This window comes from Chiloscyllium plagiosum, unplaced genomic scaffold (genome assembly GCF_037043375.1).
Source record: "Chiloscyllium plagiosum isolate Xiang-an unplaced genomic scaffold, Cpla_swu_hap1 HiC_scaffold_1, whole genome shotgun sequence".
Classification (NCBI taxonomy): domain Eukaryota; kingdom Metazoa; phylum Chordata; class Chondrichthyes; order Orectolobiformes; family Hemiscylliidae; genus Chiloscyllium; species Chiloscyllium plagiosum.
Window position 1 is genome coordinate 36,351,368 of NW_028270139.1, and position 72,089 is coordinate 36,423,456.

General features: G+C 40.1%; 1 long non-coding RNA gene across 1 annotated transcript; it reads right to left on the reverse strand.

Annotated features, from left to right (window-relative positions):
- Nucleotides 1-5,476: 5,476 nt before the first annotated feature.
- Nucleotides 5,477-52,086, reverse strand: LOC148152103 (uncharacterized). Its single transcript, XR_015757715.1, has 4 exons — nucleotides 51,984-52,086; nucleotides 44,367-44,525; nucleotides 6,749-6,791; nucleotides 5,477-6,189 (listed from the first exon to the last, which is right to left on the reverse strand). It is a non-coding gene; the product is annotated as an uncharacterized LOC148152103 (long non-coding RNA).
- Between the last annotated feature and the right edge of the window lie 20,003 nt (nucleotides 52,087-72,089).

The window sequence follows — 72,089 nt, forward strand, 5'->3', positions numbered from 1 at the left end:
GTGACAGCTCCACAGCTGCTGAGGGAAATAAACTACCCTAAACTGTAGGCCACTTGGAGGGCTGCCACAGACCAGGCACCTGCTCAACCCCAGGCTCGAAAGGATCCAGTGGTGTCAGAAGTCATGGATTCTGTCCATGTGCACAGGGTGGAACAGGAGCAGAAGATAGAATGTGGGAAGCAATGGCCCTCATCATCCAAAGTCTGCAGGAGAGTTGCTACACTATGGGGATCCAGCTGCCTCAAGCTTCCAACAGACTCGCTGCCTCTGTGGTCAGGTATTTGGATATGATGGAGAGTCAGGCTCACCCACTCATGGTCTGCTGGAAAGCTAGATCCATCCCATTCCATGTCTACTAGAGAGCCAGGCACACACCTCACCTGCCCCCCACTCTTTCAGGGTCTGCTGGAGAGCCAGGTCCAGACTTCTTCAGGGTCTGCTGGAGACCAACCCCATTAGAGTCTGCTGGAGAGACAGTTCAGCCCCATTATTGTCTGGTGGAGAGCCAGGGCCAGCACCATCAGGGTCTGCTGGAGAGCCAGGTATAGAACCATGAAGGTCTGCATTTGCCCCTTAATTTGCCACTATAATAAGATACTTTTGATAACTTCAGCCGTAAAGATACACACAAAATATTTGTTCAAAATCTTGGCCTTTTTTTATTTCCTGTTCTTAATTACCCAGCCTTAATCTCTAAAGAATCAATGTTAACTTTAGCCACCTCTTCATCCTTTTTCACTTGTAGAAGTTCTTACTAACTCTTTTTATATTGCTTGATAGTTTAACTTCTTAATCTATTTTAATCCTTTTTTTTAGGGATTCATTGCTAGCTTCTAAAATTATCACAATCTTTTTGTCTACCACTAATGTACAGATCTCTGACCTTTCCATTTCTGCATAACCTTTTATTTTTCAATTTTAATTTGCAACTCTGCTCCGATTTTTTCTGGTTCTTTAATTCATTTTTGGAATGTGGGCATTGCTGGCTGGCCAGCATTTATTGTTCGTCCTTAGTTATCTTTGAGAAGGTGGTAGTGAGCTGCCTTCTTGAACTGCTGCAGTCTACCTGCTGTGGGTTAACCCACAATGACATTTGGGAGGTGAATTTCAGGATTGTGACTCAGCGGCAGAGAAGAAATAGCAATATATTTCCAAGTCACGGTGATAAATGGCTTGAAGGGGAACTTGTAGGTGGCAGTGCCCTCATGTAGCAGCTACCCTTATTCTTCTAAATGGGTGTGGCTGTTGATTTGGAAAGTGCTGTCTGAGGATCTTTGATGAATTTCTGAGGTGCATCTTATAGATGGTACACACTGTTAAGAAAAAGGTTCCACATTTATGGAAGGAGATTCCAATCATGATTCCTGCAGAAATGTGCATTATATCTTAACCTTAACCGTAACCCTATTGCAGGATAATTGAGAGAAGTCAAATCACAGCTTCTTGTTCACACCAATCAGCGACCATATTCTACAATTTAAATGTCTAGCAACACAGACAGAACTGTGACAGCCTCTGTGAAATGGTAAATGTGTAAGGTAAGTGTGAGGTCAGGGTGCCAGGTGATAGGTTCCAGGTATGTAGGGTACCAGGGTGCCAGATGGGTAGAGTGAAAGATAGTTAGGTTGCCAGTGGCCAAGACAGGAAGAGTGCCAAGTAAGTGATGGTGTATTTAAGCTAGGTCAGGTAGGTGAAGGCTATAGTTGACTCCCCTTCTCTGATGCTGCTTGTCCTGCTGTGCTTTATCCAGCTCCACGCTTGATCCATGCCGACGGCTATGGGGTTTACCAGGGAGACTGGGGGTTGTGCCTGGCAGCATTGGTGATGATGTCAGGTGCTAGAGCGTGGGGGTTGCTGGGTGAGGGTGCAGGGGGCATAAGGGTTACCAGGGAGATGGAGTCAGATGTACATGTAGTAAGTAGGGGGAGTCAGTTTAATCATTACCAAGATGTTAGACTAGGTTTTAAATTGTCTAACATTTCCTTGGTAACTATTAACTGCAGAGGTACTTTTCAATATTTTCAGTGCTCTGGTCTTGGATAGTTGCTGACTGGAATCTTCAATTTCCTAAGGCACTACCCTTGGATTCTGACACATACCTCACCTCTACACTGCAAAAACAACTAGCCAGCGTTCTAGACATTAAGGCCATTGTTTCCATTAAACTTTTGATGTTAGGGTGTTGTATGGGACAGAAGGTGGTGTCGTGAAATTTTCAAACATGGATTTTAATGTGATCATTTAAACCTGTAAATACTTTAAGATAAATCTATCTTTTGGCTTTCCAAATATATACATTTTATCTGATTTGTAATATCTGTGGTAATTAGTTCCTTCTAGTGAGGTGCAGATTTAAGAGAAATGTAGAAATTCTAGAATTTATCATTTGCTGCATATGCGAATATTTTAAAAACAAAACCTGCGACCATGTTTTACTTGGTCCCGAGTACTACTCATTGTATGAATGGATGTGTGCCATAAAAATTACTGTAAACTCTCAAGTGCAGTAATTTACTTAAACACATGAGAAGTACGATATACACAATAAACAACAATTTACAAACAATGTTTGTGATTTCTTTGTAATTTTGAACGGTCGTAGAGTGCAATGCAGAATAATAGAACCAAATTGCTCCTAATTCAACTCAAAAATGACATCTAGTACACTGACAGCAAAAGGCAATATTTATACTTTTAAGGACTGCTTGATAGGCGATAATTTAGACATCGTCTCTGGGTGGGAATTTGGTGGGATCAGGTAAAATGCTGGTTTTACTCTGCTCCCAATATTACATTCCATTGACTTCAAATGAGAGTAAAATTGGACATGGCATAAAATTCCTCATAAATGAAATGTATTCAAATTGGTTTAATTTGCTGTGCATCATGATTGAATAAGCTATTTGCTGATGTAAAGTTGATTCCTCAGAGGTGTAGGCGAAAGTGAGGACTGCAGATGATGGAGATCAGAGTCTAGATTAAAGTGGTGCAAGGAAAACACAGCAGGTCAGGCAGCATCCGAAGAGCAGGAGGTATACCAGACCTTACCCCCATATCTGCGATTTTGCATTTGACTTCCCCATTATTGAATTTATATCCACCTGTCATTCAATGCAACCAGATTCAAACCATATGTTTTTCACCTTCTTGTCATTTTTTAAAATTCACTCATGGAATGTGGACATCACTGGCTCAGCTAGAATTTATTGCTTATCACTGATTGCTCTTGACAAGGTGAGGGTGAGCTACATTCTCAAACCGCTGCAGTCCATTTGCTACAGGTAGATTCTCACCTTGTCAGGAAGGGAGTTCCAGCATTTTGGCCTCGCGACATTGAAGGAATGGGATACAATTCCAAATCAGGATGGTGAGTAACTTGGAGGAGAACTTACAGATGGTGTTGTTCCCATTTGTCTGGTGTCTGAGTCCTTCTAGAGGGTAGTGATCATGTTTGGAAGGTGCTGACTAAGGAGACTTGGCAAATTTCTTTTGTATATCTTGTAGACAGTTGCTGCTGTGCCTCAATAGTGAAATTAGTGAATGTTTGTGAATATGGTGCCAAAAAGGTTTTGTCTTAGATGATGTCAAGCCTCTTTTGCGTTGTTAAAGCTGTACTCATCCAGGCTAGTGGGTAGTATTCCATCACATTCCCGACTTGTGCCTTGTAGATAGTGGACAGGTTTTGGGGAGTTCAAGAGTGAGTTTCTTTCACCACAGAATTCCTAGTCTCTGACCTGCTCTTGTAGCCACAGCATTTATGGTCAATGGTAATCCCCAGGATTCAGTGATGACAATGCCACTGAATATCAAGGGCTGATGGTTAGGTTCTTGCTTATTAGAGATGATTATTGTGTGGCACATGTGTAGTGTGAATGTTACTTGATAATTGTCTTCCTGAACTGATTGTTGCACTTGGGCCTGGACTGCTTCAGAATCTGAGGAGTCGCGAATGGTGCAGTTATCGACAAATATCCCCACTTCTGACCTTATGATGGAGGGAAGGTCATTGATGAAGCAGCTGAAGATGGTTGGGTACAGGACAGTACCCTGAGGAAGTCCTAAAAAGATGTTCTAGATCTGAGGTAACTAACCTTCAACAACACAACGATCTTCCTTTGTTCTAGACAGGAGTCCAACGAACAGAGATTTTTCCGCCTGATTTGCACTGACTCCAGTTTTACTCAGGCTCCTTGATACCACACTCTGTCAAATGCTGTATTAGATTAGATTACATTACATTACAGTGTGGAAACAGGCCCTTCGGCCCAACAAGTCCACACCGACCCGCCGAAGCGTAACCCACCCATGCCCCTACATTTACCCCTTACCTAACACTACGGGCAATTTAGCATGGCGAATTCACCTGACCTGCACATCTTTGGACTGTGTGAGGAAACCGGAGCACCCGGAGGAAACCCACGCAGACACGGGGAGAACATGCAAACTCCAGACAGTCAGTCGCCTGAGGTGGGAATTGAACCCGGGTCTCTGGCGCTGTGAGGCAGCAGTGCTAACCACCGTGCCGCCTACGTGTTCAGAGTATTCATTTCCAGCTTAAGTCTGGTCATCACCTATGATTCTTTTGACAACTGCCAAGCCAATGCCATAAAACTGTCAGATTGGCGTGAAAGCTTAATGGCTAATGTCACTTACAGAAAGAAATTTTCTTTACCTGGTCTGGCCTATATGTGATTCCTCACCAGTGAGATTGACTTTGACTGCCCTGAGCCCTGTCCTACCATTAAGTCAGCTCTCCACCAATTTATTAATGGCAATTAAACACGGGTAATAAATGCCAATTGACAGTAACATCCACATCCAGTGGTGAATAAAAAGTCTCAAACACTTGTCACAAACAAAAGAAGAAATAACTTGCATTTGTGTAGCACCTTTCGCAGCTTCAGGACATCTGAACCTATGAAATACTTCTTGATATGTAGCCACCATTGAAAGATAGGGAAACACAGCAGTCAATTTGAGAGCTAAATTTCTCACAAGTAGCAACAAGATTAATGTCCAGTTTTTGTAGTTTATTGATGTTGATTAAGGGAATGTATTAACTAGTATACCTCTCTTGTTCTTCTTTACCTTAGAACTGCTTACATCCACCTGAAACAGCAGGCACGAGTTTCACTTAATTGGATCTCATTCCAAAAGATGGTGCACTGCCTTTACATTGCACTTAAATATCAACCTACATTTTGTTGTTAAGTCGTTAGAGATTGTGAAAGAAACACTTGATTGACATGACACAATAAACACAATATAATCATTGAACAAATTGACACCGACATTTAATATTAAAATAATAAACTCAGATCGTAATTACATCAATTAACAGGCAATTGGAAGAACATTGCCATCAGGAAGTACCAGAGATTTAAATATCCACAAAACATTTTTCTTCAAGGAGGCATTTGAAGTAGAAACTACGGGATCATAATGTTGGATATATATATATATATATATATTCAAAATGTTATCAAAGATTAAATTAAATATGTGTAATTAATAATCTCTAGTTGATTCACATTGCTCCTTCAGTCTGCTGCATAGTGTAGTGACAAGTAAAGATCTTCTCAAGCTATGTTTTTCAGGAACTGGCAGCTACTGTCAATAATTTAATGACATGGGTTTCATAAATTATGTTAAGCCATCATAGCCACATAGGAAGGCCAAAGGTCTAGTTCCAGAAGAGCTGAGGAAAATGTAGTCATTACATTACCACACTAATGGTGGAGATTTCTCACACCCTGGGGTATTCCAACTGCTGGCAATTGTGCATTGAGGAATACATAAAATGAAAACATGTTTCAACTGAGTAGTTAATGGGGGAGGGATGCAAAAATATTCCTGATTATATGTTCCTTTGATGTCAATTATCTCAGTAGACATTTGTCTATAATCACTTTTTGCTTGGAAAAAGGAATAGATAAGCAGATTATTACTGCTGCTTGTGTCATTGCTTTAAATCATATTTTACATGTTATGTTAGTAGATTAACTTAATCATTGGAAATATCAACCAATACCATAATATTCCATATAACATGAATAATGATATATACGCTGAATCCTAATATGATATTCGTGCTTTACCCTACATTCAGGAATTTCTGATAGTTTGCAAAGGCTGGTAAGGAAAATACAACAGTCTTATACGATTGTTCATTCCTCATAGAGTCAGCATCTGAAATAAATGATGAGATCACTTTGTGATAAGAAAAATTTGGCATCACAGTATTGGTTCTTAATGACAATGTTATCATTCAGGTCGGCTTTACTATTAATGAAATTGCAAGTGCACTGCCTTCTGTCTAACAACCCACATTAAACCAACAGGAAGAAATTTACTCATCAAGACAGACCACATCAGCTGCACACATAAAACAAAATTTTATCAATCTTTTTTAAAAGAATAAATATTCTGTGTCACAAAGAAATGGAAGTAATCTGCAGATCCGAGCATTATTCTACCTCTATTAAATTCAAGAGGTCTCTGGATTTTTAATTAATTTATGGTTACATTTGAAACACTGGTTAAATTCAGTATTCAAATCAATTCAACTTTCCAACTGTGTGGCAGACTATGAATCAGGAATATTTCAAAGAGATGCAGCTGAGTGTTAGTGTAATTAAAATAATTTTCTTACAAATTATTCTGACAAACTTTAAAGATAACTATTCAATGTGCTAATTAGCACAGCCAACCTGCTACAAAATAGACCACAATAGTTGAAGGCCATTACCTTAAGTACTTTAAGAAATCCAGCTGCTGATTGCTTTGTATTTCTGGAAGAAATGAGACATTCATTTTTTTTCATTTCATACAGTTCCCTATCATCAGGCTCAGTACTTCTTAATCAATTTTGAAATCATTTCAATATGACAGACTTCCCTGGTTCAACTACACTATGCTTACATCGATCTGTTTATAGTATCTAGCGTCTAATGAATTTAAATTAAGATTCCTCCTAATTATCTTTATCCAGGTGGTTGGTCCTGATGTGGAACAGCAGTTGATATTTACATGTAGACTGCCATATGCTAACCAATCCTTTAAATTATCGGTGACCCTATTTCCACTATGACTGGTTCTGTTTTAGGAGTACATATACTGTATCCTGGCACAGTTCAATAAATTGATGGAATTTGGGCAACTACTCCGTACTGACCCTTTGCACAGGAAAGGACACACACAAGACAGACGATCCATCTGTAGACATTTCTGGAAGCAAGGAACAGGGAAAAGTATTCTGTGACCAACAATGATATAGTCTCATCAGGCCAAAATGATTCTGAACAAATATCTATAAAAGAAGTCATTGCAATATGTATACCATCCAGCTGCCATTTATTAACTACCTATAGAATTACTCTTTCCCCTGGATCAAAAGATTCACTAATCCAAATACATTTTAAAGTGACTTTTATTTTTGCTTTGTGACAGGTGGAAAGTAAGCTGTAGGGCTCTTGTTGAACATGAAATTGAGGCTAGATTCAGTGTTTTCACTGAAATCTTCATGAACGTCCAGGCAGCAAGAGCTGAGTTGGGTGCCTCCTCACTTCATCTTCCTCCTCCTCACAGCACTGCTCTTCAGCTGCTTGCTGTATCATAGATGACAAGGGTCTCCCCCACCTCCCCACCCTCAGCACCCCAGAGGTGAATTTGTGCAGGATGAAGGCGACCCACAATCTTCACATCCACTCTGTGGAATGTTCAAGTCTGCTGCAATGGGAAGCAGGAGCAATGAAAGAAAGGATCTCAAAAGGTTGCCTTATCCACTCAGTGTGTTCAGGGACGATTTGCCCACCTGAAACACAACAAGAAACAGTGCATCAGATATCACCACTTCATTCAGTGTTCACTTCAGTCTGCCATGCATAACAGCCACAAATGTAACCTCCAAAGATTGTCAGTGGCTGTGAAAATGACTGTGACCATGATCTTTGATGTGTTCGGCTTCTTCCAGGTTGGTCCAGGTACAGCTTGCTACACCTTGGGGTTTACCCTTCATTGCTGCACATCATTGAAAGATTGTACTACAAGAGATTAGAATACATCTCACTTTCTCATGTCCAAGAGAAGCATGTGGTCTGAGCGTATGGTTTCAGAAAGGTTATAGGTTTCTCTATGGTGTAGGACACCATTGACTGAATGCATATTGTTTTGTGGAGCATGCATGTCAACTCTGAGATGTAACACAACCAAAAGACATTCCATCTCCTCAACATTCAGCTGGTGTGCAACCAAATCATTCAGGTTAATGCCTCGTATCCAGGCAGCAATTGTAATTCCTTAAATCTGCAGTGACCTGCTGTACCATCTGGCTTGGAGTCACTGCAAGAAATCAGAGATGACCACTAGCAACAAGTGTTATCTGTTGACAACAGGGCTCATCACTCTGATGCATAAATCAATGCATATGTAGGTAGTATGCTAAAAAAGGAAAGCTAACTTGCCATCTAACATGTGATAGAGAAGACCACTGGAATGCCTACAGAGCCACTTTGATCACTCTGGAGGAACTCTGCAATGCTCAATAAGAGGACTAGGAGTACTGTTGTTCTAAGTTCAGGGGCAGGGCCTCTGTGCTTGGGACAGGGGCTGTGGGCAGGAATGGGACCACTGTGCTCAGGTCAGAAGTGATAATGGTCAGGGGTGGGAACTGGACTGCTGTGCTTGTACTGAGGTTGGGAGCCACTCAGCTTAGGATGGGGGGAGCAGGAAGAGGGCCACTATGCTCAGATGGGGGCAGAACTCCTGGGGTTGGGTTGGAGTGGGAACATGTCTGGGAGAAGAGATAGGAGATGAGGCCAGGAACAGCTCTGGTGTTCATAATTTCTGCCCTGCCCCCAGTGCTGCAGTTGACGGAATGTGGCATTTGTAGAGACTCTGGTCTTGACAATTTCTAAGGGGTCATTACATATTTTGCAGCACTACACACACATGCTTGGGACTAAATACCTGACTAACCGCCATGGAAATGCCACCCACTGCAATACAGCACTAAAAATTCTTAGAGTCTGCTCTATGCTAGCTTATATCCAAAATAGACAGGCAGGTGGCTGGAAGAACACAGCGAGCCAGGCAGCATCAGGAGGTAGAGAAGTCAATGTTTCATGTATAACCCTTCTTCAGGACTTGTGCCACCCTGCTGTTACTGAATGGATTTGGATCTAGGCACAACACAGTTCTCCTTTATGAAATGTGAGTTGGCTTTAATGATTGCAAGCTAACTTTAACGCATCTTAGCCTCTCAAGAATTTGCACCCAACAGCCATTCAAAACACAATAGGTACTGGCTTAACACGACAATTATTTAACTTAGTAAGCAGCATAAAGTTTCCTTGTTGGTTGCATGAGACAATACAGCTGGAGGATAATTGATGTCCCTCCACTCATTTACAGGCCCTGTCCAATTTCGCAGCCAAAATATTTTTTCACACAACATTGAATGACATCAATTAATATTATTATCCTGAAGTAAAGTGTTCTAAAAAGGGACTGGCATTTTCAATGTTCCTGACTATTGGACAGGCCTTTTAAGACTGAGATAAGGAAAGATTTCTTACTCAGAGAGCGGTGAGTCTGTGGAATTCTCTGCCATGGGAACTATTCGGGACAAAACATTAAAAACATTGAAGAAAAATGTAGCTATAGTTCTTAAGGCTATAAGGACAGAAGGTTATGAGGAGAAAGCAAGAACAGGGTACTGAGTTGGATGATCAGCCATGATCATATTGAATGGAAGAGCAGGCTCAAGGGGCCGAATGGCTGACTCCTGCTCCTATTTTCTAGGTTTCTATATTAGTCTTTACAAATGGGAACATCGAGGTTACAAATCTGAAATTTGTAGTTGTTTCCCTTTATTATCTGTGTGTATATAGAAAAAAAAAACTTTTTGAAGCTTTGTATTCCCCTTCATCAAAGAGAGTTACTTAATCCAAAGGAAATTACAAATGCAATTTTACTTCAACTCAGCTGAGATTAATAGCTTCCTGCAGTATTCACTGGTGCTAAGCAATTCTGAACAGTGAATTCATTACTGAATAGAATTGATAAACACACTCATCCCATCTGTCTAGTATAATGCATTAAGATTTGCAGTATTGCTTGCCAGTGCAATATTGTTTAATCTATTTGATAGCTACAGACTGTAAAGTGAGGCCAATAATTAATTATGGGTATGGCAATTATTCAGGTAACATTCATTGTTATTTGATTATACATTTGCAATTTTACTTTTCAGAAATTAAAATTTGGATAAAGTTTTTTTTAAAAGCCTGTACCATTCAGGATAAAACAAAAACAAACAGAGGATAACAAAGAGAGAAATAAGGAAGGAGAAGATCAAATATGAAGGTAGGCTAGCCAGTAATATTAGAAATGATAGTAAAAGTTCTTTCAATACATAAGAAACAAATGACAGGCAAAAGTAGATATTGGGCCACTTCAAACTGATGCTGGAAGCCCAGTGATGGGAGATAAGGAAATAGCTGGAGAACTTAATAAGTACTTTGCGTCAGTCTTCACAATGGAAGACATGAGTAATATCCCAAAAATTAAAGGGAGTCAGGGGGCTGAGTTGAGTATGGTTGCCATTACAAAACAGAAAGTGCTAGAAAAGCTAAAAGGTCTTAAAATTGATAAATTTCCTGGCCCCGATGGGCTACATCCTAGAGGTCTGAGGGAGGTGGCTGAGGAAATAGCGGAGGTGTTGGTTGAGATCTTTCAAAAGTCACTGGAGTCAGGGAAAGTCCTGGATGATTGGAAGATCGCTGTTGTGACCCCCTTGTTCAAGAAAGGATCAAGACAAAAGATGGAAAATTATAGGCCAATTAGCCTAACCTCGGTTGTTGGTAAAATTCTAGAATCCATCATTAAGGATGAGGTTTCTAAATTCTTGTAAGAGCAGGGTCGGATTAGAACAAGTCAACATGGATTTCGTAAGGGGAGGTTGTGCCTGACAAATCTGTTGGAATTCTTTGAAGAGGTGACAAGTAGGTCAGACCAGGGAAACCCAGTGGATGTGGTCTATCTAGACTTCCAAAAGGCCTTTGATAAGGTGCCACACGGGAGGCTGCTGAGTAAGGTGAGGGCCCATGGTGTTCGAGGTGAGCCACTGGTATAGATTGAGGATTGGCTGTCTGACAGAAGGCAGAGAGTTGGGATAAAAGGTTCTTTTTCAGAATGGCAGCTGGTGACAAGCGGTGTCCCGCAGGGTTCAGTGTTGGGGCCGCAGCTGTTCACGTTATATATTAATGATCTGGATGAAGGGAACTAGGTGCATTCTAGCAAAGTTTGCCAATGATACAAGGTTAGGTGGACAGGCAGGTAGTACTGAGGAAGTGGGGAGGCTGCAGAAGGATCTAGACAGTTTGGGAGAGTGGTCCAGGAAATGGCTAATGGAATTCAATGTGAGCAAATGCGAGGTCTTGCACTTTGGAAAAAGAATACAAGCGTGGACTACTTTCTAAATGGTGAGAAAATTCATAAAGCCAAAGTACAAAGGGATCTGGGAGTGCTAGTCGAGGATTCTCTAAAACTAAACATGCAGGTTGAGTCCGTGATTAAGAAAGCGAATGCAATGTTGTCATTTATCTCAAGAGGGTTGGAATATAAAAGCACCGTTGTGCTACTGAGACTTTATAAAGCTCTGGTTAGGCCCCATTTGGAGTACTGTGTCCAATTTTGGTCCACACACCTCAGGAAGGATATACTGGCACTGGAGCGTGTCCAGCGGAGATTCACACGGATGATCCCTGGAATGGTAGGTCTAACATATGAGAAACGGCTGAGGATCGTGGGATTGTATTCATTGGAGTTTAGAAGGTTGAGGGGAGATCTAATAGAAAGATAATACATGGTTTGGAAAGGGTGGATGCTAGGAAATTGTTTCCGTTAGGCGAGGAGACTAGGACCTGTGGACACAACCTTAGAATTAGAGGGGATAAATTCAGAACAGAAATGCGGAGACATTTCTTCAGCCAGAGAGTGGTGGGCCTGTGGAATTCATTGCCGCAGAGTGCAGTGGAGGCCGGGATGCTAAATGTCTTCAAGGCAGAGATTGATAAATTCTTGATGTCACAAGGAATTAAGGGCTACGGGGAGAATGCGGGTAAATGGAGTTGAGGTGCCCATTAGACATGATTGAATGACGGAGTGGACTCGATGGGCCGAATGGCCTTGCTTCTACTCCTATGTCTTATGGTCTTATGGATATTTTAGTATCAACTGAATGGTATAAACTGATTAACTGTTTAAGAACACCTACATCCAGTGGACAAAGTACCAGGAGACTGTCAGGCACTTTTTAGGTTCTCTCTTTGCTACATCACATCAATATTTCAAAATTAATTTATTGTCTATAAAGTACATTAAGATATTCTGAGGGCAGGAAGGTTACTATCTGAATGCAGTGTTCAGTGTCTGCTGTCCCATGGATGTTTGATAATACCTACACTCCCTGATTATTAACTGAGATCTAATTGCTTTAAATTTACTGAGAAATAATGCATGACTAATTACTTGAAATAATCTGGTCAGTGTAATTATTGTTAAATATCACTGACACTTTTGCAGTAATTGGTGGTCAGTTGAGTTGAATTCTACATTGAATTAATTATCTATTATGCATCGCCACTCAAGTAGAAGATGCCCAATTACACCGATAAAGAAGTGTCAGAACAAAATAAACTCAATTCAGTAATAAATTTGCAAATCTGTATTTTTGAGACCTAAATGTAATTAAGAGCCATTTGAAGTAGGTTTTAAGTAACTGTCCTTGCCTACAAAACATGAGAATTAGAAGCAGGAGCAGACCTTGTGACCATTGAGCCTGCTCCATCATTCAGTAAGATCATGGCTAATCGGTGGTTTTGGTTTTCCTGTCTCTCTCTTGACTCCCTTTTAATTTAAAACTCTTTCCATTTCAGTTCTTGGGGCAGCTCATGACCAGAGGAGGCACAAAATGGCTGCCTGTGGATTTTCAGTTGGCATAAAATGGTAGAAAAAAATTTTAATTGCTGTAACAGAAATAGCTGGTTTAATTGCATTAGAGTGAGATCGTAAGTTAGGACAGTGGTAGCTTTGAGAATATGATAAATCTTCGGTAAAAGAGAGAACTGTAGTGATTGGGACCAGGTTGACCTCGGTAACTACGAGGTTCTTGATTGGGATTGCTAAGCTAGACCAATCAGGAGAGTCTTGGCTGACCAAAATAACCAGGAGATGCAGAATCTCAAACTCATTCTAGAAAAAAAAGAGAAAAGAAAAAAGTACAACCATTGGAGTTTGCCTTCCTTTCTCTTCTCTGAAGAACAAAACCGTATAACCAGGAGATGCAGAATCTCAAAACAAGAGAAAAGAGAAAATAAAATACAAACAGGAGATTCAGAGAGTATCCTAATTCTAAAAAAAAGGAAAAGAAAGGGGAATTCTATTTTGATTTAATCCCTGTCCTCCCCTTCACTTTTTTGATCACTGAGGCATTTCCCTTTGAGAAGGACACTGCTTGTCACCAGTTACTCGGGTGTTTCTTTTCCTCCCGGTGGCAGCATATGAATAAAAAAGATATACAAAGGAGATGCAGAACCTCAAAAAAGAGAAAAATAATATAACCAGGAGATTTAGAATAGCCTCTGAGAAAAGAGAAAACAAAAGTAGCCAAGAGATAGATGAGAATCTCTTCAACTCAGGTGACTGACTCCGAGCTGGCTGGCCACAGCCAGTGTTATCTGCTGTTGGTTTTGTTTCTGGGGACCTAATTCCTGCACTGGCTGATCTACACAGCCAATTTATTACTGGTATTGCTTGAGGACTGATTTCTGAATGGGTTGATCTTCACAGTCAGTGCGCTATTGTTGTATTTCGGTTCTCATTAGGGAATTGATGTTTCACTGGCTGGTTGTAGCTGAGTGTGACTCATTTTTGTATATTATTTTGAGAAAAGGACTATGCTGATTTTGTGGCAGGGCTTAGCCCTTGCACTTTGTTTTTTTTTTCTACCAGCACTTTCTTTTTCACATGTGTTTTCACTTTTTGGTGTTCAGACTGAGCCCCTGTGTGTCACCTGCACCTTTCCAGATGAACTGTTCCTCTGTGAGTAGGCCTTGGCTTCTGTGGGTGGACCAGGCCTCTGTAGAGACTGAACACTACATATGTGTCTGCTGTGGGGTGTACATTTGCTGCATTCAAAAGTGGATGCTGCATACTGGAGTGAACACTGCCTTCAGGTGTGGACTTCATTTCTGGTAATGGACTCTGTATACTGGAGAAGACTCTGGTTCTGGTATTGGACTTAGAGTGGATTCCATTTTGGGTAATTGACTCTGCTGTTTTGCTTGTTGTTTTATCAACTGCAATGTCTTGTGTGTCCGTGGGTCTGGCAGGCCTTTCTGTGAGCCGGGAGGCTCATAGGTTGTCCCAAACGTTGTCACCCCGAGAGTCAGAAGTCATCCATAAACTGGAAGGTGAGTAGGCCTTCCCGAGTGCCAGAAGTTGGGTAGGCCGTCCTGAGCACAGTCATCCTGAGGAAAGGGAGGGATGGCTGACCTAGAGGTGGCCAGAAGGTGTGTCAGGGCGGACCGACAGCTAGAAGATGCGTCGGGGATGGGCCGAGGGCTGGAAGGCGTGTGGGCTGCCCTGAGCACCATCGTCCCATGGAGCTAAAGGGATGGGCTGCCCTAGAGGTAGTCGGAGGGTGTATCAGGGCAGTCCACAGGCTGGATGGTGTGTCAGGGTGGGCAAGAGTCAGATGATGTGTAGAGGCGGACCGAGCACCAGAAAGCAGGTAGGCCGTCATCACCACTGTCACCCCGGGAAGGTACCGGGGCGGGCTGTCCTAGAGACGGCCAGAAGGTGCGGAGATGCGGTCTGGGAAGGTGGGTAGGCTGGCCTGATCGCTGTCGTCCTGGGTGGGATGGGGAAACGGGATAGGCTGTCCTTGAGGTGGCTGGAAGGTGTGCCAGGAAGGACCAAAAGCCAGAAGGGGCAGAGAGGTGGGCTGCCTCGGAGCCAGAAGGTGGGAGGGGCAGGTGGCTTGCTCGGGGGGAGGGGGGGACCTGTGTCATGTGCACTATTTTTAACTTGATTGGACTGTCTTGTCTGTGTTTGTCACTGTTTCCTTTTTGATGACTTAAGGTGGGATTTGAGGTTCACCCTCATTTCCCTGTTATTTAATTGAAATGTGGGGCTTGGGGTTTGATATTGCTGCCCCTTCCCCTGTAAATAGTGCTTTTTTGTGAACTGTTTATTGTCAACTGTTTGTATTTTGTATAGTTTCATAAAATAAAAAAAACCCAGGAGATTAGAAAGCCCTCAGCTGAGGATTGACTCAGAGCTGACTGGCCACAAACAGTGTACTGTGCACGAGGACGTGGAGGGTGACTTGGTGACGGGACCCGGCCTCTGTGCAGTTATTTCAAGAACAAAAAATATTACAAATTAAAATACAGCAAGATCTGCACAATCTCACAGATGCAGATGTCTGTAAGAGGCAGTGTGATAACAGCTGAAAATGTGTTGCTGGAAAAGCGCAGCAGGTCAGGCAGCATCCAAAGAGCAGGAGAATCGCGTTTCGGGCATGAGCCCTTCTTCAGGAATGAGGAAAGTGTGTCCAACAGGCTAAGATAAAAGGTAGGGAGGAGGGACTTGGGGGAGGGGCATTGGAAATGCGATAGGTGGAAGGAGGTTCAGTGAGAGAGGGACTCACTGAAATCCTTGTAGAGGGAGGAAGAGAGCTTCTTCAAGGAAGGCATCCTTGCAAGAGGATTCGCAGTTTCTCCTAGCAGATTTTAACCTACTGCGAATCTTCTTGCAAGGATGCCTTCCTTGAAGAAGCTCTCTTCCTCCCTCTACAAGGATTTCAGTGAGTCCCTCTCTCACTGCATACCCCAGGTCATCTCCTCTGCCCAGAAGATCGCATTTCCAATGCCCCTCCCCCAAGTCCCTCCTCCTTACCTTTTATCTTAGCCCGCTTGGCACACTTTCCTCATTCCTGAAGAAGGGCTCATGCCCGAAATGTCGATTCTCCTGCTCCTTGGATGCTGCCTGACCTGCTGCGCTTTTCCAGCAACACATTTTCAGCTCTGATCTCCAGCATCTGCAGTCCTCACTTTCTCTTAGCAGTGTGATAACAGACAGCCCAAAGTTTGTAATTTCGCAAGAATTAAAAGAAAAGTGTGATCCCACAATAATGGAGAGTCTTTAGGTAATTGAATATTGAGAAATAAAGAAATGCAATCTACACCTAACATTAAGAGATTTGGCTGAATTCCTTTAAACCAAGGCCTTAGATACTGGAGAGGAGCACCCATTCCATTGACTGAACAACAAATGAGTAGCCAGATCACTTCTAAAAGGCACCAGTTTGAAATTGAGTGAATAAACAATGTAAGTTTCTCAACCTAAATTAGCAAACCCAGATAATGATGGAGACAGCTCGTGTAAATTTTTATGTGCAAGGATCAAAGGGCAGGAAAGACAGAGACATCTTGTCAAACTTTAGAATTCAAAACAAGATCCTTGAGCTGGGAAAGTGATTGAGTTTTAGTCTTATTAATGGAATTTGAATAGATGCTGTCTTACTAAGTAACATAGTTAGTGTAGAAATATTTTGAGTGGAGAGAGTAAATTTCTTCCTAGAAGCAACCTCCTGTTAAAACATGCTTATAGCATGTGAATAGAAGGAGTTATAATTGCAGCTACAAGATAGAGGGGCAGTTTTTGTTTGACATTTCAAGGTCAGATGAGAAAAAAGCTTCTCACAACTCATTGGTGAAAGAATTCTAATATTAGGTGTAAGCATGTAAACTGATATTACGAATTTTACAGCAATTAGTAGGAATTAGCATCTTATTGTATCTCCTATAACAACTGCAAAGATTGGAATGTAATGTAATGGGATGCATTAGAAGATCCTAAGGACTAGTGAGAAAGCTATATGATAAACATCAAGAGATCATAGGAGAACCTAGGGGTCCATAGCTGTGTCCATCATTGATCGGGTATTACCAGAATTGGATGTATAGATTAGGGTGTTGGAGCAATGACATCAAAGTTGCATGTAATTACAATAACGAGAAGGGTATAAATATCCTGCACTTTACTGGGAAAGGTAGAGTGTCACTAACGTCTCATCTGATCTGAGCTGTAATTAAAAGGGCTATAGGGCCCCATGTGAATACCAGATTTGGATCGGTCTCTGGTCTTTCCCACACGTGTGGTAAAGGAGCTGTGAACAAGGATTGATTTGTGATACTGAACACAGAACTCAAGACTCCTTTGAGATTAGATTACTTACAGTGTGGAAACAGGCTGTTCGGCCCAACAAGCCCACACCGACCCCGCCGAAGCGCAACTCACCCAGACCCATTCCCCTACATTTCACCCCTTCACCTACCGCTACAGGCAATTTAGCATGGCCAATTTACCTAACCTGCACATTTTTGGACTGTGGGAGGAAACCGGAGCACCCGGAGGAAACCCAAGGAGACACAGGGAGAATGTGCAAACTCCACACAGTCAGTCGCCTGAGGCGGGAATTGAACCCGGGTCTCTGGTGCTGTGAGGCAACAGTGCTAACCACTGTGCCACCATGCCGCCCAAACTCCTGTTTGACATCTCTCCCTGACATCAGTCTTGAATATATTCAATGCCCCTCAAGAAAGAAGAGATCAGAGCAGTAGACCATATGGCACATGGAACCTGTATTTAATACAATCATGGGCTTTAACCCCACTGTCTTGTCCATCTCCAGTACCCTTAGAGTCATAGAGTCATAGAGATATACAGCATGGAAACAGACCCTTCGGTCCAACCCGTCCATGCCAATCAGATATCCCAACCCAAACTAATCCCACCAGCCAGCATCCGGCCCATATCCCTCCAAACCCTTCCTATTCGTATACCCATCCAATTGCCTCTTAAATGTTGCAATTGTACCAGCCTCCATCACATCGTTTGGCAGCTCATTCCATACATGTACCACCCTCTGGTCTCTTTTATGTCTTTCCCCTCTCACCGTAAACCAATGCCCTCTAGTTCTGGACTCCCCGACCCCAGGGAAAAGACTTTGTCTATTTATCCTATCCATGCCCCTCATAATTTTGTAAACCTCTATAAGGTCACCCCTCAGCCTCCGACGCTCCAGGGAAAACAACCCTAGCCTATTCAACCTCTCCCTACAGCTCAAATCCTCCAACCCTGGCAACATCCTTGTAAATCTTTTCTGAACCCTTTCATATTTCACAACATCTTTCCGATAAGAAGGAGACCAGAATTGCACGCAATATTCTAACAATGGCCTAACCAATGTCCTGTATATTCGCAAGATGACCTCCCAACTCCTATACTCAATACTCTGACCAATAAAAGAAAGCATACCAAACGCCTTCTTCACTATCCTATCTACCTGCGACTCCACTTTTAAGGAGCTATGAATCTGCACTCTAAGGTCTCTTTGTTCAGCAACACTCCCTAGGACCTTACCATTAAGTGTATAAGTCCTGCTAAGATTTGCTTTCCCAAAATGTGATTCTCTGATAGATCAAAAATATAATTATCTTAGTGTTAAATGTATTTCATGATAAATACTCTGAGGCAAAGAATTCCAGAGACTGACAATGCACTGAGAGAAGAAATTATTCCTTATCTCCATCTTAAGTTGGAGATATCTTACTTTTAAAATGTACACCCTAGTTCTAATGTCCCTTATGAGGGGAAATATCCTCTCACCATTGATCCTGTCACATGCACTCTACCAAAGACTGACATTCATGAACAGCTTTTAGTACAAGTATATCCCTCCTCAGGTAAAGAGACCAAAATTGTACATAATATAAATACAATCTCACCAATACCCTATACAGATGAAGCAAGACTTCCCTGCTTTGCTACTCCTTTCAATAAAGGCCAGCATTTCCGTTTCCACCCTAATTAATTGCAGTTCTGCATGTTAACTTATTGTGATTGATGTACAAAAACACCCAAACCCCTCTGTACCACAGCATTCTACAGTCACTCTGCATTTTAAAAATATTACATTTTTCTCTTTTCTCTTGCCAAAGTGGATAACCTCCACATTATACTCCATCTGCCAATATTCTCCCCACTCTTTTAATTATCTATATCTCTATACAGCTTTTTTAGGCTAAATGTTCCGACACCCTGAGCAACTTGGGCAATGACTAGTCAGTTGGAGAAATATGGTAAGATTGGAAAAACGAAATTCTTGATGTCGAGGAGAAAAAGGTCAGATCGCCCACCCAGATGAAAGGCGAGTCTTACTATTAGTTGGTGGAAGGCCGATGTTCATGTACAATATTTACATCTCACTGGTACCTAACCCTGTCTCATTTATATGTAATTTCCTGTTGTCCCAGTCCCAGAGAGAAACAAAACAGTGACAATTCCTGACATGAAAGTCAGTGAGTACGTGGAGGCTCCAGCTTGCCCCTTTCTCCTCTGGAGTTCCACCTTGGCCAGCAGTCCTCAGCATCTCAGGATATGCCCCATGGGCAGCGATCAGTCTTATTTGCAGAGGTTGGCATCAGACGTGCATCAACTTCACCACATCATTGTGGCATATCTCCAATCACTTATAGTACAGTTTTTCATTTCAATGCTACACTTTAGGGCACATTCATACCTTGCACTGCATTGCATTGCAGCTACCAGGCCACTATACCCACAGGGGAAGACATCCATATAAAGGTTCAGAGCAGGTTGCATCTCAAAGCTTTTTAATTGCTTCACAACTCTTAGATGAAGGTCAAGTGTAGTTATATTGCAGCCTATTCTTAAACCATGACCATGGTGAAGCAAATGATAGATCTGCTGAAGGCGAGGTTACAAATGTTTAGAATGGGGGAGGTGGGATGTTGGTGGGGTGTAATCCTAGTGTGCTAAAGCTTGCACAAACTGTAGCAGGGAAAGGGAATGTTTTGGACACTGAAAGAGCTGGGAGATGAGGATATCGAGTGGGAAGAATATCATCTTTACAAGTATTAGGTGCAACAAACTGAACAGGTTCCAATAAATCTGAGCTGGGTGTAGAGATCATTCATTGACTGTAAATTTGCTGTTGATTGAAAGATAAGTGGCATTGTTTGTTCGTTGTTTGCTTGCTTGTGTTGAATAAAATGTGAATGTTTTCAACCCTTTAAAGACTTTCCAGCATGTGATGTTCCCACATTGAACAATGTTCGGCTAGATAAGAGAGAAAGATAAACATTCCTCCAGATAGGCTTCTGGCATTGTATCCTGCTAAGGACAAATAACCTGTAGCTGGATCTGGAATTACAATAAATGTGGATTGGATGTTTAGTCATGTAATATAGAAATACAATTATGAACATGAGTTTGTATTTGTGGTGAAGCATCACCCATGCCACCTCCGTGCCCTGAGAAAAATTTTCTTTTTCATTTCCCTCCCACAACCCATTCTGTGAAGGGCAGTTTATGATTGGTAGTGCTTGATCTGGTGCACAGCTTGGCTTTAAACATGCGCTGGCACTGGAAATCCTATCAGGTCTTAGCAGTGGTGAGTAATTCACTGCTGGTGAATGTACGACAGCATGAATGCAGCACCAGAGTGGCAGGCTGCATACATCATGAAGTGAGCACCATAATATTTGTGAGAAAATTCACCAGTGGAGAGAAACCCTCCATAAACTCCCTGGAATTGACACTGAATTGATTTCTGAAGGAATTTGGCCCATAACTTGCTTTTCTGCGTCTTTGTCTATTGTCAGCAAATTTAGGTAAAGCATGGTTCCTCTATGTCATTAATATTGATTACAAGAGCACTGAGTTAAAACAAAATATATAGTGTTATAAGACAAAGTCATAGCATTTATAAAATGATCAAATATAAAAGTTTCACTTGAAGGTTTATAGATGTTGTGTAAGTTTTACACACAAACCAATTGTAAGTGAAGTAAATGCAATAGCTTAAGAGGGAGGTCTTGTGCTCCAGTGGGTAATATCCATGACTCTGAGCATGAAGCTCTGGGTTCAGGACTGGATGGCCCCAGAACACAGCCAAACACATTGTTTATAAACCTGGTAATCCATCCAATAAATCTCTGGCAGCTGGTTAAAAACAGCAGAGTTTTCTGGTCAGCTATGTTTGATGCAGAGTAGTCCCACGCAAGCAATGGGCTGGAGACATGTTTCAGGGAAAAACTATAGCCATGGAAAGCAATGTAAGCTTTTCTCTGCCTCATGCATCGCTAGATGCAAGAAAGCCTCCAAATCTATATTTAATATTCTTAAAGATAGGGTGAAAAATAATCACATTCAATAGACTGAAAAGAAAATAATTTGCTAACTTGAAAGCTGTACAAGGTAGAGATGGTCAGAGGAATCAGCAGGCTGGCAATCCTTCACAGTGAAGCTTTCTGTTGAATCAAGAATTTAGAACATAGAAAATTACAGCACAGTACAGGCCCTTCAGCCCTTGATGTTGCGCCCACCTGTGGAACCAATCTGAAGCTCATCTAACCTACACTATTCAATTCTCATCCAAATGCCTATTCAATGACCATTTAAATACCCTTAAAGTTGGCAAGTCTACTACTGTTGTAGGTAGTGCATTCCACACCCCTACTACTCTCTGAGTAAAAAACCTACCTCTGACATCTGTCCTATATCTATCACCCCTCAATTTAAAGCTATGTCCCCTTGCGCTAGCTATCACCATCTGAGAAAAAAGGCTCTCACTGTCCACCCTATCTAACCCTCTGATTATCTTATATGTCTCAATTAAGTCGCCTCTCAACTTTCTTCTCTCTAACGAAAACAGCCTCAAGTCCCTCAGTCTTTCCTCGTAAGACCTTCCCTCCATACCAGGCAACATCCGAGTAAATTTTCTCTGAACCCTTTTCAAAGCTTCAACATCCTTCCTATAATACAGTGATCAGAACTGTACGCAGTACTCCAAATGTGGCCGCACCAGAGTCTTGTACGGCTGCTGCATGATCTCATAGTTCTGAAACTAAATCCCTCCACCAATAAAAGCGAACACACCGTATGCCTTCTTAACAACCCTATCAACTTGGGTGGCAACTTTCAAGTATCTATGTGCCTGGACACCTAGATCTCTCTGCTCATCCACACCACCAAGAATCTTACTTTTAGCCCAGACTTTGCAATCCTGTTACTCCTTCCAAAGTGAATCACCTCACACTTTTCCACATTAAACTTTGTTCAGCATTTGTTTCGAATCGCATTGAACTTGCACAGCATTCAGCAGTTTGACATAAGAAATAACCTGCTTGCTTTTAAAATAATTTTTTAGGCTTCCATCAGGTTATTTTCAAATGTCTCTCTGCTTTGAAAATTTCATCATAGAACATAGAACATAGAACAGTACAGCACAGAACAGGCCCTTCAGCCCACGATGTTGTACCGACTATTTTCTCTTGTCTTTCATACTGAATGTAACCCTTCATTCCTGTAACACCTGAGTACACCTACATGACATCTTTTCTAATCCTTTAACATTCTTGGCAGTTGGACAGAATTATCATTTCATATTTCTGAAGCAATGAAAGAACTCTAAGCAGCTTGCTGAAAATTACAGAAAATGAAATACACTAGTTTCGGAAATGCTAAACGATAAAAGACTATGGTCTAACTGTCTTCCTTCTTTGCCATTCTCTTGATTGCTGTATTATCATTTGAACTGTGGTCTTCAAGGTTCACACAATATTCCAAGTGAAATCACACCAGTGATTTACAAAAAAGCAGGACAATCGAGGTCTGATAGCTCAATAATCACCTTTTATTGCATCACAAAAATTGATTTTTGTTAGAGAGGCAATAGTGCAAAGAGGAATGTTTTTAGTCAAAGACGAATTGCTTCAAATGTTCTTTGAATATTCTATATTTTTAGCACAAGTGAAATTGTCTTCATGCTGAACCACCGTTGGACTTGGAAAAGAGAATGAACACTGCAATTGCCCATACCGACAGACTTTTCTAGATTAGAATCAGAACCCCTACAGTGTGGAAACAGGCCATTTCACCCAATAGGTCCATACTGACCCTCCGAGGAGTATCTCACCCAGACTCATTCCCCTACCCTATTACTATACATTTCTCCTGACTAATGCACCCAGCCTACACATCCCTGAACATTATGGGCAATTTAGCATGGCCAATCCACCCTAACCTGCACATCTTTGGATTGTGAGAGGAAACCCACACAGATACAGGGAGGAATGTACAAACTCCACACAGACAGTTGCCCAAGGCTGGAATCGAACCCGGATCCCTGGCCGCAGTGCTAACCACTGAGCCACTGAGCCACCCCTAATTATGCAACTCCACTTCTGAGTCATATAACGAGAAACATGCAGAAGGTATCAAGAGAATAAATAAGTGACAATAAAATACATCAAAGCAGACCTGGGTTTAGCAGTGAAACACTGACAACCTCTGCGCAGCCTGGAACATTTTGTGACATTGTGAGGGACTGTTAATGAAGAGCTCATTCTCAAGCACTGAACTCCTTCCAGGCTAACAGTGAGGACAGTTACAATGTCAGCCAATTGTATCAAGGAGATCAGAGAGGCATTACTTACCAAGACCAACAACGTTGTAATTTCCTGCTAGTAACATAAGAGGGTGACAGGATTCTTCAAGACTGCCAACTTTCCGAGAGTTAACAACATACAAGTTACTAATATAACAATGTTACCATTTGAGTTCCAGATAACCTTATGATATATGACCACCAAGACTGAAAAATGCTGGAAAATGTTTGCTACCCTGCAAGTGTTGACTCAAAAAGTTCTGGACTACACAAGAGTCAATGCCTTCATTATAAAGCAATTATCTGTGCCCCTTTATTTGGAAGAACATTAACAGTGCAATGATAGCTCCTGGAAGTCTTAGTCAAGACATTATGGCTCATGGTGCCCATAAACATAATCCACGTACGAAAAACTTACTGCTCTGATGAAAATTATCAAACATACAATTCCATCTGCTGTAGCATTATAATTAGAATCCAAACCTTCCAGAAGAACTGTTGACGACTCCACAACTTAATCCTGAAAAGAGACCTCATTCTATAGAGCATGAAAGTAAATATGTCAACAGTAGTAGTAGTAGCATTAATATAGCAAGAAAGAGATTTTCCAAATGGCTGACAATATATACAGAGCTGGAAATTCTTCTAAGGATTGCTTTGCACTGGAGCAGCTACAAATATGTAAGACAGCAATGGGACCTGAAGGCTGGGAGACAGTTTTGGGCTCAGAGACAACAGTTTATGATTAGATAATGGATCATGAAAACTAGACAGCCTGGGATCGGTGTGGTCTCTTGTATCTACGTATAATGGGTGGGGAAGACTGTCAGAGCATTAAACAATGGTTTCCAGGAAATCTGGAAATGGAAATTTTAAAGCTGCATAAAGCCCTAAAAATGTTGGAATTGACACTGCTGGAATATTTTAATCCTGCTAAAAGTAAAGCCAGAAAGTCCTAAACCCTTAAAAGTTACAAGATCAAGCAGGGGTATGTTTGTGAAAAGATGGCAAAATGGAATGGTTGAGTAAATGCATACATTTTGTGATTTTATTGAGATACAATTATAAAGACATATAGTGCAGTGGCTCAAATATCAACACAGCCTCAAATAACCGTTTTCAAGGTTATGATTATTATTTGCTTTTGTGGAAATGGGAATTTTTGAGTGGTAGTTAAGTTAGAACCATATTTAAAACCTATAATCTAACATGTACAATTCAGGAAAGAATTGTAAGTTATAACAGGTTTTTCAAGGTGATAAAAGCTGCTGCTTTACATGAACTGTTTCTGTTTTCAGTCTCGTCTATGGGAATAACATAACAAGACAGCAATGACATTGCTGAAAAAAGTGGTTCTTCTAATCAGTTCTGAACTAGAACGAGGTTATAGTTCACTCCCTGAAGTAGCACTGAGTAAGGAAAGGTGGTGCTTATGGAGCTGCCAAATTTAACGATAGAATGTGAGGAAAGCCAGCTTTTATAGACCAGACGGTGCAAAACCTGTTGCAACTGGGCACACAATTTAGAGAACTGAGTTCCACCCCACCCAAAAGCTTGTGGTGTACATAAGGCAAGAGATGATGTAACTATAACAGATGGTATTAGGCAGTATGGAAATGCTCAGCATAATACTTCTAAACTATCAGAATTACAGCAGATCGTCAGTGAAGTTCTGCCAACCAACACATTCTCTCACACAAAGGAATCACTTGTAAATATCGCTCAGGGGACTTTCATTTGAAGCAAAGTGTAGGATATCACGAGCTCAAGCTGTTAATGTTAACATGTCACATGATTTTCAAACAATATCCTGAGCATTTATAGGCCATTGGTTAAAATTCAGCATGAGTCCCTTTTGGCAACAGAAGAAATTGAAGAAATATTTGAAGAATTGAAACTAGAAATATATGATGAGACCATTTACATAAGGTTACTTGACAGGTTTGTTCCTTTAAGTAATGACATTGCTGTGTCACCATTGTGCTGATCGGAACACTGCTTTGCAGTTTTCCTTCTTTGATGCTTTCATTAGTTTGCAGTAGACACAGGGTAGCTGATTTACACTTCCAAATGGTCTTGGACATTTTATTCATATGCTGAAGATAAAATAAACTGGTTGTCATCATGCTTAAAGTACTTTTTACTGCAGAGAACTGTGACAACTCGTAACCTTGTGGAGATCTAGTATCTGCTCCATATCTTGCTCACAGCCCCAAGTTATTCAGCTACCTGACAATCAATCACATAGTTATTGGCACACAGGAAGCAATTGTAATCCATAACTGGTCACTTGTCCACTGTCAAGGGTTAGGTGCTAAACCTGTGGCCATATTATCTTTGTGCTAAAATGTTGGATGCGCTTCCATTCAGATTTCTGTGCATTTCAAATTGTATTCATTTGTGAGCACAGATTTGATACTCCATAAATTTCCACCACATGGTAGGGATACTGGCTATGTACAAATATACTGTTTTTATGTACAAATATACTGATATGCACAGGTCAGAAAATGGCTTTTGAGTTTGAGGATCCTCTTCTAAACCCAGATTGAAAATAGCAGGAAAATCGTTCTACAGCAAATCGAAAGGAAACTTTCATTGTAATTGTATATTAAGTATTGGCTAACACTTCTTCAAACAAACAAACCATTTTAAGAGTGGTTTTAGGTTAGATTTTTCTCCATTTTACTGACTGTATTAATTCCTGCTAGTCTGACATTCTCAAAGCTTTTCACTATAGTTAGGTGCACCTAACTACAATAAATCAGATCAAATCAAATCAGATCCTCCAGAAGTGATGAAAACTGATGGTATGGAATGGGAAATTAGTTATGACCCATTTTCCAATTTCTAGGCATCAAGATTTCCAACCATTCCAAAGGTGTCTGCTCCAAAGGATGAATCTTAAACTGCTTGTCCCACCAGTCACAGGCCATAGATGTCTCTGCGAAAGGAGGATCAATATCAGGCCGGAAGCTGCCTTTGAGAGTGTTGCATGGCATAATCACTCGTGCTTTTCTGGCTCCACAAGAAACTTTCAAAGAAAGGTTGTTGGCAGATACTGGAGTGGAGCAGGCCTGGCCAATAGTTGCATTCTGAGCACTAGTTAATTTAGCAAATAAGGCCTAACATGAGCGTTGGGTTCCTCATTTATGTATTAAAGGCACCAAACAGCTGCTTTTTCATGGTTGACAGCAAAACCTTAAGATGGAATTTTCCAGTATCTGAACAATGGTGATAAAATGTGGGAAAAATATGACAAGAATGGAAAGACAAGACTCTCAATCTTAAAAATAAGTCTGAATTTCCGTTAACGTTTAAACCGCACTAGTAAGTAGCAAGAACAATATTTCCATTCATTGTATCTCATTATTAAGTAATCTTATCTCATTGATATGCAGATTGTTATTCTCCCAAATACCAATAACTAGACGATGTCAACTACCGACTTGAAAGTGAGTAGTTACTTGACGGCTGCATCCCACCCATGTTGTCTCAGGGCCTCCATGTTGGCCCTTATTTCCCAACATCTCAGCACACTCTGTGGTTAGCAACTAAGTGCCTGCACCCTCTATCCACAGAAGTCTGCATAGGCAAATCACCAGCCCCACCATTTCATCATGGCACATCTTGGACTCCTTTGTAATATATTTTAATATTGCACTTTGGAGCTCACTGACACTTTTCATTGCAATGGGGTCATTTTGTATGGAGAACATACAGCCATTTCAGACATTGGATCTGCATGCATATTGAGAGCTTTTACCTTGTTTTCTTAGCATTAACTCACTTTGTGCTTACTTGGTGCTCACATACCTTGCCCTGCCTTTTAATACATTGCAGCTTCACTCAGAACTTACAAGTTCACAGTAGTTCTATCTTGTTTTGGATTTTGGCACAGGCAGCAAGTCAAGTAGCTTGGTTATGATTGCAATCACTGAATAGTGAAGGAGTGGACATGTTGGTGTATGGCACTGAGCTACTTGAATGCCATACCTACAGCATGTGCCAGCAGCTCACATTGCCAACACATTGCATGTGCTTCAACTAAATGGCTATGTCTGAAGGAGTAATGGGAGTATCCGCTGATTGAGTCAAGAGGGACTCTGATCACTCAGGGTTGCCATCATAATCAGTCAGTTGCATTGTCCAATTTCAGTCCAGGGGTTTCACCATTGTCAGTGGCTGTTCAGTGTGATTAGGGTCTGAAGATCTAGGTCCTTCCAGTCCAGGGATTGCACCACTGACAGCCCTGCATTCAGCCTGTTGATTGCTGACAGGTCAGCAATGGTGTTGCATGGAAATCAGTCAGTTTGCTTGACTACCCTCAGTCAGGGCTGTCCTCCTAAGTCAGTTCAGGCTTCAGGAAATACATGTCAATGGGGAACCATCAAGGAGCATTGCATGCTGTGTGGGGAAATGTGAATAACTCAGGTGTAGGAATTGGAGTCAGTGTGCTGGGACACAAAGGGGGCATTAACTGTGACACCACGTAAAACAACATGAGAGTGAGTGCGAGAGAATGTGGGCAACTGATAAACCAGCACATGAGTCACTGACAGGACACCAGAGGAGAGAAAAGGAGCAGGTGAGGGGAGTTCTGATGGAAACTATGAAAATCATGAAGAGGCTAGACAGAGTTGATAGGGAAAAAACTGTTTCTGATCACAAAAGGATCGAGAGCCAGAAGTCATATTTTTAAAGTGTTCTACAAAAGAAGTAAGTACCAGGTGAATTATTTTTCACTCACGTTGAGTGGTTGGGCCTGGAAAATGTGGTGAAAGCAAGGTCAACTGAGGCATTCAAGAGGGCATTGGATGATTATTTATATAGATGCAATGGGCAAAGTTAAGGGTAAAGGTATAAGATTAGTACAAAGTCAAAATGTTCAGAAACCTGTTCTTGACATTATGAGCCAAATGTCCTCCTTCTGTACTGTAACAATTCAGTGGAGGATGGCAACTCCTGTTATAAGAGTGGGACCTGATGGGAGGGGGCAGAATACTGCATGAGGAGTGTCTTTAAATGGCACCATCATTTGATGGCGGTTCAGTGGATGACAATGTTGGACATGGCAGTGCAGTAGATCTGGGGTTATAGAGTCATAGAATCATACAGCACGGAAACAGATCCTTCGGTTCAACTCATCTGGACTGACCAGATATCTCAATCTGAACCAGTCCCATTTGCCAGCATTTGGCCCATAGCTCTCTAAACCCTTCCTATTCATATATCTATTCAGATGCATTTTAAATGTTGCAATTGTAGTAGCTTCTGCCACTTCTTCTGGCAGCTCATTCCATACATGTACTACCCTCTGCACTCTCTCCCCTCACCTTCTCCTCTCCTCTCCTCTCCTCGGGTGTCCTGTCAGTGACTCATATGCTAGTTTATCTGTTGCCCACATTCTCGCACACTCTCTCTCAGGTTGCTTTACCTGGTGTCACTGTTATTGCCCCCTCTGTGTCCCAGCACATTGGCTCTAATTCCTACACCTGAGTTTTCCACTTTTCCCCACACAGTGTACACTGTCCCTTGATGGCTGTCCATTGACATTTATTTCCTGAAGCCTGAATTGACTTAGGAGGATAGCCCTGACTAAGGATAGCCAAGAAACCTGAAAACTTTACCTTCAAATACTTTTGAAATCTTTCCCCTCCCTCTAATGTTGGACTCCTCAACCCAAGGAAATGACCATGGTATTTACACTATCCATGCCCCTGATGATTTTATAAAACCGTCAGCCTCCAATGCTCCAAGGGAAAAAGTCCCAGTCTACTCAGCTTTTCCTTATAGCTTATACTTTCCAGTTCCAGCAACATCCTCGTAAATCTCTTCTGCACCCTCTCAAGTTTAACAACATCCTTCCTATAGAAAGATGACCAGAATTGCATGCAGTATCCAAAGCTGACCTTACCAATGTCCTGTACAGCTGCAACATGACATTCCAACTCCTATACTCAATGTTCTGACCAATGAAGGCAAGCATGCTATACATCTTTTTCACCATCCTGTCGACCTACAACTTCACTTTCAAGGTACTATACACCTGCAATCCAAGGTCTCTTTGTGTAACATCATTTCTCAAGCCTTACCTTAACTGTATAAGTCCATCCCTGGTTTACCATACCAAAATGCAACACCTCACATTTATTTAAATTAAATTCCATCTGCCAGTCCTTGGCCCATTGGCCCATCTGATCAAGGGCCTGTTTTACTCTGAGAAAACCCTCTTCACTATCCATATATCACCTATTTTGGTGTCATACTTAACATTGCAGTCTCTACAATCCTCTGTGGTAAAGAATTCCTATGGTTTCACTATCCTCTGACAGAAGAAGTTTTTACTCATCTCTGTCTTAAATAGCTAACCCTTTGCTCTGACATTTTATACTTTGGTCCCACACTCTTCCACAAAAGGGGACAATCTTTACATATGTACCCTGTCAAGCCCCATAGGAATCTTCTATATTTCAATATATTCTACCCATCTCTGCCTTAAAAATATTCCAAGGGCTCTACTTCCACACCTTTTTAGGATGAGGTTTCCAAAGATTGATAACATTCTTTGAGAAGAAACTATCATGCTTCATCTCTATCTTAAATGAATGACCCCGATTTATAAATAGTTACTCGTAATTCTAGATTCTAGAAAAACATTCTCTCTACTATGTCAAAACCCTTCTGAATCTTATACCTTTCAATCAAGTTGCCTCTTATTCTTCTAGACTCCAGATTATTCAACCTCGTAAAACAATTGACCCAATCCAGGTATTAGTCTAGTAAACCTTCTCTGAATTGTTTCCAATGCATTTACATCTTTCCTTAAATAAGATAGTCAATACTGTAAACAATACTCCAGATGTGATCTCATCAGTGCCTCGCATTCAATTCTCCTCGCAATGATTTATAACATTCTCTTAGCTTTCCTAATTACTTGCATTCCTACAAACTAGCCTTTCTAGATTCATGCACGAGAACACCCAAATCCATTAACCTGAGGATGTAGACAATCAGGACCTGAGTATTTATCAGCCCACACCTCCAACAATTTACTCAGTGCAACTTCTGTAATGATTGTAAAATTCCCAAGTTGCTCCCTCTCTTCCATTTCCTGAGTTCCTCACTGTTTCAGGGATATTCATTGTATCCTGTATAGTAAAGATGGGAAAATCTGCCATCTCTTTACTTCCATTATCACACCTCCAGACTTATGTTCTATAGATCCAAAGCTTATTTTGATAGGTTTTTTTTATGTAACTGTATAAACACTACCTATTTTTGGCTAGCTTTCTCTCATACTCTATTTATTTATAACCCATTCTTGGCTGGTTTATATATCCTGTTGAATCTTTGGTCTTTCCACCTGTCTTTGCACAATTATGTGTTATTTCTTTAAGTTTGAGCTATCTTTAACTCTCCTAGTTAGCCATGGACAGAGCACCTCTCTCTTCAACTTTGCTGTTTCTCTGTAATGTGTGTTTTCTGAAATAGCCCATTAAATTTCTACTACTGCATCAGTATGTATCCATGTAGCATTTCTTTGCCAATATCCTTCAATCTGTTTCGCCAATTCACTGCTTTCATGCCTCATAATTGTTTTTCTTTAAACAGCCTCTGACCCAGACCTCCTTTCCCCAATATGAATGTAAAATTCAAATACATTATTGGTTCTGCTACCTAAGTATGCTTTCACTATGAGATCATTAATTAACTCTATCTCAGAATAAATTCCAAAAGTAGTATAGCCTGCTCACTGGTTAGGCCCAGAACATGCTGTTACAAGAAACTCTACCAAACACATTCTATGAATTCCTCATCAACGCTATTTTTGTCCATCTGACTTTTCCAGTCTTTATAGAGATTAAAATATACCATGATTATCACCATGCTTTTCTGATGAGCCGCCATTATTTCTTCCTTCATTTTAGAAGCTACTATGTGGTTACTGTTCGGGGCTTATACATTACTACATACGTGATTTTCTTCCTTTATCATTTTTCACCTCGACCCAAACTGTTGCTACATTTTGGTTACCTGAGCTGAGGTCATCCCACTCTCTTGTGCTACTACCATCATTAACTTACAGAGCCATTCCTCCACACTTTTCTAATTTCCTATTCATCAGAAGTGGCCTGTATCCTTAAGTACTCAGGTACCAAATCCATATCATCCTACTGTCATGTTGATAATGGCTACCAGGTTGTGTTTATTATTTCTATTTGCACAGTCAGTTCAACTGTTTTGCTTCAAATGATGTGTGATTCAGGTACAATCTTTAGTTTATCTTTTCATCATTTTTGAAACCTCCAGCCTTATCTGTTAATTTACACATAGGTTTGTTCTGTCTACATTTTCTTGCTAAAGTCTATCATTTCCTGTCTCAATACTTTTCTCTTTTGCCACATCGTCTCCATTTTGATCCCTTGCCTCCACTATTTAGTTTCAAATCATTTTACATTTTTAGATGTGCAGCTTGTAAGAAGGTTAGACCCAATATATTAGCTGCAGACCATCCCTCCATCACATATCCCACTATCCCTACTTCTGGTGTCAGTGCCCCATGAATCAGAACCCACTTCTTCCCACATCCACTACAGTGTTTCAGCCATGTATCTATCTTTCTAATTTGATTTTCTCTATGTCCATTTGCAAATGGCTCAGGTTACAATCTTTGAAGTTCTGCTTCTTAATTCGATGTCTGGTCCCTCATTTTGATTATACAGAACCCCTTTCTTCATTGTACATCATTGATATGTACATTGACCACAATGACCAGTTGCACCCTCTCTCACTATAAGCTCATTTCCAGAGCTGAGCAGTTTTCCTGAAACTTGACACTAGGCAGGCAATCTAACCACTTGGATTATGCTGTCAATCCCTCTGACTACATGGTCTACTACTACCAATACATTCCTATTTGGTCTCTTCACTTGACTGGTCTCCTGACCAACAATGATCAGTTCACTCATCCACCTTGTAGCCCTTTTACATATTTTAGAAACTGTTTATAGATTTTAAATAACACTGAAGAAAAAAAAATGGCTTCAGATTTTCTTGAAACTTTGGATGTAGTTCTCGGATAAACGAAAGGGGAGGAGTGACAGAGATAGGAAATGGATCAGGACCTGGGACTACCAACTTTCCAATCCTTTGCATATGGAGCTCATGGAAGTTTCATCTATCCTGTTCATAGCCTATAGTCAGGATGGTGTCAGTGGGATAATCTCATTCATCAGAATTCATATCATCCTGTTACGTTTGCTCCAAAAACCTTTAATCTTCGCAGTTACCAGTAACAAGCAGGTAAATGCTGTATGATTTGGGTTAGCGTAGAGTGAAGCTCAGAGGGATATTGATGTTTGTGGCCTGATGTTAATGAAAGTACAAAATGGGTTTCAGTGGTAAATTGAGTGAACAAAGGGCAGTGGAAGACAGTATAAAATGAAAATGGTAAGCTAAGCAGCTGCATAAACAAATAAAACATACACAAATAAAAATATGTGCCTGTTCCAGAAACTTACAAGAAAGCATGATGTAAAGTTGCAACTCCTGGTATCTGATATAAATTAAACACTGATTGAACAGAGGAATTTTACTGAACGCTAGTGTTTTAGAGTAATTAAGTTGAGGAATGGGGAGTCAGCAAAGTTTGTAAAGTGATGATGGATTAAAAGGACTTAATTTGTGACCAGAGTATTGACAGGGGAATTTGTGATGACTGCAGAACCACTTAGACTGATTTAAACAGCTATTCTTTCTTCCTTTGTGTTTGTTATGCTTCTTATTTCTTCATATGCGTTTATTATAGTTCCTATTCCTTCCTTCCTTGTTTATTATGGTTCCTATATTCGAAGAAAAAAAACTACTAGTCGCTGATATGAAGGTTTGAATTCCAATAGGTTAATTTTTTTAGTTTACACTCGTGGTAGGATCCTGTTGCAGTAATGCACATTCTTGTTGAGCACTATTCAGAGTTAGAAAGTAATCACCATACTATATTTTCTCAATGCAGTATACCAGTGTCAAAGCCTGTTGTAGTTATATCTATTACCAATTTCAATAAGCTTTTCAACTGATGACAAGGAGTACCAAATGGAGGCGAGGAAAGTCTCTATGACAGGTTGAGGAAAAAGCAGGGCAGGGGAAAAATCAGTGGGAAAATCAAGCCTGAGCTAATGTAGTGTGAGCTAACTGCTTTTCCAGCCCACTAGTGGGCCTGGGGAAGAAGGGGAAAAGGCATCTCCTTATCCCCCTCCTCCTTTTAATCCTTGACAGCTTCTATCAAGCATCTCTGAGATGCAGGTTGGGTCCTATAGAATAGAGTAGGATAGCATTGAAATAGGCAATTCAATCCATTAACTCTGTGCCAGTTCTTTGCAAGAGAAATTCAGACAATCCTAACAACTTCAACTCTTCTCCCTCAACTATTAACCTGTCCCTTCCCAGTATTTTTCTCTGTACTTATCTAGATTCTATACCATACACCGTAAACTTGCATTTGCTATCCAATTCTGCACAACTGAAAGATTTTACCATGAGCACTTCATTACTAAAGTAAAATGGATTGTGAACAACACTAGTCATTCTATTATATCCACATCTCCATCGTTTTCTTCTGACATTTCCATTTCTTGTTTAACTTCAGATACTCTACTGTACTGTTTGGGGCAGTTAATAGCATAATGTTACTTTGAATCATACCTGAAACATCAATTGACTACATCTTGCATAATTCTGGACTTCATCCTTTTATTGTAAGTATTCTCTTCCCTTCACAAATTTGTCAAAAGAATTCCTGTTTTCATTTGTCTTAGTTAAAATTCCAATTTTGTACTGTCACCTAAGTCCTTTCTCTAGGGGGTTCTCACCAATCTGCTAACACTGTGTTTTCCATTTTCTGTCATAAGGTCAATGAAACCATTTGCACCATGACTACTGCTGGTAAAGAACACTTTCCAAGGAATAGTTTTGGTACTTCTGATATTTATTTGAGCAGCATATGTTTATCTGCAAACTTAGCTCCTGTCAAAACTAGAGGTATGTCCATTATTTGTACTTTGGCAGAGTCTAATAATTTAAATGTCAACACAGATTGGGAATTTCCAAAAATAATTTTTGCATTTTTGCAAGTAATCTGTGGAATTCCATTATGTACCCTTCTGTGTAACAATATTTAGTCTTTCCAAATTTATCCAAACCTGGCCACATCTCATCAGCTGTTAGCACACTATATTTTTGATCAATTTTATCAATGAAAGTTATCAATTTGTCCAAACGTTCATCTGTACCAAGGTATCTTTGTACCTAAGATGGTGTTGTAATGTAGTAACTATAAACTTTTCATTGCACTAATTTGAGTACATATGACAATAAAGCTAATTCATTCATTCAGTCATTCCTTGTTCAAATCACCAGTCTCCAATTTTAAACAAAATGTTGATTCTTTTTTGTTTTTGTGCAGTGGTGAAAGAGCCAAGAGTATACTTTGTTTCTTCTTTGATAGATAATGACTTGGATCCACGTGATTGCTTACTGTTTCCATTGGTCATAAGATTGTTATTCAGCAAACGGGTGGGATACCATATCCTGAAACCTTTGATTCTGATTCAGCTAACACACTGACATCTTCTCGAAATTATTCTTTGGTTAAAATAATGCTTAGTTTTGAATCTTTAAGTTACAACCAACTAACCATCCCCTGCTTCCATTGATAGACACCAGATTTAATCTTGGTTAGACAGATTCCAGGCATGTATTTTAGTAGAGAGAATTTTATTCCACCTCAAACAGCTCAAAACTCTAAGATATTGATTACACCAAGTTGAGAGCTCACCAGATTACTTTCAATTAACTTACAACAATCATCTGTTTCCTAGCTCCATCTGTTCTCAGGCATTTTTGTCAGACTGTATTAAATAATAACATATTCTGCCCTTCTATCCCCCATCCAACCTCCATATAGCCTTTTTTCTCCTTCTCCTTTTGGCTGCCTGATTATCATTTCCTTGGGGATTTCCACTTTCAACACCCTTAGCAGCCTTTTCTTTCCCCAACCACTATGCCCCCACATATTCCTTCACCTCCATCTAGGCAGTCTCCTATCCTGCCTCCCCTGCTATCTCCTTCTTTCCACCCCCTTTACAGCCTCCTTATCCTCTTCACCCTTACCCCGACAGCGGATGGCATCCCGCAGATTCAACTGACCCAGCATACCCTGGACCTGGCACTTGGCAACCCTTAAAGCATGGCTCCCAGTAGCTTCTGGGCCAGGTACCCAGTGGGAATTCCTGAGTCCAGAGGCAGTTCTTGGTGGCAATCCCTGAAGTTTGGGCTTGATGGACACTAATGACAATGACCTGGTCATTGCACCCACTCATTTCCCCATCAGCACCTCCAATCACAGCATAGTTTTTTTCCCTGAATATTGCACCAATCAGCAACACGTACAGGGGAGGCTCATGCTGTGATTGGAGAAGTACTCACAAAAGACAATTTATGGATTGATGAGAAGCTCCTCACAGATTCTATCCCATTTATGTTCAGGAACTACCTTGCTGTGAATTAGTTACACAACTGAATGCATTGGCCATGTTGATTTACACAGTGTGCACTGGGCCTTCTAGGGGAAGTGACTCTTGAAGCGTTTTCATTTCTGAGTCATGGCCACCAAGCCAAACCCTCTCCTCAGTTAGCTGTTAGACATGCAGAGTTGCCTGCAATGACCACTGGTTGAGGAAAACGCAGGAATCCGGTCTCATTCTCTAACTCCAGGTCAACTGTGAAGTTTCTACCACTACACCAGTGAAAGTTCCCGAACCTATCACAGACTAAATTGAACCTGGGGCATTCTTATTCCATATAGTTCAGCTACTCACCACAGCATGAGAGAAAACCATAGAATCATGTAGTACAGAAGAGGCCCTTCGGACTATTGAGTCTGTACCAACAAAAATATTCTACTTCCTATATTAGATCCACCTTCCCTTACTAGGCTCATAGCTTTGAATGTTATGACCCTTCAAGTGTTCATCCAAGTAGTTTTTAAAGGTTCTGAGGATTCCCACCTCAACTATCCTCTAAGAGAGGCATTCCAGATGCCCATCACCCTCTGAATGAAAATGTTTTTCTTCAAAAGCCTTCTAAACCTCCTGCCTTTCACTTTTATGTTATGCCCCCTTGTTATTGACCTTTTGACCAAAGGGAATAACTTCTTCCTAATGACCCTGTCTATGCCCATATTAATCTTATATACTTCTATCAGGGTCCCCATGAACCTTCTCAGCTCCAAAGAAAACAACCCAAAGTTATCCAGCCTCTCTTCAGAACTGTAATGCTCCATCCCAGGTAACATCCTGCTGAGTTTCCTTTACATCCCCTTCACTGCAATCACATCCTTCCTATAGTGTGACAACCAGAACTGCGCACAGTACTTCATTTGTGGTCTAACCACACTTCTGTAAAGTCCGAACAGGGTGTCCCTGCTCTCATAATCTGATAAAGGTAAGCATGTCCTATGCATTCTTAAGGACCCTGTTAAACTGTTTTGCCACCTTCACAGATCTGTGAATAGTGCCCCAAGATTCATCTTCCTGAGTTACCTAGTGATTTGCCATTATTGAGCACTCCCTTGTCTTGTTCCTTCTTCCATAGTGCATCACCTCACATTTATCAGGGTTAAAATCCATCCTCCTTGGATCTGCCCATCTGACCAATCTGTTTAAATCCTCCTGTAACCTGATATCTCTCTCCTTGCTGTCAACCACCTTGCTGTTATCCACAAACTTACTTATCACCTTCCCCCATATTCTTATCTACATCATTTATGAATATCACAAACAATAAGGCACTAAGCCACAGTACACCAGGCTCCAGTCTTCTACTACCACCCTCTGTCTCCTTCCACTAAGCCAATTTTGGATCCAAATTGTCACGTTACTTTGGATTCCATGAGCTTTTATCTTCTTTACCAGCTTCCCATGTAGGGCTTGGCAAAGGCTTTGTTGGATTTCATATAAACTACATCAACTGTCCTGCACTTATCTATATACCTGGTTACCTCTTCAAAAAATGCAATCAGATTTGTTAGGCATGACTTCCCTCTGACAAAACCATGCTGACTATGTTATGGACTAGGCCAGACCACTTAAAACATTCTTAAACAGGCAGCCCAGACCATAATTTTGCAATTTGTTTCAGTAAGTGTACAGTGACAATTATCCAGATTTAGTTAGTGAGGTTGACTACCAGGTTTAAAACAGACAAAAATTTAGTCATAAAATTACACAATGAAACACAAAGAATAGAACAAAGAACTCCTACAGAACTCAGTCTATACAAACTAGACTTAAGTATGCTGTTCCAAATATACACAACAAACCCAAAAGTCAACCCCCTTTAAAACCCAGTACAAAAAAGGGTCAGATGCTTACAGGTTGAAGTTAGAAGGGAGAGAAAAGAGAGTTTTCACACAACTCACTGTTGGAACTCCAAACCAGTTCTGGGCTGAACTAAACTGCTCAGCTAGAGAGCTGACCACTCCCCTTTCTTTATACAGGTCACTTCTAAAACATGACCACTTTCGCCTGAAGTCTTATCTGTTTACATAGAAAGAAAAAGGCCTCTTAATACCCATCAATCTCTGTACCAAACCAGTCTAATCAGAGTCTGGCCTGGTTTATTACCCCTCTGAAAAAAAATCAAGGACAGAGTATCCTTAACCCAGGAACAGCTTTTAAAAAAAAGGACTAGCCTTGTGACAACTATCCCGGTCAAACCTTGCCTCTCTAAATGGAGATGTAACAATTAATTATTTCATCTAGAGCTCATGAAATCCTCATTCCAAGTTTTATATTTCTGAGCAAAGCAGTATTCTAAAATATAGATCCAAGCTGAACTCAAACTATTATCATACAGGGTGGGACCTGACAATCTTTCATGTTATGGACTAGGCAATAAAACCAAAATGTTACCAACCATGTCAAACTGCTGTAGTGCAAAAGGGGCACCCACAAGTTCCAGAGTTACTTGAGGGCATCCTGCAAAGCCACTTGCATTCACCCCCAAAGAAAATCAGTCATTGTTCACCAACCATGCTGCAGCCACAGAGTAGAATCACATAGGAACATCAGGCTAGGTAAGGCATATGAAGACAAGTGCTGATGGAAATGCTAGGTAGAAAGATAAACTACCATCAAAAAACCTCGCTGGGTGTAAGCAATTCGACAGCCTCTATAGGAATCCAATATACACTGCACCTGCTTACTTGAGATTACAATTCACTTGACAGCAGGGACCAGATCCTGGAAAGATTGTTCAAATCTGAGAGAGCTCAAATACAAAAGTGGATCTGCTGTGAGATTTGTGCAGAAACAGAGAGTATAAACAACAGATCTAGTAACACTTTACATAGAATCCACAGACAGGAGAATTCAACAGTAATGGAACTAAATATTGCAGACAAGGCTGGAAAAAACAATCGGTTCATTAACAGTGCCTAAAGTGAATGAAAGGTTATAAAAAAGTTAGTTTTCACTGCTTCACTCACCCTTTCAAACAGCCAGCTCTATTTTTCTGCAAAAAAATACTGTTTTGTTGGCAGAGTTCAAAACTAGAACTGGGAATAGAACCAGCTCAACACCACCACAATTACAACCAAGCAATAACCCATGTCAACCTAAGACAGAGGTCACTAAATGAACTGCAATTTAAAGCTGGATGTAACTTTCAGTGCTATTAATAAGTTCCATAACATACAAAGTCCTGCAAAAAGCTGCAAAATGACCACAAAATTGTTAAAACTTAATTTTTAAAAATTTATTCAGAGGAGAGGACATCACTGGCTAGGTCAGTATTTATTGTCCTAATTGCCCAGAGGGATGTTAAGGGTCAACCACATTGCTTTGGGTCTGGAGTCACATGAGGGCCACACAGTATAAAGATGACAATTTCCTTCCCTGAAAGATATGAGTGAATCAGATTGGTTTTCATGACAATTGGAATTGAATTCATGGTCATCTGTGGACCCTTATTTCTGAACAATAGGGCCAGACCATTCAGGAGAGATGTTAGAATCACTTCTACACACAAAGGGTGGTAGGTGTTTGGAACTCTCTTCCACAAGTGGCAGTGGATGCTAGATCAGATGTTAATTTTAAATCTTAAGCAAAGGTACTAATGCAAAAGGCAATTAAGCCATAGATCAGCCATCATCTAATTTAATGGTGGAACGGGTTTGAGGGGCTGAATGGCCTACATCTGTTCCTATGTTCCTCCATAATACTTGCCAGAAAGCTCAAATACAACATGCAACTTTTGAAATTTGGAATCCATCAGAAGTTATCAGCAAAAGCAAAAAACTGCAGATGCTGGAAATCTGAAAGAGAAACAGAAATGTCTAAAGCAACTCAGTAGGTCTGGCAGCATCTGTGCAGAGAAAGCAGAATCAACATTTCATTCCAGTGACCGTTCTTCAGGACATCATAAATTGTCAGTGTATATCCAAACTCAAGATCAAATTAACTATGAACACCAAATTGCAAGACAATGCAACAAGATGCCAAATCAGAATAATACCACCACTTGAAAAACTGAGTAACTCTAAAGCAACCAAAACATGCCCGAAGAAACAACTCAAATAAAAACTGAAAGAATTGCGGATGCTGTAAATCAGAAACAAAAACAGAAAATGCCGGAAAAGCTCAGCAGTCCTGGCAGTGCCTGTGGAGAGAAATTAGAGGGAACATTTCCGCGCGAGTGACAAATAAAGCTTTCTTAACTGGAATTCTGAAGAAGTTAAGGAAAGATCATCATAACTAAAACTGGATGGATAAGCAAACTGTCTTACATTTCAGACGCTTGTAAATGAGCTGCTCTGTATTATAGTGCACTCAGAAACAACATTGTTTTTTTATTTTTGTTTCCACATGTATCTTAGCAGAACTTATACACTTAATGGTAAGGTCCTAGGGAGTGTTGCTGAACAAAGATCAGTGCAGGTTCAGAGCTTCTTAAAAGTGGAGTCGCAGGTAGATAGGATAGTGAAGAAGGCGTTTGGTATGCTTTCCTTTATTGGTCAGAGTATTGAGTACAGGAGTTGGGAGGTCATCTTGCGAGTGTACTGGACATTGGTTAGGCCATTGTTGGAATTTTGCGTGCAATTCTGGTCTCCTTCCTATCGGAAAGATGTTGTGAAATATGAAAGGTTCAGAAAAGATTTACAAGGATGTTGCCAAGGTTGGAGGATTTGAGCTGTAGGGAGAGATTGAATAGGCTAGGGCTGTTTTCCCTGGACAGTCAGAGGCTGAGGGGTGACCTTATAGAGATTTACAAAATTATGAGGGGCATGGATAGGATAAATAGACGAAGTCTTTTCTCTGGGGTGTGGGAGTCCAGAACTAGAGAGCATAGGTTTAGGGTGAGAGGGGAAAGCTATAAAAGAGACCTAAGGGGCAACTTTTTCATGCAGTACATGTATGGAATGAGCCGCCAGAAGAAGTGGTGGAGGCTGGTACAATTGCAATTTAAAAAGCATTTGGATGGGTATATGAATAGGAAGGGTTTGGAGGGATATGGGCCGGATGCTGGCGGGTGGGACTAGATTGGGTTGGGATATCTGGTCTGCATGGATGGGTTGGACCGAAGGGGTCTGTTTCCATGCTGTACATCTCTATGACTCTATGACTCTATGTAAATAGTATAATTCTTTAAATAAAAAACCATGGAGGACATAGAAATATGATGGCATACACTATTAAGGCAGCATATCCTAAACTACTGACATCAGAATCTATCTCATGAGGACATGATCCACTGACATCCTGGGAGTTACATCGACTAAAAACTAAACTGGATGAGCCATATAAATCCTGGGCAACAAGAGCACGTCAGAGACTGTGAATCCTGCAACAAGTAATTCACCCACTGACTACCCAAAGCCTGTCAATCATCTGCAACACACAAGTCAGAAGTGCGGTGGAATACTCCCCACTTGTCTGTATAAGTGCAGTTTCACAAAATTCAAGCTTGACACCTCCAGGATAAAGAGACCATATGATTGTCACCACCTTCACAAGTATCCATTCCCTCTACCAGCAGTGCTCAGTAGCCACAAAATGTACTATCTACAAGAAGCACTGCAGAAATTCACCAAGCCTCCTCTGACAGTACCTCCCAAACCTATAATCACTTCCACCTAGAAGGACAAGGTTAGCAGATATATGGGAAACCACAAACTGCAAGTTCCCTTGAAGAGTCAAAATTCTGCTGTTCCCTTCCAGACAGTATTATACCAGTAACAAATGGACTGTAACAGTTCAAGAAGGCAGCTCAACACCACCATCTCAAGGTCTACTCGGGATGAACAATAAATTCTGGGTCCAGCCTTTGACATCCACATTCCACGATTTGTTTTTAAAATCCCAGGATTTGATAGCCAGGCTAAAGCAACAGTGGAAGGCAATAATTAACTGTATTTAACATTCCAGTGAATTATTCTGTACCTTCCAACAAAGAACTCATATTATTGTTTCACAAATCCTTCTATGTATGTGGTACTTTTTTCACAACCCACTTGGAGAAAGTGAGGACTGCTGATGTTGCAGATCAGAGTCAAAAAGACTCTGAGCCAAGGCTGCCTGACCTGCTGTGCTTTTCCAGTACCACACCTTTTGACTCATAACTGATTTGGAAAAGCGCACTGATAGTCAAGTCCCATTGGTCTTGGGATTGTCACAAAAGCTAAGGACATAATCAAATTACTGAAAGTTCTCACTTTTTCTGTCTGATGATGTGGAGGTGCCAGTGTTGGACTAAGGTGGACAAGGTCATAAGTCACATGACATCTGATTATAGTCCAACAGGTTTATTTGAAATCACAAGCTTTTGAAGTGCTGTTCCTTCATCAGCTGAAGTGACTTGATGCAGGAGCAGTGCTCCAAAAGCGTATGATTTGAAATAAATCTGTTGGACTATAATCTCGTGTTGTGTGACTTTTGTTTCTGTCTGATGAACACAGGTAATCAGAAAACACTGGTCAGGTTGCTATACTCAACAAGAAATTACTATGAACTATCAACTTTTAACTCGAGCTCTTCTTAAACTCTTATAACATAGGCAGGCATAGAGAACCAAATAAACTTAGAAGTTCAGTGTAGAGCAAAGCAAATTAGGATAACATTGTTTGATAGCACCGGTCCACTGGATTCAATGAAGTGTCTTTTTTGTTTCTTCTGATTCTTCCTGATCTCCAATTTTCCTCTTTCTGAGTCCTCTCAGTTCTTTACTGCAGATATCGGGTAGTTGGCACAATAATGGTTCAGTCTTCAGTCAGTGGATAGCTGCAGCAATTTATAGCAAAGGGAGAGCAAAAATAGCTAGCTATCTTCCAAATTTTTGATACTTCTCTGCAAGGAGAACAAAATGCTGTCTTTTTGCAATCTGGAAGCTTTTTGCCCTTATGTTGTTCACACATTGGTTATTCACCTGTCAAGAGCCAGTTAGAGAGTTGTTGTTATGCTAAGCATTCTTGACTCATAAAGCTGGTCCTGAGTTGAAAAACCAATAAGCAGGTTGTCTCTGCATAACACTGCGCTGACCATACATCCACAGCACTGATGAGACCAGTAATCCTCCCCACTGCTTCATCAAAGCGACAACATAAACACAACTCACAATGAGCAGCAGTAACGAGTTAAAACTGAAATATCTCCTTTCCCAGTTTCTCTGATAAAGTAGTATCCTTTTCTCAACTTGGTCCACAATAAATTAAATAAAAAGATCAGATCTGTACAGTACATTTATGTCAAAGAGAAGACCATAACAAATCTCTGTAGACTAACAAAAAAAATCCTTTCCCCTCCAGTTTCTGACTGGTTAACAAGATGATCAAGGCATTCACTTCCTATGACCACTGTCACTCCCTGATGCAGAGACGCACTGCAAACTTTGAGATGTTGCTCATGCCGCCTACTTCTGCCTGGAAGGATTCTTCAGTGTGAAAACTTTTGATCATAATGATCATTACAGCCACTGGTAAGGCTGTCTTTGCCCTGCTGTGTGGCAGTATGTTGGGTTGATGGAGGTGTCAAAGTTCACTCATCTCCTCCTCGGATAAAAGTCGGCATCTCACACACCGCTCGTGACAGAGTTAAAGGAAGACAAATGTTCTTGAAAGACCCTTACTGGGTTGGGCTTCCTACTGAGAGTGCTCCACTTCCTCTCTCGGTGCACAGCTTTCTCTCCTGTTTACGATGCTCCATAGCCAAGTCAAGAGGGGCTGCAACTTTAAACCTATTTAAAGCTAATTTTCTAATGACGGGTTTCCAGATCGTTTTATCACCTCCTCAAGCTCCAGAAAAAAAAAAATTCTTAGAGCTCACAAAGTATGAATAGGCTGGGGCTGATTTCCCTGGAGCATCAGAGGATGAGGGGTGACCTTATAGAGGTTTATAAATCATGAGGGGCATGGATAGGCTAAATAGACAAAGTCTTTTCCCTGGGGTGGCGGAGTCCAGAACTAGAGGGCATAGGTTTAGGGTGAGAGGGGAAAGATAAAAAAGAGACCTAAGGGGCAAATCTTTCAGGCAGAGGGTGGTACATGTATGGAATGAGCTGCCAGAGGAAGTGGAAAGGTTTGGAGGGATATAGGCTGGGTGCTGGCAGGTGGGACTAGATTGGGTTGGGATATCTGATCGGCATGGACGAGTTGGACTGAAGTGTCTGTTTTTGTGCTGTTCATCTCTATGACTCTATGACTCTATTGCAAAATTCATCTAATAACAGAAACCATATCTGCACCAGCAAAAGAAAATCAAAAGCAACTCACCACAATGTTGTACAGTTAGCTCATTTGGTTTGATGGCCTTTCATTCATGATATTCCTCTGCAGAAATAAACTCTTAAATGTCAGCCATAGCCCCGACATTAGCAGTCCAACGGCATCTTCAATGTACACAGATTCAAACCTCCTGCCTGCACGATCAGCCTGAGATCCATAAAACTTCAACATCAATCAACATTGCTCTCAAAGAAGGTATAAATACTTCATGATGTAACTTTTGCATTTATTTTTAAACTAAAACAAAGAAAAAAAGGCAGCAGAGTGACACAGTGGATAGCACTGCTGCCCCACGGTGCCAGAGACCCAGGTTTCCACTCTTGGAGTTAGCACATTCTGCCCATGTCTGTGTGGGTTTCCTCTGAGTGCTTCAGTTTCCTCCCGTAGACCAAAGATGTCAGGGATGTGCAGGCTAGGTGGAAAAATGCCATTGGAAATGCAGGGTTACAGGCTGGGTCTGAGTGGGATGTTCTTTGGTGGGTCAGTGTGGACTCAAAGGGCTGAATGGCCTGCTTCCACACTGTAGGGATTCTATGATCTTTAACACTCCTCAGAAGCCCAAAATCCTCTTTATTCAAAGCATAATGTGTGCTAAATTCAAGAAAGAGATTTGGCTGAGACTATGAAGAAAGATTGCAAGTCAATTTGGAAGTGTTGTTTTTTCAAACATTATTAATAATTTAAATGTGGAATACTTCCAGTGCTCAGTTCTTGACATTGTCCATGCTTACAGCTTATTCTATTCCTGTTTTATAATGTGCCATTTGAATCTGAGCAACCGATATTGATGAAAAAGCAGAATGTTAACTAAGAATGCTTTGAGTCTCTTCACAGCTTTGGGTACTCTGATCACCATGAAGCATATGAGTTCAGGATAAGACAGACAGGAATTGTCATTATCACCAGTTAGCAGTCAAGCGTTAGCACAACACAGCAGACATGAAATGAAATGCTGGCCATTCTCAAGACTCAAACCCTTAAACTGCTTTCCAGCTGCTGTCTTGACTGCTGTCATACATTAATATACTCAGATAGAAGGGGAGCAACAGTTCCACCATTCAAAACTAAATGCTTGCCAGTGTTGTGAGTGGGTGTTCTAATGCATCTAATATGATGATGCCACTTCCACTGCTGGCAAGCTTTCCAGAACTGGCACCTGCTTAAAATTAACCAGGCATAGTTCTCTAGACCAGCTTTGTATGGTACACCAGCAATGCAAAACTCAGTACTTTCCCCCAGAATAATCCCAAACCTGGGCTGTATGTTAAGTCTCAATAGTCTGAATGCAGAACACAGCCTATATCATTGCATGTTGCACAATCCTGCAGTGCTGCTAATCACCAGAAATTACATTGTTCTTTTTTTAATCAAAATCAGAATTGTGTCAATTTCCGTATTGTTGGATTTCTTACTATTTAACTATAGTATACAAGATTCACCCTTTTGGATTACTTAAGATGTTCAAAGACATGTTTGAAGTGACGTGCTGGACTGAATCTTAAAAATGTTGTAGCCATGATCAAAGTTCCTAGGCATGATATAAAAACTGAAGTAAAAATGGGCAACCATTTCCTTTTGAAAAGAAGGAAATTATTTGACTCAAAACAGCTACTGAATGGTAACAGCTCAATTATAACATTTGCAACTACATGCCCCTTATTAGTTGTTGTATGAAAACACCCCCGTTCTAATTTAACATTTCTATCCATTCTCAGGTAACTATTGTAAAGAAACACTGAGGTAAACAATTCAACTTTGGTTTTACTTCACATACTTTTTTTTATCTATAGCTGAGAAATCTAAGTAGCACTGGAGAATTACACAGTATGCCAGCGTGATGAAAGAGATTAATATTGCACAATTCACCAGTTACCAAACACTCTTCAAGGGAAAATGAGCTGCTGAAGATCAGGATCAATAAATAATAAAAAGAAACAGAAAGTACCGAAGGTGGTTTAACATTTTACTCAAACACCTCCAGACTCCACAAATTCACATTCCTCAAACATGGGAGAGGTGGCCTTCTCTAGCAATGTGACCCCATATCTCACCAAGAAACCATACAAAAAGTGCAGCACATGTTTGTTAGAAATCTGAACATGAGACAATGTTCCTTACTCTGAAAAGACAGTGAGAAATTTCCTCTTACGTTTTCCTTTGATATAAATCCTTAGTTTCCATATTCATGTCCACGAAAATAATCAGAATCAATAGTGTAGTTTCTGAACTGCTAAGACTAGTTAAAAAGCTTACACTAGTTAAAAAGCTAGTTAAACAATATAAATCACCAGAACAGTCCCCTTTACTTTGATGTCTGCTTCCAGTCCTCCCTGCTGAATGACACTCCTTCTACAGTAAAGGGAAATAATTCCCAAGGGGGTGCAATGGGCGATGCCATCTTTAACTGCAAATTCTGTGATGCAGCTTGAAAAGCTGCTTACAGTTCAGAATCTGAGAAAAAGTAGACCCAATTGTATTTTTGCTGTATTGCTACACTCATAATGCTGATTGTTAAGATTGTTAAAAAGCAAATCCTTGAATTGACAGCATATCTATCATCCTGGAAAATTTTTAGAATACAATCAGGATTCAGGTATACTATATTTCATTAACCTAAGAAGATGCAGTACTTTCACCAATGATATAAAGCATTGTCCCAAAGGTGAGAACCCCCCGCTGCAGTAATTCCTACTCCCTTTACTCAGGTCATGTCAGATTGGAGACCAGTGCATCAAGAGAGATGAGGCATGCTGGTCTATAGATTGGCACAAACAGTCAAAGTAGGAATTAGCCTGAATGCCCAAAGAATTATCAATGGGATCAAGGGTCACAGGGAGAAAGTAGGAGAATGGAGTTGAGAAACTTATCAGCTATGATTGAATAGCAGAACAGACTCGATGGGCTGAATGGCCTAATTTCTGCTCCTATGTCATATGCTCTTAATGGGTTTGCTCAATTAAACAGAGAACCAAAGAACTGAGTCAGACACAGTTTGGATAGTGCCCTGTTAGTGGACAGTGCATTTTGAGCAGTCTGTACAGGTGTTCATCATGCTGTTTGAACTCTCCATACTATTGGACATTAGATGATATATATGCTGTCATCATCCTCATCTTGCTGTAGATTACCACAGTGGGTGGAACCTTGGGTGCATCTGAGTTTTAACCTTTCTCACCTTTGCACTCTGATACAACAGACAGGTGCCAAACCTTTTGACTGTGTGAGGCAGTCGTGTACCTGAAATGTTTCCATAATTACTTAAAGGTTGACATGTTCGGTGCTGGAGATATGAACACTTGGATTTTTGGGGCCAATATATTTAGTCATACAATGTAGCTAAATCTATTGTAGTTTCCACAACGAATTTATACAATTTCTTATGCAATCACACAACTGCAGTTTAATAAATGCTTAGTTCAGTAGTGTCAGTGCAGTAGATAGCAACAAAATATTTAACATTTGTGATAATCCCAGGAATGATAGGACAAAAATAGAAATTTCTGGAGAAACTCAACATGTCTAGCAGCATCTGTGGAGAGTCAGCAGAGTTAATGTTTTGGGTTGAGTGACCCTTCTTCAGGAATGGCGGGACTTGATTTCCAGTGTGCTGCCCCAGTGAGGAATAAAAGCTGTCTGAAGTCTTAGACATTGTGCTTTCTACATTTGCAAATTTTCTGATCTATCAAATGGATATGTAAACTTAAATTGTTATGGTGGAAAGACTGATACATTGGTGTTGCATTTTTTGACTTCTGATAGGTACTTGAAAATGATTCTTTCTTGATTTTGCAGATTGTTAGGATTTTGATCTTCTTGTATTACATTCATTTTGTTATCTTGTGGTATTCTCAGTTGATTAAAGTTGTTGTTGAATCTTTGTTGTTATGAAGATAGTTGCTTTAGTACTCAAGCTAAAATTGAAAACGGTTCAAATTTCTGCACTTCTAAATGCTGTTTGCAATGTAAAGTTTAATTTCTCTTTACCAAAATGGCATCTTCATAGAGATGAATGAAGATATTCTTTTTTCCAAGACATCTAAAGAATTTTCCAAAGATCCACAGGTAGAATTTTCTAAAAATGGCTTCTTTCAACAGATTCAATATAGTTTTGTAACTACATCAAAATCAGCTCCCGTGGAGTTGTTCATGTTGATTTTTTTTTCTGTGTCAGAGGGATGTTCATGACAAGTTTGACACTACATGATCGGATTTGGTCTCTTTACCTTTATCCGATTTTTCATTTTTTTAAAGAACAAGATTAATAACATTTCTTAGCATCTGAAAAAAACTTGAATTTCATGTTTAGATTATAAAAATGATTAAAGTTTCACTAACTGCACTAGCTGATACTTAAACATTATACTCATGGCCAAAGAGGAATTATAAATTAACACTCTGAATTATTTACTCATTCATTTGGACAAGAGGGAGGTGGCAGTGGAATTATGTGTGAACAGAGCAGTTCTTCAAAACAACACAATGTGAAATAGTGAACTGACCAGCAATTTAGTCAAAATTAACTAAAACCATGGAACCAAAGTAGTTGTACAAACAGCTGATTCAGATCAGGCATTATTCTTTGCAGGCAGATTAGGAAAGGGCTGTTGTGGTGTAGTGATAGTGCCCCTATCTCTGGGCTAGTGAATCCCAGGTTCAAGTCCCACTTGCTCCAAAGGTGAGTAATACCATCTCTGAATAGGTTGATTAGGAAAATATCTGCAAACAAACTTATTTTTTATTCATTGACGTGACGTGAATGTCACTGATTGGCCAATCTTTTCTTGCTTTTTCTAATTACCCTTGAACTGAGTGACTAGTTAGATAATTTCAGAAGGCAACTAATAATCAACTGCATTTCTGTGGATCAGCAGATTTTTTTCCTAATGTGCAAGTGGCTGGGACAGGAAGTCAGTTAACTTAGTTAGCTGACAAACTGAAGGATTACTGGACTCAAGATATTGTTCTGTTTTCTCTCCATAGATGCTGCCAGACCTGATCAGTTTCTCCAACAATTTCTGTTTTTGTATGTTTCAAATCTCCAGTATTTGCTGTAATTTGCTTTGTTTTCTGCTTTGCTTTGCAAAGTGACACAGACAACACATTTTCAATTCCAGTACTGTATGATGTCACCATTAAGACCCCAACTTCTCAACCTCACCCTAACCTATGGCATTGGTATTACTCAAGTTTAACTCATCACCAGTTGTCTCTTTGTAATGAGACGGCAACTTACGGTGCTTTGGGATGACTGGGACTTCAAACTTCCTTAGAAAACTCCAGGAAGAAGCCATCAGATTTCAGACAGGGAGTTCAAGTCAAATTAAATGCATCAAGGTGTTACAAAAAGGGATTATCTGCTGTGTGTGCTGTACAAGGGGTGCTTCTGGGTAATATACAGGGTGTTTTTGGGATGCATAAAGAACTTTTTTTGGGATTAACGGGAGTACACATTACTGCATGTTGAAATCACCTTTAAGTCCGTGTTATACTTAAATAGACTGATTTATTCTATGTTATTTTCATTTCCTTTGCTGACTAAACTTTTATTGTTAGTAAAAAATCAGGTACGTTCCATATTTCTGTCTCAGTGTGAGACTATCTTGTTCAAACCAAACAAAATATGAAAGCCAGCTTTCAGTCTTGGATCTAACTTGTCCGTTAGTAACAAGAGCTGGGATCATAACATATGACCTCAGAGCATTAGCCTGGATCTCTAGGTTACTATTCAAGTGACACTCCACTTTATTACCTGGATATCCAATGTCAATCCTAGGTTCCTATCAAATAAAATAGAGGCAAATTTTATACTTAGGAAAATATTGTCAAGCCATTATTGCCAAGATCTGTATTATCAAAAATAACTTACAACTACAGCATACCTTAAATGCAAAAATACCTCAAGGCATTTCACAGGAAATACTAATGAAGAGGTGATGGGGTTGAGCTATATTTGGAGAAATAAAGACTTTGGTTGAATAGATGACTTGAGAAAGTTCTTGAAGGCAGGCCTAGAAATAGATAGATAGAATTGTTTCGGGAAAGTTCTGTGTAGAGTCAGGCCAAGATTTTAAAATATTTTGCTGATAATGATGGATAAGGGAGTAGGGATGCACAAAAGGATCGAGTCAGAAGACCAAAAGCTGCTGGAGGGGAAATAGTTGGGAGAAAGGTGGTGGGAAACAGTGAGGCATGGTCATAGACAGATTGGAAAGAAAGGATTTTTAATTTAACACAACGGGAGATATCGATTCACGGTGGGCGGCACGGTGGCACAGTGGTTAGCACTGCTGCCTCACAGCGCCTGAGACCTGGGTTCAATTCCCGCCTCAGGCGACTGACTGTGTGGAGTTTGCACGTTCTCCCCGTGTCTGCGTGGGTTTCCTCCGGGTGCTCCGGTTTCCTCCCACAGTCCAAAGATGTGCAGGTCAGGTGAATTGGCCATGCTAAATTGCCCGTAGTGTTAGGTAAGGGGTAAATGTAGGGGTATGGGTGGGTTTCGCTTCGGCGGGTCGGTGTGGACTTGTTGGGCCGAAGGGCCTGTTTCCACACTGTAATGTAATGTAAAAAAAAAGTTCAGAGAGTGAGTGAAAATTAGTACAGATAAGGACATAAATGACTACATAAAAGCAAATTACTGCAGATGCTGGAATCTCAGCAGGTCTGGCAGCATCTGTAAGGAGAGAAAAGAAAAGGGCTGACGTTTTGAGTCTAACTGATCCTTTGTCAAAGCTTTGACAAAGGGTCAGTTAGACTCGAAACATCAGCTCTTTTCTTTTCTCTCCTCACAGATGCTGCCAGACCTGCTGATACTTTCCAGCATTTTCTCTTTTGGTTACATAAGTGACTATGTTTTAGATATTTCAGAATATCTGAATATTGATAATGAAAGGTCAACAAGAAAAGTGTTAAGATAAACAGATCTATAGGAGGCATTAGGTTGGATATTGCTCTTTACTGGTTTGCGAAACAGTTTAGTACTTTCACTAGCAGACTCCCATAACATGCCATTAGGAAGGTGACAAAGGATGAAGCAAACATTCCATCAATACCAAGAGATAAAGAATAGTATGGCATAGGAATAGGGCCTCAAAAACTGTGCCAGCACAAGATGCCTTTCCAAACCAGAAACCTTTTGCCTCTTTGCAGTCCGTTTCCCTCCATTCCCTACCAATTCATATATCTGCCAAGGTGCCTCTTAAACGATGTTAGTGTATCCACCTCCACCACCTCCTTTAACAAACACTCATTCCAAACACTCTGTAAAAAAAATTACCTTTCACATTTCTTTTACACTTACCCTCTTTTGCTTTAAACCTATGTCCCTAGTAATTGACATATCTACCTTGGGGAAAAGACTCAGTCTATCCATTCTATCAAGACATTTCACAGATAATATTAATGAAGAGGTGATGGGGTTGAGCTATATTGCGAGAAATCAAGACTTTGGTTGAATAGATGACTTTTGAGAAAATTCCATAATTTTGTAAACTTCTATCAGGCCACTCCTCATCCTTTGACAAGTGAAAAAGAACTAAGTTTTTCCTATTTCTCCTCATACTTTATACTCTCCAAACCAGGCAACAGTCAGGTAAACCTTTTCTGTACCTTCTCCAAAGCATCCACATTCTTCTTGTTGTTTGGTGACCAGAACTGTACACAATATTCCAAATATGCTCTAACTAAAGTTCTATACATTTGATTCTAAAACCTTCACAACAATGTGAGTACTGTTTATTAAATGACAGTGAAAAAGTCATTGTACATACTGATCATTTAAAAATATCTAACTTGCACGTCCTTCCTCTCAATGCATAATGCAGTGGCAGTAGAACATGTCAAGGTTGCTAAGTTAATGAATTATCCATATTGCTCACAAATTATTTATAAATGTTCTTCCATCACATACCGAATACATTTCTCAACATTGATGTCACATTGCTAGCCTGATTAAAGCTTATGAGACTCACGAAATCATTGAGTAATCATACAGTACTAATAAGGAACAGTTTCTGCTAAGAAATGAAGTACCTGTGGTTTCATTTTACATTGGAAGTAATCTATTAAAATAACTCACTTTATCACAGCTTCTTCCCTTATTAGTTCATCAACTTGCTTTGACACAATTCAATGGAGATTGTTTTGTGAATGGATTATGTGTTCATATGGAAAGGATTCAACATTACTCTGATGACTGGAAAAAGATGATCCATTAAATCATGTTGCAGCATGTTGTAATGGATTAACAACTCAGTGCCTAAAAAGGAGAATTAACACATATTAATATTCCAGAGAATATCTGATGGCCTCTCTCAGAAAGCTTTTTGTCAAATCATTGTATTGTCGGCTAGTTCATGCAGTCAAAAGACTAAGACGTCTCCAAATATTGGCCAAAGATTCTATGTATATATTTGCAGTATTTTAAGAATAGATTATTGTAAAACTGCTCAAAAAGTAGCATTCACATTTCCCTGCCCCAGTCCCCACATCATTGCCACAATTTCAGATAGGAACTAGAATTAATAAGTTATATATCAGTAAATCCATAACTTCAGTTAGCCTGGGCTTAATATTTTTTCACCACTATTTCATGAATTCAAGTTATCCCTAAGTAATAAACAGAGTATCCTACAGAAATTGTGCTTGCTGTATAAATAAATTTAGATACTCTTTAGAAGCATCAGCTCCCACTGGAAATCGAACCCACAATGTATTCTGAAGTTGTCACTACAATAAACCTGTTGGACTATAACCTGATGTCATGTGATTTTTAACTTTATCCACCCCAGTCCAACACCGGCACTTTCACATCATGACTACAATTAGACTCATGAAGACACTATTACATCAGTTGTGATTTGAAGAGTCTTCAGGATTGAAATGTACTTTCAAGACAACTAGCCACATATTACTTTTAATTGCCTCCATTATACAGTACATTCCAGGGTCATGTTTTAGTATAACTCTTAATTTAAATTAACATTAGGGGTCTCTGCAGCACTGCAGCATATGGATTTGCAGTTATCCGTGTGCATTGACACAGGGAGAGAGAGGGATATTATCCATTATTTATGCTGCTCTCCTGGTTTTGAAGGTCAAGGAAGTATTGGATTGTGATTTTAAATATGTGCTCTATACACCAAAATCAATATGGATGTGAAGTTTGGTAAAACATAACACCTCATTGTCAAGGTAACCAATTTAGCACAAAAGTAAATAAGGGAAAAAAATAGATAAAACAACAAGTATTTCTTTCTAGATTCTATATCCATAATTAAAAGTGGATTCTATCTTTAGTTTTCTAGCCAGAAAATGATCTATTTTATTTGCATTGATCTCTAAAGTCAGTTTTATTGTCCAAAATGCCCTGTTTCCTCATTCTACTATGAGTGCAGGACAAGTTGTATCACTGACTTTTCCACAATTATCAGCAAAGTCAACTTTTCTAATGACTCAGGGTTCCACTATTCCTTACTTCCAACTCTGGCTTGTGTTGAATTAGCTGATTTCCTGAAGCAGCAGCAAGAGTGGGAACCTTACAATTGATCTTTGAAAATGAAAGGAATGAAAAAGAGTCAGAAAATGGATTTCCAATTCCAATACAATAATTGCTGTTTGAAAGTAAAGATGTGGATGTTACAAAGATGAGTTCAAGTGAGGGAAGCCATTCGGCTCTTCTAAGATCAAAGGACTTATCTATAAAGTCCTTGCTATCCTTGAATTTATTTTGAGTGACCGCATTGGTGTCATTAAGTCAATGGGAACTTGGTTGAGGAATTACAACACCTTTGTCCTTAAAGAAACTTCTGACCCAGTAACAGCTTACAACACTAGGCCTGTCACAACGTTTGGAGTGGCAAGGCCTCAGAACCCCATAATATGTTCAGATTTTCTTTTCACTTGTCATGCCAAAATAGTATAATTTTTAAAGAAAACTGCTGCTGAATAAAGAAAAAGTGCAAATGTAAATTCAGTGACTGTCTGGCAAAATCCTGTATGAAACCAATGGAATGTTGCAACTGTAAAGAGTCAAGGAAACTTCATGATTTGGAGATGCCGGTGTTGGACTGAGGTTTACAAGGTTAAAAATCACACAACACCAGGTTTTGGTCCAACAGGTTTAATTGGAAGCACACTAGCTTTCGGAGATTCGCTCCTTCATTAGGTGGTACCACCTGATGAAAGAGCGATGCTCCGAAAGCTAGTGTGCTTCCAATTAAACCTATTGGACTATAACCTGGTGCTGTGTGATTTTTAACAAGGAAACTTCAAACAGCGAAAGGCTTTCCAATGAGTGTGCTGACTGTCACCCCTCTTAGCAGAAAGCCAACTCTACCAGGCATGTCTGTTTTACTCTGTAGGAATATGCAAAACAAATTTTAAAATTAACTGCAATCCCAGTCTGTGCATATTATTGGCTGGACATTCTAAAGTACTGCCACAACTTTGAGAACAGCCATTGTAAACAGCATTACAGTGAAAGTAAAAGAGGAAGAGTTGTCTCTAGTGCTGATAGCTAATTCAAAATGAAATAGGACGAAGGAATTTCAACCAATCAACAAATCCAAGAATCTCAAGATTAACTATTCAACTACCAATGCCAATTTTGTGGTTACTTCTTAGAATCAACCACAGGAGACTTAAGTGCAGGTTTTCAAATATTTATTCATATGCACACTGGGAGTGCATATTCTAGGACTAGCCTGAATATCAGGCAGACAGAAAAAGGCTGTATTTTAATACCATTTTGGTTTTGGACATTTAAACATCTCAATATTCAAATTCCAAACTTGCTTCATACAGACACAAGAAACAGATGAGTATTTTAAGTCATAAACTAATGTCATTAATGCTTGTCCATCCAGTCAAGGATTATTTAGTCTGGCACTGTTTCAACTCCATTCCTTATCAGTGTCTGCCTCTTTGTGTCTCTAAACCTCCTCTGATTCCAAGGCCTCTCTGGAATGTTTTAGTAAAATGAACTATTGTTCATATAAACCTCAAAGGCAAGCAAGGTTAATTTAGTACAAAGTTCCAATGGAGGTTTCTGTTTTACTTTTTCCTTATTTCACCTCTCCAGCATAATTCACTTTAAAAATCCTCACTAGTGTTATTATATATTGTGCTTACTGAAAATACTTTTATTTCATTGTAATAACAGCACTAATGCTCCTTGCTGCTACTCTGAAAGATTACCCCACCTTTTGGAACTAAAGTCTGGGATTCCTGCCTTTTGCAGGTAAAGTTACATAGGGACGATATGGTATGTAAAATAATAGTACCAGGAAGACTCAACTTCAGAGATGGACCCTATAGAAAACAGAATTAGACATCTCGGAAAAACATAATTGTTTTCATATTAGATAGTAAATCAGAAGCTGAACAAGTAAATAAACTTGCATACAAAATTGGGAGTATGGCTGAAAACATTATAATTCACCAAGGGGTAATAGAAACATTTGATTTCCAAAATGTTTGGTAGTGTACTGAAAGTTCTTGCCATTTACTTCAACCTCAGAATTAATAAAATTCTTGAAAATATTAACTTTAATAGAAGAACTCGGCTTCCAGCAGAACCTAAGGAAGATTTTATTAATATCTCTAAAGATCAGTGGATAAATGAGACTAAGTTAACTACTAATTTGAATTTATAAGTAACAGAATGGTTACAAAAACTGTCAAACTTATACAGTCCAAAGAAGAGTTTTAGAGCCATTCAGAGAATGAATGAAGCATAAATCCATAAACAATATGAAACATGGCACTGGGAAACCTTCAAAGAGGATATAGTGATAGATTTAAAAGTAATTGTCACAATCTATAAAAAATTTGAAAACCATAATTTAGATGGGACTCTTCATGACAGAAATTGATGAATGTGCTACAGAGAAGTCTGAAACAGTTATATGAATCGTCTCAATCATATTTAATTATAGGGGTCACAGCAGTAAGTTGTCTTTAAGATATGCGATTTGCTCCTAAGTGTTCATGCTTATGTACTGAAAGCATTCAAAATAGAACACTCTTCAACCGATATCTTGTAACAACATTATACTTGCTTTCCTCAACTATAAAATGATTGACTTGTGTGAAGAAAATTTGTACAGTATAATTACACTCCATTTAATCAATTACAGCCATATGATAGGAAGCCAGAGAAGGAACAAGACAATGTTAACAGCACCATTGAGACAACAGACAGCAAATAATGAATGACAATGAACATAAGTATTTCATATAGTCATTCTATTTTTGCTGGCAGTCATTATATGCTAAGTAAAAATGTGCATAAGTCCTCCAAAAATGGTTAAGCAGCCATGTTAGATTATTGTTAAACATATTCAATTTAGAAAGTCATATATCAAGCAAAATATTGAGAATTATTGGAACTCAATTCCAGCAAAATCCAGCATATATTTCCGCAGCTATGAAGTGACTGCAGTTGATTTAGTTTCAAGCTTTCAAAATTATTTCTATCAAGGCTATCAGTTTTTCATTTTTATCATGATACACTTGGTGACTCTTGTACATCTTAAGAGAGTCAGTTTGGTTTCTGCTTCCACTTACTTGTGTTAATGTCATAGACTAATATTTGTATTCTGCCAACATTTACAGGGAAAGCACTAACTTAACCTTACATGATTTGTTAAAATAGTTGCTGTGATAAAGAACATTTTTCAACAGACATAATCTAAAAATGGATATTGAAGATTTCAAGTGTGACTATTTCTTTTGGAAGCTCTTGTATCATGACATCATCCTTGAGAGAAAAGATTATTGAGCCACCATCTTGAAAAGTGTTTTTATCTTTGGAGTTTGTGTGAATGGCTATCTCGTCATTTTCCAAAGGATAATAGGCACATGACTTTTTCAATTCCCACCATTTCATTTATAATCTGTAGGAACAACTGTACAGGAGTAGGCCATTCAGCCCCCTAAGCACTCTCTATCATTCTAGACCATGGCTCATCAGTTATTTTAATGCAATATTCCCATGCTACCTTATATCCATTGATATAATCAGTAAACTAGAACTCTATGAATCTCTGTCTCAAACTCACTTAATGACAGAGCCTCCAGTCTTCTGGGGTAGAGAATTACAAAGACTTTCCACCCTCTGACTGAACAGATTTCTCTTCATCTCATTCTAAAATGGCTTACCCTTTATTCTGAGAATATGTCCCTAGTCTAGATTCCACACCAGTTGAAACATCCTTCTTATATCTAACCTATCAATCCCTTTAAAAATTTTATGAGTTTCTATGAGATTGCCTCTCATTCTTCTGAACTCCAGAGAATACAGGTGAGTCTTGTCAGTCTCTCTTCATAGTCCAGTCTCAGGAATTAGTCTGGTGAATCTCTATTGCAATCCCTCTCCAGCAAGTACATCCATCCTTAGGCAAGGGAATCAGAACTGCACACAATACACCGGCTGCTGCTTTACTAGCATTCTATATAATTGAAGCAAGGCTTCTTTGCTACTCTACACAAATTCTCGTGTTAAAGTGTAACATATAGTTTGTCTTTCAAGTTACTTACCCAGCATGCCAGCATTCAATAACTTATAAACAAAGGCACCAAAAGTGCCTTTGAATATCAAAACTTTCCAACGCTTCACCATTTAAGAAATATTTTACATCATTGTTCATCCTACCAAAGTGGATAACCTCATTATTAAACACATTATATTTCACTCACTAAGCTTGTCTAAATCGCTTGAAGCTTCCTTGCATCCTCCTCACAACTAACATTTCCACCAAGTTTTAAGATTATTTACAAACTTGGAAATACTACAATTTTCCCTCAGCTCCAAATCATTGATATAGATTGTTAACAGCTGGGACCCAAGTATTAATCCTCTGGTACCTGCCAACCTGAGAATGAAGGCATTACTCATATTCTTTGGCTTCTACCTGTTAATTAATCATCAATCCATGCTCGTACATTACCCTCAACTGCGTGCGCTTTAAAGTTTGTTTACTAAGCTACTGAATGGGGCTTTATCAAAAGATTTCTGGACTGATGATGCAGGGTTAAGCCTGAAATGTCAACTCTCTTCCTCCTCAGGTGCTACTAGACCTGCTGGGTTATACAGAAATTTCTGTTTTTGCTTCATATTCCAAAGACTGGTTCTAATCTTGCAGAAAACTACACCCTAAACCCTAGGATTGACTTAATGTACATCTGTTTGTTGGTGTAGTAATTCTAGCAAGGTCAACTAGCTGGACTTCAGAATATGAGTTCCCTGACTGGGGCTGTAAACCTGGTGCAATCAGGGAGACCTGACTGACATAAAAGGATGAATGTCAAAGATATTGAGTCCCCAAATGCCTGTCTCAGTGAGAGGCAGTGCTCTTGTCGAAGGCTATGCATTTGTGATTAACAGGTGAAATACGTTAAAACAGGTGAAAAACAGGTGGGACGCTGGCCTCTGAAGAGTTATTTCAGTTGTTCATGATGGCTCAATTTAAAATAAGGTCTCTAACTTTACAAGGCTAAAGAGTGCAGCTCAATTGTTCAGTGTTTGATCAAATGTGTCTTTTGGCTTAGCTCTGTGCTTTGTGATCACAGTTGAGCATGGTTACTGAGAAAAAGAAAGTGAAAGTAAGCTGGAGGTTTTTACTGCGGCCAATTTAAAACATTGAATAAAGCTCCTGCTTAGTAATAGAAACTGTTGAGTTATCTCTACATATCTCTGAGACATAAAACACATTAGGCAGCTCAAAAGTCTCCTCTTTGTTCACCCTTTAAAAAATGTTTGCTGACAACACAACCAATTGTCTGCATCATTGTGACAGAAATGAGCTTATCAGTCCTGGCTTTTATCCGTTTCACCTACTTTGTCTTATTTCTTCTGTCAAAAAAGGTTACCTCTCAATCTGACTCAGGGACCATAGATTGTCGTTTATCTTTCAAAATAACAGCAGACCCGCTGTCACAAGCAGAGCTGACAAAATTTTATTTGCAGCATACTCAATTACTGCTATATCATGCTTAACGTATTTCACAATATTATGAAATATTGGGCTTAAACATCCCACTGGGCACATAAAATGAATGCGACAAAATTTGGTAGAAGAACTCAGAGAACACTCAAATTCTCAATATGTAGTCCAACCACTTGAATACAGCCACTTGCAATGAAGAAATAAGAAATAAGAAATACATGAGGGCAAATTTTTACATTGAGGGTGGTTCGTGTATGGAGTGAACTTCCTGAGGAAGTGATGGATGTGTGTACAATTATAATGTTTCAAATACATTTGGATAAGTACATGAATCGGAAAGGTTTGGAGGGATATGGGCTAGCAGCAATCATGTGGGACTAGTTCAGTTTGGGATTATGTTTAGCATGGACTGGTTGGACCGAAGAGTTTCCACGCTGTAAATAAACATGTACAAATGGTTATGAACAATTAGGAGACTGGGTGAAAACTTGACAGGTGGACCTTAACCATTTTGGAAGATTAAAAAGGCAACTTATTTTCTAAATGGAGCTAAACTTCAAAATGCTTCAGACCAGAGGAATCTGGGTGTCCTTGTGCATGAGCCACAGAAAGCTATTGTACATCCTCCATTCTCTTTAACAATAAGAGAGGGCTCAAAAAGAGTGGTGCTGGAAAAACTCAGCAGGTCAGGCAGCATTCGAGGAGCAAGAGAGTCAACATTTTGGGCATAAGTCCTTCACAGGAATGTCGACTCTCCTGCTCCTCGGATGCTGCCTGACCTGCTGTGCTTTTCCAGCGCCACACGTTTCGAACCTGATTCTCCTGCATTTGCAGTCCTCACACTCTCCTAATAAGAGAGGGCTGTTTGCCAGGCCATCCAATGCACACAGCCTCTTAGTATCCATCAGAATGTCATACCTCCAAGATCCTCATCTGATTTCTCTGTAGCAGACATTACCTGTAACCCTGCCTTCCAGAGAGATGGCATATGAAATTGCCATTATCCCTGGCCTGGGTACAGCCTACATGTGCACACTACATACTTATTTCAACTCAGTACTAGCCTCCAGTAATATATAGTGACAGTGTTTGAGCTAGTGACTGCATGTCAGATTGAATGATGAGCCTCTTCATCAACTGTTTGTCTCTTTATTCTCCCGGAGCTCCTCTTGCCCTTGAGTGTCTACAGCAGAAAATCAGAAGTAGCAGGTCGGAATGAGGAAAGGGAGCTCTGAGGGAGAAAGAAACAGGTTCATGGTGGCAATATCTGCAGCTTGCTCACCATTGCTTGATTACAGGATGGTGTGAGCTGGCAGTTGAAAAAGGGAATAAGGCAGGTTAAACTACATTTAAGAGAATTGAGTGCAATACCAGTCACCGTACTACAGGAAGCACATGGGAACTTTTTAAAAATTCATTTGTGAGATGCAGGCATTGCTAGCTGCCCCGCATTTATTGCCCATCTCTAATTGACCATGAGAAGATGTTGGTGCATTCTTGAACTACTGCAGTCCATGTACTGTAGTGAACAGCACTAGGGAGGGAATTCTAGGATTTTGATCCAGCAACCTTGAGCGAAGGAATGGCAATATATTTCCAAGTCAACATGGTGAGTGGTTTGGAGAGGAATTTGGAGATGGAACTTGCTTCCATATATCTGCTGCCCTTGTTCTTCTAGATGCAAGTGGTTATGGGTTTAGAAGGTGCTGTCTGAGGATCTTTGATGAATTTCCACAGTGAATCTTGTAAAAAGCACACACTTCTGGTAGTGGAGAAAGTGGATGTTTGTGAATGTGGTGCCAATCAAGTGGACTGATTTGTCCTGATGAAGGATTTATGCCCAAACATTGACTCTCCTGCTCCTAGGATGCTGCCTGCCCTGCTGCGCTTTTCCAGCACCATACTTTTCGACTCTGATCTCCAGCATCTGCAGTCCTCACTTTCTCCTGGTGTCAAGTTTCTTGAGTGTTGTTGGAGATGCACGCATCCAGGCAAGTGAAGAGTATTCCATCACATGACTGACTTGTGCCTTGCAGATGGCGGATAGCTTTGGGGAGTCAGGTCGTGATTTACTCACTACAGCATTTCTAGTCTCTGACCTACTCTTGTCGTCTAATTGAGTTTCTGGTTATTGGTAACCCCTAGGAAGTGGAGGATTTGGTGATGGTAACACCATTGAATGTCAAGGAGTGGTGGTTAGATTGTCTCTTATTGATGATGGTCTTTGCCTGACATTTTAGTGACATGTATGTCACTTGCCACTTGTCATCCCAAGCCTGGATATTGTCCAGATCTTGTTGCATTTGAACATAGACTGCTTCAGTATCTAAGGAGTTGTGAATGGTTCTGAACATTGTGCAATTATCAGCAAGCATCCCTCTTGTGACGTTATGATGGAGGGAAGGTTATTGCTGAAGCAGCTGAAGATGGTTGGGTCTAGGACACTACCCTGAGGAACTCCTGTTGAGATGTTCTGGACCTGAGATGACTGACCTCCAAGAACCACAACCTCCTTCCTAAGTACCAGATTTGACCTCACCCAATGAAGATTTTGCTCCTGATACCCATTGATTCCAGTTTTGCTAGGGTTGCTCAATGCCATACTTGGTCAAATGTGGCCTTGATGTCAAGGGCTGGCACTCCCACCTCACCTCTGGAATTCAGTTCTTTTGTCCATATTTGAACCAAGACTGTAATGAGGTCAGGAGCTGAGTGACCCTGACAGAAGACAAAACCGGGCATCACTAAGTAGGTTATTGCTTGATAGCATTATTGACGATACCTTCCATCACTTTACTGATGATCGAAAAGTAGACTGATGGGTGTTAATTGGCCTAAATTGGATTTGTTCTGGTTTTGAGAATATGTTGTTATGTAGAGATATATATCACTCATGTATGTATAGACAATATTTACAATAATGAAAACTAAAAAATACACACATCAGGAAAAGATTGATAGGCTGTTTGTTTGGAAAAAGAAGGCTGAGGGGTGATCTTACCAAAATGTTTAAAATGAAACAAGGTATTGATCGTGTGGATACAGAAAGAATTTTTCCTCCTGTGATGAAGTCATCAATAGTCACCAGGAAAACCAATAGGGGATGTAGAAGAAAGATCCTTATTTGATGAGTAGTGGCAGAGTGGATTTCCCTAATACAGAGAATGGCTGAAGCAAATAATCATAGAATCACAGAATCCCTCCAGTGTGGAAACAGGCCATTAGGCTCAACAAGTCCACATCGACCCACCGAAGTACAACCCACCCAGACCTATTCCCTTACCCTATTATTCTATATTTACCCCTGACTAATGCACCTAACCTACACATCCCTGAACACTATGGGCAGTTTAGCAAGGCCAATTCACCTACCCTGTACATCTTTGGTTTGTGGGAGGAAACTGAAGCACCCGGAGCAAACCCACGCAGACATAGGGACAATGTGCAAACTCCACTCAGACAGTCGCCCGAGCCTGGAATTGAACCTGGGTCCCTGGCACTGTGTGGCAGCTGTGCTAACCACTGAGCCACTTTGCAATAATATAGATGCATTTAAAGGGAAGTCAGAGGAGCAAATAAGCGAAAGGAAATAAAGGGTTGTGATGATAGATTTAGATGAGGTAAGATGGGAGGAGGCTTGAATGAAGCATAAATACTAACCTTTTGGGCCAAACAGTTTGTGTTTATGCTGAATGCAATCCTGTACAGAAAACTTTTGATACCCTTTTATATCATTTGACAGTCCCGTCTCTTACTTTCTCCATGCATTTCTTCCCATTTTTCTTCCTTTCTGAATATTCTATATTCAGCAGATTGTTTGCTCATTATTAACTGACATTTTGAAGTACACATCCTTCACCTGCATCATTTTGCTCTCTATTCCTTTCAGCATCCAGGGAGCTCTGGCATTGTTGGCCCTACCTTGCCCTCTTGTGGCAAAGTACTTAACTGCACCTGATCCACCACCACTAGAAAGGCAACTTTGCCTGCAAATGTTTGATTATAAATTACATGGTCCAAAGTTTATGTTATAGGTCAAGATGACCTTTAAAGATGACTTCAAATATTAACTCTGTTCTTCATCACAGATACTGCCTGCCTTGCTGAGTGTTTCCCACATTTTTTGTTTCATTTCAAAATCTCTTCTCCTTCTCTGTCCTTTACAGAAGTACCATCGCACTGTCTTAGGTTAATTAAAGACATTATGATTGATGTGAAAACATTAATAGAATTGTTAAAGATGAAGTCATTCTAGTTCAAAAGTTCAAACTGTCAAGTTTTAGTACTTCTAAGACCTTTTAATGGAGTGTTCACCTGTGTTATTGTGATAAAATAGGTCTTTCAGAGGATAATATTGAGACCAGAAATTATTTAGAATAAGCAGACAAGAAAACTAAGAGTGTCTTGAAGTCAGCACTGTGCTTGTTCTTTTTGAATTAGGTATGAATAAATTGACTTGTTATATTTGACCTAAAACAAAAATGAGATATAAACCTGGTGAAGGTAAACATACTCGCCTGCATAAGCATCATGCAATAGAAAAAGCTAAGTGATCCCATAACCAGCAAATCAGTCTAACCTCTGCAGTCTTGTCACATCCAATCGTCAATGGTGGTGGGCAATTCAACAAATCACTGAGGAGGAGGCTCCACAAATATCCCCATGCTCAGTAATCATCCTCATCAGTGCAAAAGATAAGACAGAAAGCATTTACAAAAATCTTCAGCCAAAAGTGCCGAGTGGATCTATCTCTTTGCCAGCGGTCCCCAGTACCATAGATGCAAGGCTTCAGCCATTTTAATTCATTCTACTTGATATCAAGAAATGTCTAAAGTACTAGATACTGTGGGCCCTGACTGTATTCCAACAACAGTACTAAGAACCTGTGCTCTAAAGCTTGCCATACCCTTGTTTATTTCAGATCTCCGGCATCTGCAGTTCTTTGTTTTATATTACTGCAGGGAGCATCTTTAGCTAATGGTACAGATAGGTGTTACTGCAACTACCAATGTCACTCCGAATGGTTTTTAACTCGCTTCTGTTTGGGTTAAAAATGTCACAATACAGTTGCAGTATAGGATAAGGCCAAGTAGTACTTAAGTGAAGTTAAAATAAGGAATCTTAGATCTTGGATTTCCCTGTGCCTAAGTCATAGAGTCATAGAGATGTACAGCATGGAAACAGACCCTTCGGTCCAACCCGTCCATGCCGACCAGACATCCCAACTCAAACTAGTCCCACCTGCCAGCAACCGGCCCATATCCCTCCAAATCCTTCCTATTCATATACCCATCCAAATGCCTCTTAAATGTTGCAGTTGTACCAGCCTCCACCACATCCTCTGGCAGCTCATTCCATACACGTACCACCCTCTGTGTGAAAAAGTTGCCCCTTAGGTCTCTTTTATATCTTTCCCCTCTCACTCTAAACCAATGCCCTCTAAATCTGGACTCCCCGACCCCAGGGAAAAGACTTTGTCTATTTATCCTATCCATGCTCCTCATAATTTTGTCAAAGTCAAAATCCTGTGATATGTTGGCATGAGTGGATTTTATGTGAAGTTTGTTCTTAATTTTCTTTATTCATCTTTGGAATATGAGCTTCCATGGCTGGGCCAGTATTTATTGTCCATGGTGGTGAGTTGCCATCTAGGACTACTGTAGTCCATGTAATGTAGATAAACCCACAATGCTGTTAGAAAGAGCAATCTCGAATTTTGACCTATTGCCACTCAAGGAACACTGATATATTTCCAAGTTAGGCTGGTGAGTGGTTTGGAGGGGAGCTTGTGGGTGCTGGTGTTTCTATGTAGCTGCTACCCTTGTCCTTCTAGATGGGAGTGGTCATGAGTTTGGGAGATGCTGTTTAAGGAGACTTGGTAAAGTTCTACAGTGCATCTTGTGGGGTACACACTGCTGCTACTGAGCATCAACAGTTTAGGGAGTCAATGTCTGTGGAGGGGGCACTAATTTAGCATTGTAGTGATTCCATTGCAAATGTACAGAAGGTAAGAATTTAAATGGACAAAAAAATGTCAGAGCACTTTTGAAAATTTGAAAGCTGTGCTAACAACTACATGATAGCTCCAAATTAGGAGAAGCCATTCAAACTGGCTGTTGATGCCAGTAACCATCAGCTTGAGTGCTTTTTTACTCGAAGAAGATGAGATGGGAACCAAGCAGCTGGTCAGTCATTTTCTCAACAGTTAAATGGGTGCAAAAGGAGATATTGAGCTTTTTTTGGCTCTACAATAATCCAGCAACTGTGAAAAGACTTATTTATATGTTCCACAATTCTTTAATATTTGTGAAGTGATTCTGAACAAGAACTCAAGACTGTTTCATTGGAGCTGACTATTAGAACTAAATAATCTAAAAATCATTCATGTGGCTGGCAAGGACAATGTTATAATAAACAGGCACTTTGTCAACAGCAGATATGAATGTAACCAAATGCCATGACCAAAAAGGACTAGCAATATATATTTAGTGTAAATATGCTATATTAATGCAACAGAGGAGTAACAATACAGTCAGGATACAGTTTCACTTTTTTTCTTTGTGGAGAATTGTGATCAAAGCTGTGTAATATATCATTTCAGATTTAGATTTTAAAATAGAATTAGGTGGATTATAGTCCATTTTGTGAAGTTGTTTTTGAAGCTCAATACATTATTTTGAACAATCCATATGGGCAGCACTACTACCTCACAGCACCTGGGTTCAATTCCAGCCTTGGGTAACAGTCTGTATGGAGTTTGCACATTTTCCTCATGCCCATGTGGGTTTCTGCCCACAATCCAAAGATATGCTGGTTAGGTGGATTGGCCATGGTAGATTGTCCAAAGTAACTAGGGATGTACAGGCTGAGTGGATTAGGTGTGGTAAAACATGGGGATATGGCTGGGTCTGGGTGGCATGCTCTTTGGAGGGTTGGTGCAGACTTGATGGGTCAAATAGTGTCTTTCTGCACTGTAGGGATTCTATGATATCTTTTTGACAATGTATGTGATCCAGTAAAGTGCCTGACAATACACTTAGGGTGTTAATGGATGGAATATTTATATTGTTGAGTTTAAAACAGATCAGCTTCTTGTTCCAGTTCAGAAGATTTAGAAGGGAAAATAATTTCCTCTGAGCAGGAGCATGGTGTTGTCAGTTTTGGAGTACCAGTCACCCTGGCAGAACTGGCTTTTAATCTGTGAAGCACACCGATTGAGAGAGTTTATAGAAGTGTTCTAATTGTCTGAATGGAAAAGAGGTCGAAGCCATCCAAATTGAAAAATATTCATGGCAGCAGGTTTGGAAAAGAATCGTAAAACTGCCTTAGTAATCTGCAGAAAGTAAACTGAGAAGATTCAGTAAAATAGAAATTAAAGAGTTGAGGTAAATGATATTTCCCAGAGATTGAACGTCTGTAATATGCTGAAACTTTGTTTTGTTGTTTGTGTTAAAATCTTTCTGACACACATATATAACTTTGTTCATTTTCTTTTGTGCAATGAACTAATCTTCTGCAAGAAAATTTGCAGCCTCATGTGAATATGTTCCAGTGTCGAACTTCTGTAGTAACCATCTACAAACATGCAACATGATTTATCAAGCCAGGTTTCATTCTGGGATTGCACTTGTCTAGTCGTACCATCAGTTGGAATCATAACAAACAGCTTAAGTTAACTATTTCATGCTGCTACTATGTAATGGCATCACGAGAGATGTTCACCGCAATCAGGAGCTGTCATTAATCCAAAACAAATTCTACTGATCCATCAGGCGAGTAAAATAGCATGTGGATTTCAGTGCTGGCATGATGGTAGGTAGGTAGGCCACACATCCCAAATATTGGCAGATTGTATCAAATAGCATATGCCTTCAGCTTTTCACTACAAGCAAGGCATAGACCATATCCAAGTAGTGTCCACTTGCAAAACTCACAATGAAGCATCCAATATTAGATGTCATTCTATAATTGGAAAACATTAGCTAAATAATCCTAAAATTGCGAAGAATTACACTGACAACTAATTTAGGGTCGTCAGTCAAGCTCGCATTGTGTGTATTTGTGCATACTGAAAACTATATATGTTAACATGCAAGGCATTGTGACAGAACATATACATACTGCACCTGCTTTAGATCAACAAAATAGCTGACGGCCATTCTCTGATATATTTCTTGGAACAATGCCTTGGCCAATCAGGATCTGGAGATGCCGGTGTTGGACTGGGGTGGACAAAGTTAAAAATCACACAACATCAGGTCATAGTCAAACAGGTTAAGTCTGAAGTATGCTTGCGGTCACGTAACTATTTAGCATGCTGAGCGTACTTCCAACTAAACCTGTTGGACTATTTTTACTTTTGATCAATTAGAGCAAACCTGCCTCATTTAATTGCAAGATGAAAAGATTGAACAGAATTGACTATTTTCAGCAATACTTAAGTATACAGCATTTTAAAAGGTTGACAATTGTTTTAACCTCTCATCTGATGGAGATCTCACTCCACAAGATATATTGCTCCAGTAGGGCTCTTGTGGCAGAATGGTAGTGTCCCTGCCTTTGAGTTAGGTGGGCCTGGGTTCATTTCCACCTACTCCAGAGGCGTGTGATGACATGTCTGAACAACTCGTTTAAAAATATCTGCAGTTCCCGATTTCTATTTTTCACTCTAGCCCATATATTTAACCAACTTGAAAGCCTCAGCAATATGTTTCCAGGTCTCCACCAATATCAATGCACAATACTGCCTCATTGATCATTCCTCTGATCTTCCTTCTCCTCCATTGTCAGCCAGGACTTTTTAAACTATCTCAGTTCAACAGTTTGATTGGGATTAGTCTACTTGTGTGCTTTAGCAAATTAGTACTCATCAGATTGCAATACTGAGTCAAGTATATTCCATTGGTTTTAAATGAGTGCAATGTAAGAAAGGTCTGGACAGGCAATCCAGGCCAGGGTTTTCTTGTTGCTCCTACTGCAATTCCATCCCATTAATGGGAAGGACAGCCAAAACTTTGCTTTTAGACTAATGCAGCGACTTTACATCACCTGGATGGGAGGAGCTCCAAGAAGTAATATTTCAAATGGGTAAGCAATGAATACAATCAGAAGACCAGAATTTTGTACTGTGGGACAGATTGTATTGAAGTTGTTTCGGAGATTTCATCTGTTTCAGCAGAACCTAAACATAATGACCTCCATTGTAAGGGAGATGAAATTTGGCAGAACACAAATACAAGAGCTATTTGAATTATCCCTCCTGCCAATTGTACATGGAGCAGTATCAAGTCTGACTGATGTACTGTTATTGTCCACTTACCTGCAAATCAAGGACAACCTATGAAGAGACAAAAATACTTGAGATACTGCTCCCACCATGGGGAGGCCACCATTGTACTAAGTTTTTAATTGAGGAACAACAGCTTAGAATCACAGAATCCCTACTTTGTGGAAACAGACCCTTTGGCCCACATCAATGCTCTGAAGAGTAACCCACCCAGACTCATTCTCTTACCAGATTACTCTACATTTACCCCTGACTAATGCACCTAACCTACACATCCCTGAACACTATGGTCAATTTAGCATGGCCAATTCATCTATCCTACACATTTTTAGATTGTGGGAGGAAACCAGAGCACACAGAGGAAGCGCACGCAGACACTGGGAGAATGTGCAAACTCCACACAGACAGTCACCTGAGGCTAGAATTGAACCTGGGTCCCTGGTGCTGTGAGGCAGCACTGCTAACCACTGAGCCATCATGCCGCCCTCTCTAACAATAAAATGCACAAACATATCAATAAATAATTCTGAATCTATTGGTGCTAGAGAACAAAATAAATTTTGCATATATAATTTTGACAACAATTCCAAGTAGAATACAATATTATAGCATCTGACAATTTACTAGAAGAAAAATGTAATGACTGCATCCTTATTTTGTAAAATTGAATTCAGAATCAACCTGTGAATTTAATTCCCAAGATGGAAACTGGATTTGAAAAATGGCCTTTTAAATCTGTATTGATATCATGGAGATTGAATACTTCATGGTGCACAGGTCCACATCAGAATTATTTGAAATGCGGATTAGATTATATCCCATGGGATTTAGTAATGATACTGAGATATATTTATGTTCTTTGAGATAACATTTGCATATATTGGCAGTACTCGTAGTTCTTCTATAAAGCAATGATTTTATTCTTGTGTAATCCCGCATTATAGAAAAATCACTCTTTAGAAACAGTGCTTAAAATGTTGACGATGTAATTGCATTACTGCCAACACAATTACATCATCAACATGTTTAAAAAGTTCACACTTTAGAAACAGTGCACACAATTTGGCAATGTTATAGCCAATTTGCAATAATGAAATGCGTGTTATAGCAGAATGACCTGTTCCATTTTGGACAATATATTTACAAAGGGAAAAGCACAAATATCCAAGAATAGTAAAACCCTCTAAGCATTATATAATCCTTGTAAAGGGTGTTTTATATTCCAAACCTGTTGCAAACTACTTAGGGACTAAAATTATTATTTCCTCTATAGGGTTAACATTTGTATAAAATTTCCATTTGTGTCATTCTCATAATTAGCCTATTTAAAACTAAAATAACACCTAGTTTAGAACAGTGCAAGCTTGAACTTGATGCAATTATATTACCAGTGCATTAAAAATAAAGCAAAATCATAAGTGACTTAATGCCAAGAAAATTGAGATACTATGCTGATAATTCATTATAACACAAATAGTCAAGGAAATTACAATTACACTATTTTAGAACATTTCAAACGCTTCTGTAAAGTATAAAATATTTTGAACAAACAAACATATGGGGCTGAATCTCCCTTTTTTGGCGAAGTATAAGGTGTGTTGAAATTTTTAGGAATGTTTTCATTGTGAAGTTTAATAAAATTTCTCACGTCATGCCAAGTTCACTTCATTAATTACTTACCTTGCCCACAGTGTCCCTCACATCCAGTTCTACTCCTACCTTACAATGCAGAGTTCCCAGAAGAACTTGTGACTCAGTGGATATCTGGTGAAAGACTGGCATCCCTTGCATCCAAGCCATCTGTGTACCCTGACCAGCACTGGCAATCTGACATTGCCCCTCACTGGCAACATAATAGCATAAGAGTCCACAAACCATATTGGTCAAGACACATAGCCAGCATGTCTGACTCTCCCTCATATACACAACTCCATTCACTGACCATAGTTACTGTTTAATCATTAGGCCACACAGTTTATCTATCCATAGCTGATCTGTCTCCAATGCTCTCTAGACAACAGCAGCTTGTCATTGCCCAAAAGGAGAACATCATAAACAGGCAAGCAATCGCACAATTTCAAAGATGTGTTTTTACTTATACCTGAACTGCAACTTTCAAAATAAACATGGCATTGTGGTGACAAACCACAGCCCAATCAAATGCTGATATTGTGACCAATATCTATTTGACAGTCCATGATGATCTTCTACACTAAACTCTCATCTACTGGATCAGGTGTCTGGCTTACAGAGCCTGATGCAGCTGAGCACTGTCAGGCACAAGGAGAGCTTCTACCTGCCCAGTAACCTCCTCAGAAGACTGCTCTTCTTGTCCCATCTCCTCAACACTGAGTACATCACCTTGTTGCATGCTCCAGCTCTTCTTCTGATTCCACCCCTACCTAGTCTTTACTCTTCTACTTTTTTTGACAGTGATCCCTTTTTGCTCCTATAGGGGCACACTCCTCAACAATCATGGAAAGAACACCGAGGACTGTACTTACCCAGAACTCTAATCAACTTTGACATTCAGACGATAAACATGATTGACCACTGTCTTTCAGCTACTCTACTGACAATATGTGATTCGTCTGGATGCTTGTATGGGCCTTCAAGACTGACTATTGTGGGACTGTAGTTGGACATATCCATGACTCTAATCTAACCAAGCAGATGACTGACCAAGTCAAGCCCTGGACTTTGTGCAGTCTTTGTTCATGATTGATTTAGCAGGACCCTGTATAGATACCATCCCAAATCCTCATCCCTTGCCTGGACTGACCTCTGAGATGGCTGTCTGGTTGAATAAATGTGCAGTGGTGTTTGCTGCGTAGGCAGCTGGCACATATTGCAGATGTTAAACTGACATTTAGATGTGTTAGACAGGAAACTATGCCCCCCTAACCCCTAATCTTGGACAATTCCTCACTGACAAGAAGCCTGTCTGAGTCTGCACAAGACAGAACATCAATCTGACAGTCATAACAACCTTTGGCCCAAACAAAAATGCCAACGCACTAATAGGCTTGGCATGGAAAGGCAAGAGAAGGCAGGAATGCTGCAGACAGGTACTAAAAGGGCGAGCACTAAGGGAGCAAGTGAAGAACCCTGAAATGCAACCTGGTCCAATCAGTGAACTGGATGCCTGCCTCTTTCGCAAAGTGTCCTTGCAGCAGCCTTTCATTCCAGTTGGCAGTGTACTGTACAATGTAGGTCTATGCTTCCTAAAGGGCCTGCAAGTGGACTGAGGGATTGGCAAATACCAGATGACAATGTCCATGGATGAGGAGTGCATGTGGCTGGTGCCCATGGATTGTGCCCTCAGATGCTGTTTGGTGCTGAGCATCAGGTAGGGTTCTCACAGCCAGTGGCAAGCTGAAGGCTCCAGGTTGGTGCTCGGACTTACATATTCAGAATTCTTGACATCAATCTTATTTGGTACATTTGGTACAATGGCAATCTGGATATTAATGAGGTGAG